The sequence below is a fragment of the Protopterus annectens genome, chromosome 11.part0 (genome assembly GCF_019279795.1).
Source record: "Protopterus annectens isolate FY-2018-M chromosome 11.part0, PAN1.0, whole genome shotgun sequence".
Taxonomy (NCBI): Eukaryota; Metazoa; Chordata; order Ceratodontiformes; family Protopteridae; genus Protopterus; species Protopterus annectens.
This window is the reverse complement of record NC_056745.1, coordinates 844,453,945-844,526,033: the sequence shown is the minus strand read 5'-3', so window position 1 is coordinate 844,526,033 and position 72,089 is coordinate 844,453,945.

Here is a 72,089-nt window from a genome sequence, read left to right as displayed (position 1 = left end):
GGATTTGTGGTGTGGGTGGTTACCTTTTCCTCCTGACTGACTGTGCCAGTCTTGGGTTGAGAGAGCTCTGCCTCCAGTTTGGCTGTGTAACTGCATCTCTCACATGTATTAGAGTTTGTTGGAAGGAGGAGAGGGTTGTCTGTGTATATAAGGCAATTGTAACATTGCCTCAAAATTCCCAGATTCACCAGCTGGACTGGAGAGTAACACTGAAACTGACCCTTGGACATGCCAGATTCGTATAGGGAACTGTTTTTTTTACTGATCAGATTAGGGAAGGGAACTGATTTTTCACTTGATCAGGAAGGACCAATCGGGAGTCTAATACTTATGAGAGGTCAAGGAGGGTGTAGTGCTTTAGTTAGTTAGTGTTTCCTTATAAGATCTGAGCAAGTGCAGGGCTTTAGAAAGAAAATAGAGTGATTACTTTGAGAGTTTGAACAGTTCTAAGGGAAAAAGTGAAGAGCAGACTTTGTGGAACCTGGAATAGTTTAAACCTGTTTAGGCGGCGCTGCCCGACGCTGCTCAGTGCACAAAACCGTGCAAAAAGAGAGTTGTAGGGTTTTCAGAGAGAGAGAGATCAAGGAGTTTGGAATTGACCCAAAATGGCCAATAAAACTACAGCTTCTAGGTAGTAACCACTCCTCCAGGGACAGGCAGGCTGTTCAGTGTTAACCACTCCCACTGGTGAACACAGAGACTTCCCTTTAGCCCAAGCAAGCACTGGCCTTCTAGAAACTTCCAAACAGTTCAGAACAGCAAATCTGTAACTGAACTTTCTTAACTTTCAGAAAGTGGGAAAAAAAGCAAGATTTGCTTTTCTTTTTGCTGTAGTTTAAAGGTAGCAGAGATACACAAGCAGCAAAATAATCACAACAGTGCAATAAATGACCCCACACTTGAGTGCTAGGCCAAAATCAGGTAAAATGCAGTTTTTAGAGAAAAAAACGATTTTAAAATAAGTGTAACACAGGAAATGCAGTAAACAGGCTCTAGATGTGTTCCAAGTACTGTTACTGTTACAGATATAAACTTTAGCAAGCCGGAAAATGCCAAAAGGTAGGCGGCAATGCAGTAAAACTTAACAAAAAATCAAAAGAAAATACTTAAAATCACAAAAGTGGCTCCTTTTCTTCTCTCAGTGTTTTCTCCTCTTGATAGGTGCTTCAGCAACAACTAGAAATCCTGAAAAGATGCCAAAACCACGAGGCAGCCTGGTTTTAAGAGAGAGAGAGTAGCTGGGTGGCCTAATGGTTAAGGTGTTTGCCTTACAAACACAAGGTGCAGGGTTTGAGTCTCACAAGGGATAATTGGCTAGGCTTAAAAATGGCTCACAAGGGCAGTTAGCTTAGTATTAACCTATGACTGACTGCATTCTTTAGGGGTTGGGCGGGTGGCCTAATGGTTAAGGTATTTGCCTTACAAACACAAGGTGCAGGGTTTGAGTCTCACAAGAGATAATTGGCTAGGCTTACAATGGCCCGCAAGGGCAGTTAGCTTAGTACTAATCTATGAATCTATGAATCTAAGGAGTTTAGAATTGACCCAAAATGGCCAATAAAACTACAGCTTCTAGGTAGTAACCACTCCTCCAGGGACAGGCAGGCTGTTCAGTGTTAACCACTCCCACTGGTGAACACAGAGACTTCCCTTTAGCCCAAGCAAGCACTGGCCTTCTAGAAACTTCCAAACAGTTCAGAACAGTAAATCTGTAACTGAACTTTCTTAACTTTCAGAAAGTGGGAAAAAAAGCAAGATTTGCTTTTCTTTTTGCTGTAGTTTAAAGGTAGCAGAGATACACAAGCAGCAAAATAATCTCAACAGTGCAATAAATGACCCCACACTTGAGTGCTAGGCCAAAATCAGGTAAAATGCAGTTTTTAGAGAATAAAAATGATTTTAAAATAAGTGCAACACAGGAAATGCAGTAAACAGGCTCTAGATGTGTTCCAAGTACTGTTACTGTTACAGATATAAACTTTAGCAAGCCAGAAAATGCCAAAAAGTAGGTGGCAAAGCAGTAAAACTTAACAAAAAATCAGAAGAAAATCCTTAAAATCACAAAAGTTGCTCCTTTTCTTCTCTCAGCATTTTCTCCTCTTGGTAGGTGCTTCAGCAACAACTAGCAAGCCTGGGGTCATGGTCCTTGACGTAATCATGAGGACAGATTATCCAAAATACATCAGTGACATTTCGGTAGCACCTCAACTTCTAGTCAGGGCTGTGGAAGTAGTAGTGCAACTCATGGCATAGGTGGTTCTTGTGGCTGGAGGTGACAATGCTAAACTGATCACTGTATCATGTATTTCCCACACCTGTCCAAGATGCCAGGATGTGCTGCTAGCATAGTGCTTGACTGTGTTCACACAGACATACATATACATAGACAAAATAATATGTTTACCCATACCACTTTACACACATGCAAATCATCTAAACAGTACTGTTTATTTTATACATCTGTTATTACTGGTCCTGAACACCGTATGCTTTAAGAGATGCATCTATTTCTTAATTGCACACACTCACTTCTTTGGTGTCAGCCTTGCCCTTCTACACATCCTCCCACCATATGCTATTGATGACAACTGTGCCTTGCCCTTTGCATGACTTTGCACTTAGGGTTGCATATAATTCTGATGCACACAGTGGTTTGCTGATGCTTGCTTATTCACAAGATTTGATTTATCAATATATGTTTTGCAGAGTTAAAGTTGTCGACTTCTTAATTTATCAATATATGTATTGCAGAACTAAAGTTGTACATTTCTTGTCCATACTCATTTGTGAATGATTTACTTCTATATTATGTACCGCATTGTATTTCAGTTAGTACTGTCCAGAAAAAAATAGGAAAACCAAACTAAATAAAAAACAAAAGGAACTGGAAACTGTATGCCCTTTATTAAAACAATTAAGTGCCTTCATCAGTGATAAACAATGATTTCTTCAGAATAACTGAAACACCATCAGTTAGCATTAATATACATATGTAGAACCACATGACCAACACCAATGGATCAATTAAGTTAAAAGAACACTGAAAAGTAAAAATGAATAGTATTAAATTGTAATGAAATTAAAATCTACAAATTATAATATTGGGGCATATGTATAATAACATAAAAATCCAATATTTGAAAACAAATGTATGCAAGACATCTATTGAAAAATCCAAAGCTAATATAAATAAAAGGTTAATTTTAGATACAGGTATACAGAACCATAGCACACAAAAACAAATTTAAAGAAAACTATAATATAAACTCAGCTTTTCATTTCAAGATACTGCTGATCAAGACCATCTCATTGAGCCCCAGGGGAACCATAGCATTGCATTTCAGTTGCCATCTCAACTCTTTACACTCAAAATAAACGTCAGATGGCCCTCCTCTGGGTCCTAAATTGACCTAATCAATGGCAATGAACTTAAAATTGTGGCTAGGATGTTTTTTAATGTGTTTGACCAAGGCATTAGTTTCGACTTCTCTCTGAATGTCACACAAATGTTAGTAAATCCTATTCTTGAATAATCTTGTCATTTTACCAATATAAAAATAATCATACCCTGGCACTTAGCCACATAAACAATCCACCTACTGAAACATTAATATTTGCTTGTAAATAAAATTGTCACATAGGTTTGAATGAAAACTTGGGAATCATCAAAGATGTATCTACATTGAAGGCATTATCCACATTTAACCATAGCTCAAATAGTTGGCACTTGCGCTTCTCTCTGACATAGTTTTAAAACAAGTGTCTTTTCTATAAGCCACAACTGGTTTTGTACCCACCTTTTTGAGGTGGTCTTGCTCCACCCCAAATATGTTCCAATTTTTGCTAGTGATTCTAATGTCTTCAAAGTACAAATTGTATGATAACACTAGATCTTTATAAAAAAAGACTTGTGATATCTTGTAAAACAGGATCCACAATCCTTAAAGACCCCTCACCATCAGCAGTGCCTAATAAGGGAAATAAATCACCTTGTTGTCTCTTTATTTCAACTTCACTGATGATTTTACCTGAAAAGGAACTTGGATAACCTTCTTTCCAGCATCCCCCTTAAAATAGTACATTCTTCCTGAAACATAATGTCTTTTTTGCTCACCATACAGGCCAATCTAACAAACTGCCTCTTCACCAAAGATTTGTTTTGGTGAAGGGGGTGACAGCTTTCACAATAGAGCAGGGAATTCAAGTAGGTAGGTTTCCTGAACAAGGTAGACTCAAATTTCCCTTGAATATTGTCTTTAAATAGGGAAATGTAAAGATAGTTAACTCTGTCTTTATGTACCTCAGTGAAGGTCAATCTTGGGGGCCTTTGGCTTACCAAGTTCTCCAACAACTGTAAGCTGAGAGCAATCATCAAATCCTGAAACAATGTTGACATCCTACAAACAGAGCTAAAAATGACAAACAACTAGTGCCAAAACCATGGTCTGAGACTAAATACTAAAACATTTGTAATCATACCCTTTGGCAAATCAGATATTCTGCAAAATATAACATTGATAGCACACTCCTAAAAATGGGCGCAGTGGTGAGGGACCTAGGAACACAGATAGGTAGCAACCTAAACTTTGATCACCAGGTAGCTATTGTTGTGAGGAGATCTTTATGTGTGGCTCAGCATATAAGTAAAGGTATGGCAATGGCATCATAGGTTCATAGGTTCATAGGCTTGTACTAGGCTACTGGCCCTAGGGCCTATACAAGCTAGCCATAACAATTTCCTGGCTATTTCTTCCCACAGTATTTACGTCCCTGGACCCCTGTTTAGCAGGGCGACTGATGTGATCCCCTGGGTGAATTTCCTATCTCCCATCCAATCATCAAGGTTCCTTTTGAAGAGGGCCATAGAGGCACTCTACTTGACATGTATGGGCAGTCTATTCCAGAGTCTGGGGAGTCTCTGGGTCAGGGACCTATCCCTCCAGCATGTTTCAAATGAAGTCGTATTGCTATTATATTTGGCCCTCATCAGGCCCATAATTATGTACAATGCTCCTTTCTTCATGTACCTAACCAGGCACTTACACCAACTGGAGTGGTCTCAGAAGTTTCTCACTAAAAAATACAGAACATAAGACACATGTCTTATGTGGACCAACCAAAGGCACTATCCCTTTACTCCACCTCTTACCATTTATTGAGAGGTAACTTATTCCTGACCTGCAATGCATTCTCTGATTGAGCTTTGACAAAATTTTACATATTCACAAGACAAAATATGCAAAGGTTACACTTTCCATGGACCTGAACCTTATTGGTGATTCTAACAGAACTACCTTGAGAGACAGATTCATATTCCAAAGGCTACATTATCTATAGATTAATCTGCACATCTTTGTAAAACAAAGCCTGTTCTTCACTTTTTTCAAAATTAATTTTGATAAATGGATGGGGAACCATAAATTCATTTCCAGGGTACTGCCATGTCCCTTATGGACAGAGTTAGTCTTTAAAATGACTCACTGCTCCAACACCTAAAAACTCACTACCCCAACACTATCCCATCCTATATCTGGAGAATTAATATATAATATTGTTATATACTGAGCATTATTGGTTAGGCGTGTAAAGACTGTTGTGTCAATGCCCTAGTAATCGTCTATGAAGCTATAATCACCTATGAACCTATATGACAGTAATTAGTTCTTTACTTTTTTCCGTTAAAGTTTCCACAATTTCCCTTGTCATTACTGCAAGTAGCAGTTTGTTTCCTTGGGGGTTGTCCCTGTCTAATGTTATCAGAACACAGCCATCACATACTTAAGTATAGGTTGTGGAGTCTGCAAGGCATCAGTTTTCCTATGTGTATGTATGTGGGATCTTAGGTTTTGAGCTAGATAGTGAGTGTTGTGGGCTATCCTTTGCCTCTTAGCCATACCCAGTGCACGACTCCATCTGCCAGCAGCATCTGCAATTGGTGGTTCTCCATCAGTCTCCTCATCTGTACCTGCTGCTGCTGCTACTGTTGCTGGTAGCCCTGCCAGGGACGCTTGAAGGTGTGGTCTTACCCCTTGATGTACTTGTTGAAGCTGTTTCCTGAGAATGATATTGTGTAACATGGCACAAACTGTATGTATTTTAGCTGAAGTGCACAGGTCATACTACAGTGCACCCCCAGATGTGTCTCGACACTAGAACCTCGATTTAAGCAAACCAAGCACACATTCTAGAATATTTATAGTTTGAGCATGGGCCTCATTGTTTCCTTGCTCAGTAGGGTTGTCAGGGGGTTTTCATGTCTGTCATGAGCCAGGGCTCAAATGCATAACCTGCATCCTCCACTAGATGCCCTTGAGGAATGATACCCCTAGCAAACCTGGTGTACAGCTCACAAATGTGCCATATGTATGAGTTATGGAAACTGTGTAAGTTACTTGCACTTGACACTGTAGATGATCCCTTGGACATTACAGACAACCTGATAGTTTACAGAGTGGTAACCTTTTCTGCTGATGTACCTCCTTGCCTGTTCCTCAGCTGGGACTTTTATTTCAATGTGTGTGCAATCTATAGCCCCAAATACTTCAGGGGAAATGTGCTGTTGCATAGAATTCCTTCCTGGTTCTTGCTCTCTCCTGCTGTGTTCATGGGAAGTAGAGATGCTATCTTGCATATAGTAGCACTGCATTTAAAAAGTGACATAATATTCTTGATGTTGAGGCCTGTGACAATCTTAATATATCCCATGTAGGTCGCTGGAAAGTACCAATAGCTAATATGCATAATGCTAAACATACCTTTGTTTGCACTGGGATGGGTTCTCCATGATTTCCCTGAAGCCTGAGGAGGGAATCACAGAGGTTTCATATTTCTTCCATTGTTTAATTGTCCACCTTGTATCTCTCAACAAATTCTGTTTCATGCAGTCCTTCTTCTTATTCTTTCGGCTTTTCCCGGTTAGGGGTCGCCACAGTGGATCACCTGTCCGCTCATGATTGTCAGTGGAGTTTTACGGTGATGAGTTGCCAGCCCGGTGCCCAACCTTCCACAGAAGGCACACACACATGCACACACTCAAACCTAGGGCCAGTTTGGAATCCACCTACAGCATGTCTTTGGGATGTGGGAGGAAACCCACGCGACCACAGGGAGGACATGCAGACTCTGCACAGAAGGCACCCCAGCCGAGAATCAAACCGGGGAACCTCTTGCTGTGAGGTGGCAATGCTAACTGCTGTTTCATGCAGTCCATGATAAGTTAAATGGGGTCTAAACACAGTTTTTCTTGCCTGAGGTCTGACAGCAGCAACAATAGCACATTGACTTAATGCCTGTTACACATACAGCATAATAATAGCCGCAGCAACCCGTAACATGTTTTGTTTTTTAAGTGTAAGTGTACTTGTATTTCAAAAAGTTTTGGTGTACATGACAAAAGCCTACACCAAGTGTACATGATTATTTCCTGAATAGCTCCACCATGTTCATAGGTTAGTACTAGGCTAACTGCCCTTGCGAGCCATTTCAAGCCTAGCCAGTTATCCCCTGTGAGATTCAAACCCTGTACCTTGTGGCTGTGGGTTCATAGGCTAGTACTAGGCTAACTGCCCTTGCGAGCCATTTTAAGCCTAGCTAGTTATCCCCTGTGAGATTCAAACCCTGTACCTTGTGTTTGTAAAGCAAACACCTTAACCATTAGGCCACCCTCTCTATTTGCACAAATTTGTACAACTTGTACAATGTTGAATTTGTTAATTAGCGTGTACTTTAGATCTTTATGCTTTCATTAGGGTAGTTAGCCATTTCCCTTTGTTTGGCAGCTCTACATGTCATATACACGTGTGATTACCAAATAGCACTTTATCATGCAATGTCAACATGATCACTGCACTTCACGTAGCTGTTAAAGAATTGGGCCAATTGTTACAGTGTGTAGTGTATGGTGACACTGGATCATGACAACATTAAAACATTACATAAAGGATTATTATTGGGTTAAAGAACTCAATTGATTTGTTAATATGCTTGAAAAATGAATTCACAAAATTAATTCTCAAGGTAAATTTTTTGAATCCATTTTCCAAACACATTGACAAATAGTTATGATCAGGATACCTCTCTGGTATACCTCATTATGAGGGACAGTTCTCATTTTTAGTCTTAAAAAGTCCATGTTTCTAAGTGTTCCACATAGAAAGGGTCTGTCACACATTCAGTCTTTAGAATTTTTTAACTAATATCCATGATAAATAATACTGAATCATATTAGTTCATCAAAACATCTTCCTATGGAGTAGAAAGTAACACATTTTAACCATCCTATGTGCTTCCTAGGTGACGTTCTTAGTAAACAGTTTGTGTATTTCACATTTAGTCCATTTGTTCCACATTATGAGAGGTAGTGTTCCACATTCTGGAGATGAAATATTGGTGAGCTATGATAATTAAAGACCTGATTAGAATACTTTGTAGGAATTATCCCCGTCCACTGCTCTCTTTCCTTTAAAAAAAAAGTCTACAAAGAATGTTGTGTTATCAGTAGCCTTGCTACCTATCCAGATTTTTTCTGGACTATCTGGAAATCAGTAGAATTGTCTGGTAGTCTAGGAAACTGTACAAACTCTGGTCTTCTGTTTAACAAAGACTATGAACTGCTTTTTTTTTAAAAGAAAATCACTGCTAATGTGATACAATCAGGAAAAATAAGCCATCCCAGCTCCCTGACATGAACAATTATGTCACAAAATGGGAAAAGATGTGGGCAGAGATAGCAGAGAAATGGTCAGGAATAGGCAGAGTTAGAGATGGTGTTGATGTGTGGCCTCTGTCCACTTTAAGATGTAGAAAAAAGTAGCAACCCTAGTTATCAGTTGCCTATCACAATCATACTATTTTGAACTATACCCTTCCATATAATCAACCTTCTTATCGTGTATATTCAGCATCATTCAAATTTGACTTTTAAATTCCGATGATATAATCTTGCCACCCCTATCCTTCTTTCACCACCATTGTGACCTATCATCATACATGACAATTGCTGTTGTAACAGCTCGTGTGTTGCCCTAATCTTAAGTTTAGTCTCCTGTAGATGGGATACTTGGGTGATTCAATTTCTGAAAAATGATTTTAGAAGATAACAGCTTTCAACATTCCAAGATACAAAACTGGTGCATATTATCTGTCTATTACATTCCATTACTTTTACATTCATTGACTGGTGTATGTTTTACCCCCCCCCCCCGAAACAAAAAGAGATTTTGATAAACTGACCCTTGGGCTGAAATATAACTCCTTTTGCCATTATGAATGCCTATGCCCAGTATAAGTCAATTCACTGACAATGACTTGCTTTACTTTGTGAGTGAATAGAGAGAAAAGTAGACTCGTTTTGTCTCCCCCTCCCCCCCAATTACACAATACAGCCAGAGGTGGTTACACTCTGAGGAAACAGTTCTCAAGTGTTAAACACTCTCCATAATCTGTACATCTTTTGGCTGTTTTACTATGAGAAACATTTGATATCTGACAAATTTCAGTAATAAATTATACATATCCAGAAATGACTATTTAACTTACATATAGCAAAACAGACTGTAGTTGCTGTAAAGTGCATATTTAACTAAAATTTATTTGGATCACAGAAGTGTGCTATATAGCACAAACATAACACTCATACACACATAGTGGCTTTTTCATATTTCTTATCTTCTAGCCTTATGCCATTCACATTGTGTTGCTGCTGGAAAAATAAAATGAATTATGACAAATTCTTCACCATTAGTATTAGCAGACACAGAAAAAGAACATTTATCACTTCACTGGGATACTAAAACCCTCAACTCATACATATTTCAAAAAAGTCCCCATCTTGTTGTCTAAATCATAGCATGGAATATGTAAAATCAATGAGTACTGTTAGACAGCTCTCCACACCAATTTATGGCTATTTGATTTTTGATATATGTACCTTATATGCATCAGGCAAAACTATGCCTACAATAATATCTCTATCTGTATTTCTATATCTGTATATATATATATATATATATATATATATATATATATATATATATATACATATATATATATATGGCTCTACTTCACATGACAGAAATTTCATTTGACTGACTTTCATTCGACCGAGACCAAAATACCTAATTTTCAAAATACTGAAAACTCACATGACTGAAACTCAATACTGAAACTTTACAATGCTACATTTCAAAATACTAACTTGTAAACGTGTAAACCATAGACATGCACACTTACAACCCCAATGACTAACTCTTTCCAGCACTTAAAAACTACTTACGTGCCCTCTTAACAGAAACTGGATGATATAAAACCAAACTGGGTGGGGGCCTATGCCCCCCCAACTATAACTCCAGGATTGCACTACAGTGGGGAAAAGGGCATATACCTTTGACTTACCTTACAGTAGTGTACACACTGCCATTAATTCTCAGAACGCACAAAACATCTGCCATATTACTTGAGCTACTTCCCATAAAAATGTAAACAGACATACCCACATTTAGAAATACTACAACACTACTTTCTACATGACTATCGGTATTCTGACAATTAACACTATAAGTTACAGTAATTCTTTTTATCACAAGCAGGTCACAGGAGAAGGGAAACCCACATAATGTCTATGGCTTACAATTCAGTATAATGAGATTCAGTCAAATGAGTTTTCAGTATTTTGAAAATTCAGTATTATGGTCTCAGTCAAATGAAATTCAGTCAAAAGAAATTTCAGACATGTGAAGTAGACCCATATATATATATATATATATATATATATATATATATATATATATATATATATATATATATATACATATATATATATATATATATATATATCAAAACTAACTGAAATGAAACTTGAAAAATGAGAAATAAATGCAACCTGCATGTACTAAAATATGCTTACTGAAATGGATATTTTCAATTTTCCATAAATCATTTGACTCAGAAAATAAAATAAAAAAGTCACTGCATTATTGCTGGGAGGAGCTTATTTTCTGGGACTGTGGGAATGCTAAAATGCTATAAGTTCTGTTTTATAGATACATTAATGAGAGAAATCTGAACAGTAAAGACAGTGGGCAGGATTCACGAAGGCTTGCACGGAGTGTAAGAGACGTGCAACACTCCATGCAAGCCTCGCGATCCAGGAACAGCCCTAAACTCCGTGTAAGAGACCAGCTAAAACGTCTCTTACACGGACTGGGCGTGGACAAGCTAAATACCTCACTTGCATTAGAAAGGTATGCAAATGAGGTATATTAGCGATCCACGAAGCAGAAACCAGTCCGTGTAGGAGACGTTTTAGCTGCAGAAATGTACTCAGTTGACAACTGAGTACATTTCTGCAAAATCCACAACGGAGCGATGTCAGCTCCCAAAAAAGGTTGCATATGAATCAGGCAGCATGCCAATGGCCAAATATGTGGCCATTGGCAAGATAACCCGATGCAAAAATATTAAAAATATATATATTTTTTTTCGGCAATCGCCGATGTTTAAACGCGGGGCTGCGCTGTATAAAAACATAAAAAAGAAGGGTATAAACCCACAAATGTGGGATTCATGTAATACATGGAATGACAATGCAGGGACCAGCAGACCAAAACCAACATGGCCACCGTGTAGTGGTTGCTAAGGGGGGAAGCTGAGTCTAAGACATGTAACTAAGCATTAGTAGGCAATCTTATGTAAATGAGGGTTAGGATACTGAATACCACAGTCACATAGCAAATGAGCATGGCCTGAGTAGTGTAAGAGATACAAAAGGTTGAGGAATAGAGTAGGAGATAGGTGACATCACTGGGGGGAATGGTAGAAAGAAACGCAGTTCATTGGAGGCCAGTGTAACATGACAGATGACAGGCACAGATCATGGAAAGAGGTGTGCCACTAGATAAGTCATGGAAAGACAAGAAATGGAAGGTGTACACTGTTACCTACACTAAAGTTTCTTGCTGGCCGTGCATGCGCATGTGTGCGCGCAATGAACCGCGAGTAAGGCAGTGTGCACGCGTGTAAGGCAGTGTGAGTATGTTGGAGGCTGTTGGCAGACGTGTAACAGTGTTTGCGCGGGTGTACGCGCGTGTAAGACAGTCTGAGTATGTTGGAGGCTGTTGGCAGACGTGTAACAGTGTTTGCGCGGGTGTACGCGTTTAAACCTGAATAAGTAGATCCTTAACCGTGTAAGCACGTGTGCGCGCGTTTAAGCCACTGTGAGCGTGTTTCAGATAGTATGCAAGTTGTTCCCCCCTGAGGAAACAGAGAGGAAAAAGGAAGCAACAGAATTAATAGGAAGCTAGCAGGGATAACTGCTGAAGCTAGCAGGTGAAAATAATTAGAAGCAGGCAATTACACAGGCAAATTAGTAGCCCAGCCCAGCACTTAAAACACTGCAAACAGTAGTGCAGGATGTTGTCATTAAGAGACACTGCAAAACAGGAGTAAGCTAATAGAAGTGAAAACTGAAAAAGCTGAACTCAGAGCAGAAATGCTAGGGGCTGCCATAGCTGTCTTAATGAGACATAGGCGACTTGCTGAGGGTGGTGACAATGCAGATGGTGCCAGACAACCCACAGTGAGGAGACGGAGAAGAGTGTACAGGCCCAGGGTCACCTACCACGGGTTACATGAGCTGGAGATAGTAGAGCGCTATAGAGTGGACAGAGAGCTCCTGCAGCAGATTGTTGAGCTGTGCAGGCCATGCCTCACACACAGAACCAACAGAGGGGAACCCATCCCAGTGGAAACCAAGGTATGTGTTGGCCTAAGAATACTAGCAACAGGTACCTTCCAGAGACCAACTGGTGATATGATGGGGATATCACAGGCATCAGCCTCCAGGGTACTACACCAGTTCCTGGATGCCATGTCAGCACATGTCGGTGATCATGTATATTTCCCCAATGCCCGTGAGGTATTGGCCAGCAATATGCGTCTCTTCCAGCAAATAGCAGAATACCCTGAGGTACTGGGTGCTATAGACTGCACGCACATACGCATCAAAGCACCAGCAGGAGAGCGGTGTAGGGCCTACATAAACCGCAAGGGCTTCCCCTCCATCAACTGCCAGGTCGTGTGTGATGCCCAGGGCATAATAATGAATGTGTGTGCTGGCTGCCCTGGGAGTTATCATGATTCCCACATCTGGCATTTGACGCAGCTGTACCAGACATTTGCCAATGGGAACATCCCACACGGACACCTAGTGGGGGATGCAGGTTATGCACTGGAGCCGTGGCTGATGACACCCATCAGAAACGCACACACACCTGACCAGGAATGCCATAATGAGGCACACGCACAAACACGTAATGTGATAGAGCGTGTGTTTGGGCTGCTCAAGTCACGGTTCTGGTGTCTGGACACATCTGGTGGAGCCTTGCAGTACACACCAACTACATGTACCCAAATTGTCATGGTATGTGCTATGCTACATAATATGATCTTGCGAAAACAGCTGCAGCAGGACCAGCATAGGGCCGGGCCAAACAGCCCCCCACCATTGCCAAGGCCAGCACAGGCAGAGCGTGACTCGGAGGAGGAACAACCTGAGCCTGTCCCAGTAGGCAGAAGGAGGCGTGCCCAGTATGCCCTGGCCTTGGCAAAGAGGCAACGCATAGCACATACATTGGCTTAGTAGAAACCTTGGGAATGATACCCCTCTCTGACTCACTCATATAGTAACAGGGATGCCTAACATGACACGACCTGCTCTCAAACATGTACAGGGAAGTGTAATATGCGCATCCAACAGAGGCAGCCCTGCTGCACCACCTGAGGCATGAATGCTATGTGTCAAGTAATGTAACACCAAGTACTATATGCACACCTGAGGACCCTGACTAACATCCTATCCTGACCAAGCATCATGCCACAACATGACAATGAGATGATCAAGTGCAACAATTGACTGAAGTATCACAGTTAGGCAAAGGGGACCCAATGTGTGCCAGTCTGGGATGACATGCTGAGCATGACATGATGCACCACCCGCTAGGACTGGCGTGCACCTATCAGTGCAGGCCGTATGGATACTGGCAAAGGCCGTCATCACCCACAGTGTGCCCTGAATAGGTAAGGCTCAAAAGACAAACCTATCTCCATAGGTACCAGAAGGGATAAGAATAAGATAATGGATAAGTCGAAACAGCAAGATGCATGCAGTCTGGACTCACCCAGTATGGAGAATGTTGATAACTGTGCTGTAACAGAACACTGAGGCAAGGCCCACAACAGCACCCTAACACTACCAGGTTACACCTCATACTGTGCTGTACAGCCGCAAAACTTGGAACAAGCTACAAAAGGAGGGTGACTAGCAAGAATTGTCAAGGATAACCACACCCCCATGTCGGTACCACAACAAAAAGCAGCATGGACTAGCCATGCCCAAGTAACAGTGGCTAAAACTGCCCCCCAGTTTATAGCCTGCTACAGACTACTGTCCCAACACCAGGAACTGCATCTGGCCTATGCTGGAATACATGAATATATCAAGTCCTCCAACCCACATTATATTGGGTGACTGCAAATACCCAGACATAGACTTGGAACATTATACTAGCTCCAACAGTGTCGGACAAAGGTTCATAGAATCCACAAACCAAAAGTCCCAGGAACAACATACCACTCCCACAAGAGGGGTAAGCATACCGGATGTGATAATCAGCAACATGGGTACTGGATGTCAAGATGAGAAGTGTATTGCTCACTGGTAAAACCAGACCATAGAGTAATCACACTGGATATACAAAACCTGACCACAGTCCCTGGCCGGGAAACCACAGTGGAAAACATGTGTTAAGCAATACCTGCACTCCTCAAAACTGATGTGGAATCCATTAAAGGTCCCATGCAGGTGCAAAATATGGGCCACACCTCAGAACCTGTAATACAGCCATTCCATGAACACTGCCAGGAATGCTTGGATTATGCAGTCCTAAATTAAAACAAGACACAGGGCCTAAATCTGGCATGGTGGACACCAGCCATAACCAAAACATGCAAGAGAACGAGGAAGCTACTACATGATAGAGCAAACATAAACAATGAAGTAAGCACAGATCAGTAGTATGGCAATAACATCTGTCCACACATGCAATCCACTAAGGCCAGCCTCAACAAGTGGAATCTGTGAATCCCGAGGCAATGTCACACCTGGCCCAAGTACACAGACAACCCCCAACTCCACCCAAGAAATACAAATATATGTGAGAGATGCAACCATCCATCCAAACTGGAGGCTGAGCTCCCTCAACTCAGTACTCCCAAAACAAGTCAGTAGGAGAAGGTAACCACACACACCACAAACACAGTCCCACATAGACCTATCACAACTGCAAACCAAACACATAAACACAGACAAACATTCCCAGAGGCACAAATTACAAACACAGCACACCAACAGAGGCCTCTAAAGCAGACACCCAATCAAACAGCCCGCAAACATAGCACATGCAACACATAGCACACAAAGCTGGTGTGCCAAACAGTCACAGGCCAGAAGGAGAAACAACATGCCTGATACAGTTGTAATAGGTGACTCCATAGTCAGACACATTGCTGTCCTGCACACCAGACTGAACAAGGGAAAGGGTACAGTAAGCTGCCTGTAGGCTGCCACAATATGCCACATAACTGAAGTATGTAGGTCACTCCAAAGCAAGTAGAAATATGATGCAGTCATAGTCCATGCTGGTGTGAATGACCTGAGATGTACCACCCTAGACTACAGGAAAAGAGACATAGATGAGCTATCTGATTATGTAGACCAGGCCGGTATGACAATCACCGTTCGCAGCATCCTACCCTTACCAAAAGTAATGCCACAGTACAAACACAGAATGATCAGTCATAGCAAGTGGCACACTTACTGGTGTTATTCCAAGGGGATGCAATGTCTGTCTGCCTGGGATGTCATGCTTGACAAGCCACGCAGCTGTCCTTGGGATGGCCTGCACCTGTTACCCCTGGGTGTCTGAATATTGGATAAGGCCTTTGCCACCTCCATAGAGCCTTTCGTAGGCAAGGCTGAAAAGACTGACCTACCACCCTACAAAACATAAGTGGGAAGAAACATAAGGGAAATGCTGACCAATGCCAGATGTGTACACCCCAATATGCATGCCCCCGAGGCCATCCCCAGAATGGAGAACATCGATGTCTGTGCAGTGACAGAATCCTGCTGCAAGCCTCCTGACAGCACACCAGCACTACCAGGTTATACCACGTATCATGTGTCATGTCCCCAAACCCTGGAACGAAACATAAAAGGAGGGTGAGTATCCATAGTCAGCACAGACACCCATACATCCAGGTAACTGACAATGCACAAGGCATTTGAGTACACACATGTGCAACTAACTGTAGGCAAGACTGCTGTGCAGTCTGTAGCATGCTACAGACTGCAATCTCACACACAATAACCCCACCCAGCCATCCTGAAGACAATGGACAGTATGAATGTCCCACCAAATAACAAACAAGGTACCACAAATTACCACATAGGTGGTAAACCAGTATGTATAGAAAGAGGAACCAGGGACCTAGGGACACACGTGGACAGTAACCTGTTATGTGACACCCACATTGCCAATGGGCTAGGAAGACTGTCTACATGTGACACCGTAGCAGGAAAGGAGTCACATCTACGGCAACAGAGGTCATTGTGCCCCTATACCTTTCTCCAATCACACCCATAATCCAGTACAATGCCTCATATGGGATGTATCTTACCTGACACCTGCAGCAGTTAGAAAGACCTCAAAGGTACCTCACCAATAGGATGAAGGGTCACAATTATATGTCATATGCTGCCTGGCTGTAACACCCCAGCTGAATCCAGTCACATACAGCCTACACAGAGGCATTGCATGCCTGTTGTAGGAGGCCATGCCCAACACAGGAGTAATGGACATGCCCCACCCTAGAAAACACAAATCCACTGGAGCTGTGAGAGGGAGAGATGTCAACCTCAACTAATAATGAAATCGGATGTGCTGGTGGGACAGATACATAATCCAGAGGCTCCCCACACCCTGGACCAGAATCCCATTCCATGTTAGGCAGAGCCCCTCACTGACACTCTTCAACAGGAATCTTGCCAAGTGGATGGATGATTGTAGAGTTACACTGGGGGTCTTCACTGCGTCATGTCCAGACAGAGGCACAGCCAAGCAAAACATAAATGGCCATAATATGCACATAGCAAGGGGTGTCAAAAGCCACACACACTCTGGCTAGGCTAACAAATGCCCAGGGTGGAGAGCCTAGTTTGACCCTATGAAACTATGAAGATACAAATTGTACAGGACACTAAGGATAATCCCAAGGCTTTCACAACTGATGGTAGTAACCATGTTGGGAATTCACAGATATGCCCTGAATCACACAAATATCACAAACACACACACATACTGCCAACATACATCCTGACAGGTGCAGTGCAAACCCCCCCCCCCCCCGAATGCAGAATATCTATCCCAGCAGACTGCTGGCCCCCTGACATTGCAGATGCTGAGGTAACAGCCAACATCTACAAAGCAAAACACACAGCAGCAATGGTATGAGATGTTGTCCTGGGCTTAGTGCAACATGGACCCCAAGATGAATGGAATGCAAAACCACACTACTGCTCAATGTCAGCCTTACCACAGAATATGTACCCAAAGAGCAGTGTACAACAACAGTGGTCCTTCTCAACAGTACCTCATCAGGAGTATCAAAGAGCTTGCCCAGATGCCATGTGTTGCCTGTGTTGCTGGCATCAATAAACATGCTGCACCTTGCACAATCTGAATGGCAGTGAGCTATGCACATGAGAGACCTGAACCCCAGCACTGACTTACATAGGACAAGCTGTACTGCGTGCACCATAACACAGAAGCCACCCCCAGCACAGGCTACCCATAGAGTCACATATCAATCTACCTCAATAGGAATCCAGATGAGTGGATGGGAGATGGTAGATTTAACCTGGGTACCACTGTCATGTCACAGGTAGACAGAGGCACAGTATACTAACCATGACATATGTCATGGCAAACTCCACTTACAATGTGTGTTGAAGGACAAACATACTCTCCAACTAGCATTACACATGGACTAGGGCACATCACTAGTGTTTGCAAATGTACACCTATGTTGTGGAATACACTACCAATGTCGGACAAGCCTGGTGTAAGTAGTTCATATCTGAACAGAATGCAACATGGTCAGATGTACACAACTGGCCTGTAACCAGGCTGTTGTGCCCACTATCGAAATGTAAAGCAGTGATAGCAGTAAAGCCTAGGATACTGCCCACCACAGTCAAAGAACTACCAGTACACTATACAGTACTACAGTGTTAGGTCAGCGTGAAAGGATGTTGACAACTGGATGCAAAGTATCCCATGCAAACACTGCAGGCACAGTATAACCCTGTTGTGTTCACACACAAAGCAGTTGTACCGTAACTACACAACATGACACACAACACACAACCATAAACGGGTGATAGTTGTTGAAGTTCACACCCATCCACAAATGTGGTGGGCTGCAGAGTCCAACATATGGAATGCTCACACTGGGCATGCTCACACACATTGACAACATGCCATGGGAAGGCTGAACTGGGCATGCTGACACACTTAGGCCAAATTTCGGTGTAGCAGTTGGACACACATAGCTGGTATTGTTATGTTGTAATCCAGGAACCAACCACATTATAGCAGTCTGCCCAGTGCACACAGCTAGATGACTACAGAGACATACGTGATATAGTGGATCCCTCCCACATGCAAACATCTTCCACAGATGCACAAGTTGTTCATACAAACAGGGAATGTTATGGCAATAAAGATGTGCAAACAGTCTATCAGCAACAAATAATGTGCATTTGACAATTAAACATATGGGTGTAGAGGTCAACACTAGGCTGTTTGCCCTAGGGAATGACAGCTTAGCCAGAGTGTGCTTGGTGTCTGCCTCCCCACAGGATGCACATGCCCCTTTCTAAACACAGATGATGTCAGCACCCTATAAGTACAGCAGGAGGAAAGAAACTTCCCAGTAATCTGAATAGTGCGCTCCGCTAATGCGTCTGTCTTAAGTGTCATAACATAGTTAGGTAGGGGTTTCAAATCCTGCAAATGCTCAGTGTGTGTGTGTGAGAGTGGTGTTGGTGTGTGTGTAAGTCTGCAGGAGTGAAATGTCCCTTTTGGCAAATAGGAAAACACACTACAGGATGCACATTCCCTTTCTAAACACCGATGATGTCAGCACCCAATAAGTACAGCAGGTGAAAAGAAACCTCCCAGTAATGCGAATAGCGCGCTCTGCTACTGCGTCCGTCTCAAGTGTCATAACATAGTTAGGTAGGGGCTTGAATCCTGTGAATGGCAAGTGTGTGTGCTTGTCTGAGGGGTGTTTGTGTGTGTGAGGGAAATGTCCCTTTTGGCAAATAGGACAACACACTACAGGATGCACATTCCCTTTCTAAACACCGATGATGTCAGCACCCAATAAGTACAGCAGGTGAAAAGAAACCTCCCAGTAATGCGAATAGCTTGCTCTGTTACTGCGTCCGTCTCAAGTGTCATAACATAATTAGATAGGGGTTTGAATCCTCTGAATGGCAAGTGTGTGTGCTTGTCTGAGGGGTGTTTGTGTGTGTGAGGGAAATATCCCTTTTGGCAAATAGGACAACACACTACAGGATGCACATTCCTTTTCTAAACACCGATGATGTCAGCACCCAATAAGTACAGCAGGTGAAAAGAAACCTCTCAGTAATGCGAATAGCGCGCTCTGCTACTGCGTCCGTCTCAAGTGTCATAACAGAGTTAGGTAGGAGTTTGAATCCTGTGAATGGCAAGTGTGTGTGCTTGTCTGAGGGGTGTTTGTGTGTGTGAGGGAAAGGTCCCTTTTGGCAAATAGGACAACACACTACAGGATGCACATTCCCTTTCTAAACACCGATGATGTCAGCACCCAATAAGTACAGCAGGAGAATAGAAAACTCCCACTAATGCGAATAGTGTGCTCTGCTACTGCGTCCGTCTCAAGTGTCATAACATAGTTAGGTAGGGGTTTGAATCCTGTGAATGGCAAGTGTGTGTGCTTGTCTGAGGGGTGTTTGTGTGTGTGAGGGAAATGCCCCTTTTGGCAAATAGGACAACACACTACAGGATGCACATTCCCTTTCTAAACACCGATGATGTCGGCACCCAATAAGTACAGCAGGTGAAAAGAAACCTCCCAGTAATGCGAATAGTGTGCTCTGCTAATGCGTCCGTCTCAAGTGTCATAACATAATTAGGTAGGGGTTTGAATCCTGTGAATGGCAAGTGTGTGTGCTTGTCTGAGGGGTGTTTGTGTGTGTGAGGAAAATGTCCCTTTTGGCAAATAGGACAACACACTACAGGATGCACATTCCCTTTCTGAACACCGATGATGTCAGCACCCAATAAGTACAGCAGGAGAATAGAAAACTCCCAATAATGCGAATAGCGCGCTCTACTACTGCGTCCGTCTCAAGTGTCATAACATAGTTAGGCAGGGGTTTGAAGCCTGTGAATAGCAAGTGTGTGTGTTTGTCTGAGGGGGGTAGTGTGTGTGAGGACAAGGTCCCTTTTGTCAACTATGTGAACAGACTACAGGATGCACATTCCCCTTTCTAAACACTGTTCAGCAGAAGGCCATGGCTCTGGCACAAGTTGTCTGTTGCTATGATGCCCCTTTGGAGGATGCTTGTGTCAGCTGAAGAGGCGATTATGGTGGCCTGTTTGCAGTCATCTGCATATTTGGACAGCCACAGTCCGTCCGTGTTGGCCTGTACCTCCAAGAAATATATACCAAACAAGAGGGTCCCAGGACTGAGCCTTGTGGGACACAACCCGTAACTGTTGTGGGGTCTGGCATGGCTCCAGCAATGCTAACCATGTGGTATCCGTCCTTGAGCCACTGTGCAATCCATCTAGTGACATAGGGCCTTATATTCCAACTGGTGACCTTCGCTAGAATGCCCAAGTGGGGTATTGTTGTGAAGGCATCTGCAAGGTCCATGTAGGCTGTGTGAACCACCTTCCCCTCGTCAATGGCCTTGGTGACTGTTTCAAAGAAATCAAACGGGTTAAACCCGGTAGTGCTGGTGTGCTCTCAGTAGCCCTGAACCAGGCATCTGTAACTGCACAGATATCAATGTTTTCCATGCCAAGGAGTGTTTTGGGTGCACGCATCTGGAGGTGCAGATATCTGGCGTTGGGTAGCATTGCTCTTAGTTTTGTATCCCTTGTGATACCTATGAAGGTGGGTTTGTCATCTGAGCCCTGCCTAACATAGGCACTATGGGGGTAGCAAGAGCCTTTGCCAATATCTGAATGACCAATGCAAACTGTACACATGCTCATAGGATGCAGGTGTCAAGGAATATGCTGCGTGGCCAGTATAGTCCTCCAGCATGGGTCCTCTGAAGTAATTCACCCCAGTCTACACAAGTGTAGGGTCTGCATGTGCTAAACACAGTTTGTGTGCAGTGACAACCTTGCCTGGGGGTGGAGATGGGATATGGATGTCCAGGGAAAGGTGGACATGGGCAGCTATCAACAATGGTGGTCTACCTCCGGTGTGGAACAGTGGGTACCCACGTTGCAGATGGACAGGTGCAATATGTATTAACCCATGTGGCTATGGTGTGTGGTACTGCCATAACACATGGACCCTCAAATTGTAGTGGTGGTAGGGTATAGTGGTAGAGGCCTGAGTAGGTCACACACACAATATGCCTGTACCTGATGTTAACAACTGGAACGGTGTATGTGAATACCTGCATATCCTGGCACTGTTCCCAGGGAAGCTAGGTGTGTGTCCCGGATGTGGGTGTGGTGTGCTGGACTGGTAGTGTTGTGTGTTACAGGTCCTGTGGTCCCAAAGCATGGCATAGAACATAACCTGCCAGTGCGATGTGCGCACCTGACCCTGATGTAGGTGGCTGCAAATGCATATACATGCTATCCCCCACCTGACAGGTAGTACGACAACCACAGACCTCTGTGGAAATGAAGATGTCAGCACCCTAGAAATACTACAGGTGGAGAACAGATGCCCAGTAATTTGGATAGTGCGCTCTGCTAATGCGTCGCTCTCAAGTGTCATAATATAGTTAGGTAGGGGTTCGAATCCCGCAAATGCTCAGTGTGTGTGTATGTGTGTGGGTGAGTGGGGTTTGTGTGTGTGAAAGGCTGTGAGAGGGACATGTTCCTTTATCCAACTGGCAGAACACACTACAGGATGCAGACACCCCTTTCTTAACACAGATTATGCCAGCATCCTATAAGTACAGCAGGAGAAGAGAAGCCTCCCAATAATGCGAATAGCGTGCTCTGCTAATGCATCCATCACATGTGTCATAACATAGTTAGGTAGTGGTTTGAATCCTGCAGATGCCAAGTGTGTGTGTTTGGAGGGGGGGGTGATTGCGTGTGTGCAGATATGTATGAGGGAAATGTTCCTTTTGCCAAATGGGAGAACACACTACAGGATGCACACGCCCCTTTCTTAACACAGATGATGTCAGCACCGTATAGGTACAGCAGGAGAAGGGAAGCCTCCCAGTAATGCGAATAGCACGCTCTGATAATGTGTTCCCCCTGCGTATCGTAATGTAATTAGGTAGGAATTTGAAACCTGTGTGTGTGCATGTCCGTATGAAAGACATGTTAGTTTTGGCAATCAGGTGATCACACTACCTGATGCACATTACCCTTTCAAAGTACTGATGTTGTCAGCACCCTCTAAGTATATCCAGAGACGAGGAACTATCTAGTAAACCGAACAGTGCACTTTGCTAATGCTTCCCTCCCACGTGTCATGACATAGGTAGGTAGGGGAATGAATCCTGCATATGGCACGTTTGCATGTGTGTGGGGGTAGTAGGGTGTGTGTAAATGCAAGTGTGAGGGAACAGATCCTTTGGGCAAATAATACTATACACCAGATGCTGCATACCCCACCAGTAAACACAGGGGATGTCACCACACTATCAGCACAGCCAGACAGGGCTAGTTGGCTAGTAACACCAATAGTGTGCTCTGCTACTGTGTCTATTACCATCGTCAGAGTACAGATAGGTATGTTTGGGTAACCCACAACTATCACGTGTGGTTGTGTCACACAGTATGACCTTGCGCGGGTGTGTGTACATACCAATGCATGCCATTGCCTAACCCAGCAATGGCATTGCACACATGTTGTATGTGTGTGACACATACACAGAAATACCTGTGACCTGCAGTAGTTACCATGTCTGACACATGCTTTGTGTGGATAAATGGTATTAGCAATGTATACCAATATGACTGTGTGTCCTGCTGTGCAGGGTCTGCACATGGTATGTCCCTAGACAGTGTGGGTGTCTATGGTGAAAGACCTACAGCAGGGGATACACATCTGGTCTGGCCCATATAGTGTACATGTAGTCAATGTACAGGTGCTGTATGTTCCCACCTGTTGTGGTAGTGGTAACATGTCATTCCACTGCATTTCGGTGACCACATGCTGTGAACCCATCAACTAGAGTGTTGTAGCTACAGCAATGCTCACACACAATGTTCGGCTGGATGCAGTATGGCCTTATAAACACAGTTCATGGGACAGTCATATTGCCGCTGTTGTTATGGAGGATAGGTGGTCTTCCTGTGTATGTGAGGGTTGTGTGTGCCATGCTATGAACCAGATGGCATTCCGACACACTGTCAGCTGCACCTGAGTAGGCCCTGATGGTTTGTGCTGTGCCAACAACCTGGAGGTGTGTGTATCTGTGTTGACTCGGGATACCACACCCCTATCCATGTGTGTTACATGTGTAGGGGATGACAGGCATGGTAAGGGGCATAGCCTGTCAGTGTTGGGTAACACCTGTGAGCCATGACTCATGCATCTGGTACTGCACAGACACTGCAGTTCACCATGCTGAGGGCAGTGTCCGGTGCATGCATCCTCCGGTGTACACTGCTGTAGTTGTGTAGCAGCACTGTCAGTGTCCTAACCTGTGTGATACCCACGGAGGTCGCTATGTAAACCATGTCCTGCAGCATAAGGCAGTATGTGTGTACCAAGGAGCCTTGCCAGTATACATCGGGCCATGTGTGTCACATGCAGGATGACCTGTGAACAGCAATGTGGCTTCCCTAGCATGTAAGCACACGTTGACAGCCAGTGGATACCCTATGAATGACAGTGGAGACTGAGCATAATGTAGACATACAACAGCCTTCCCACATATAGTGGTAGAATACCTGGGGAGAGTATGTTGGCAACTAATATCAGGCTCATACTGGCCTGTGCCAAATGCTGAGAGATCCATTCTATGTTCCCTATCACGTAGTCCAGGGAGGTATGTCCCAGGCAGCCACACTGGCATGGTCAATGAGTGAGTCATATCTGTCCATGCCTCTGTCTGACCTGTATGCATGTGTGCTGTGGTGGACCATAGTGCCCCTGAGTCATATCACTGTGCCCTTCACCAGGTACAGCCTGTTGAGCGGGACCCAAGTGCAGCACACATGACAGGTACCTGACACGTCTATAGCAGGTGTGTTGTGTAGCCCTACAGGCTGTGGGTGTGCGGTACAGGGGATGTGCGTGCCATGTGTGGCATGTGCTGTGTTCCGACGGAACATATGCCTGTGTGCCAGCTGCAGAGGTGTGTGATGCACAGACAGGCTGCTAGTCTGAGTCCCCACGTATGCCCCAGTGTGTTCAGCATGCTGTCAGTGTGTGGCAATGTCTGCCTGGTATTGTTGTCACTGTAATATCATGTATTGATATATTTATTGGTCCTACATATGTTGACTGGGATAGCCCAACTGGATGCATGTCCATTCCCAGGGTAGGCCCGTGGAGACAAGCTATGAGGGTAGCAGATACAGCATTAGAAAATACTAGCATGACATAGTACAAACAGATTATGTACAGAGATTACATAAGTAAGCAGGTCCAACATGTTCCACAGGTTAATGTCAGACCTGAGCACAAGCCAGGATTACATTGTATTTACACAGTACAGTGGTTCACACAGGTTACACATCCGAGTTAGCCAGGCCTGATACACTGACATAGCCAGTTACATGACAAATGTTGTTTGGGTCTACTGTTAAATGACCTAAGGTGGACATTAGGGTAATATCAGCTGGAAGTGGGTTCCAGGATCTACGTACAGGATTTGCAAAGACAGAATCACCAGCTGTGTTAATAGACTCGCTAGTCCGAAGCAGTACAATGTTAGAGGCTCGAAGCGGTCTAGGATTGTTATAGGGGACGATTGTAATTTAAGTGCAGGAGTATTGTCTGGATTATACAGGATTTTATAGGCCATAATCAGTTGGTTATACTGTATTAGGCTGGGTATTGCAAGCCAACCAAGCTGATTTAGATTGATGCAATGATGTGTCCTACCAGGCGGGCCAGTGGCAAACCTGGCAATGTGGTTGTAGCAAATCCAATGCTTCTTAAGGACAGTCTTGTTCATATGTGAGAGTAGAGGGGATGCATACAGAAGGGCTGCAACATGGTGTGAGCAAGCTATGGCACCTCTAGCTGGAGGGGCTAGGAAGGCTTTAATCCTGTAAAGTGACCCTAGCTTTCTATTGATGGCTTGGCTAATCTGGTTAACATGTATGTCACATGTGAGGTTATTGTCTATGATAACACCTAATAGTTGTTGAGATGGGTCAGGGTAGAGTATTGTGCCATCGGTAGATGTTATGGTAACGGTGAACGTGGTAGACCTACGTGTTTGTGGAATAACAGCAGTCCAGTTTGATTGGGATGTAGGATCAGACGACGTTCAGAAAGCCAGTTTGCTATTGTATTACAGGTGGTCTGGGTAGCTGAACATAACTCTACTGGAGATGTGGCTGGGCAGATCAGAGTAGGGTATACAGCATATTGGATACAGCTGGCGTTTGGGATGACAGTATAACGGTCGTTAATGATGATGGAGGACAGCAAGGGCCTTAGGATAGAGCCTTGTGGTACTCTGAGGGTGTTTGGTAGACGATTAGAGGGTTTGGTCTGCCAGAGGCCAGCCTGCTGTTGACCATGCAGGTAGGATTAACACCATTGGAAGGCTCCAGTATCTAGACAGTCTGTGTAGGGTGCAGAGTCCATATTGGTGATGAACCATATCGTATGCCTTTGAGTTATCCAAACAGAGGGCTGTGGAGATATCATTGATGTTGCAGGTATGGCTTATGGTGTTAGTAAAGGCTAGGAGGCCTGACGGAGTGCTGTGATGGGAACGTAAGCCATGCTGAGTGTCTGCCATACTGCGATGTTGGACTAGGCGGTGCATGACTTGTCTATGACGAAAGTCACCATAACCTCTGCAAGTGGAGAGTGTATAGCTATTGGCCTATCAGTGGAGACGTCAGTAGAGCTGCCTCCTGTGTGAAGTGGGATTACATATGACATTTTACAGATGGTGGGAAAGTTAGTTTCTAACATAGTACCTTTGATTACCTTTGAGACGGGGTAAGCAATAGCATCATCTGGTTTTGATAGGTACTCGGCAGGGTGTTGATCGGCACACAGTGTAGTGGGTTTCACTGTTACAACCGAGGTACGGAGAAGTGAAGTGGCGACCGGTTGGCAGCTGGACGCAAGTAGTTTTCTAGGGGTGCTGCTTTCGGGACCAGGGGAGCTAGGAGGTAGTTGGCAAGCTAGGGCCTGCACTGTCTCAGTAAAGGACTGGTCAAAGCTATCAGGAACGTCTTCAGGGGTATTATCATTAGTAGCGGCAGGGATTGGGTTTGATGTTTGTCCTGTACGTAGTATGTATGACATGCCACCTGACAGGGTATGGCATCACTGGGTTCAGAGAGACCGGTCCCCAGACTGGCTGTGTGGTGGCATCCCACACATGTGCTGGATATACCTGGCCAAGGGTGATGGCTGACTGCATACATGTGGCAGCTGTGACGATGACACATGACCCACATAAACCACGACTGGACCATAGAGGCGATTCACAGGTTACCTTTGGACATGCCACCCTAGTAGTGTGATTGCCATGGTGAGTACCAACACATAGGGCCAATGGGGAACAACATATTGAAGGTGTGTATGTGTGGGTGGACTGCCTCTGTCTCATAGCACTGACATATATGACTGCACACGTGGGTATATGCCGGGTAAGGCATGTGCAATGTGTCACAGGCTACCCACATGTGTACAGGACAGACAGTGCCGTTCTGTCATGTGTAAGGTTGACATACATATGGTACGCTATGCAGATGTCAGTAGCAGTCTACAGAAGCACTGTAACCATGCATTGCAGGTGTAAGCAGTGTTCCAGGGGACCCCAGGTGAACATGCATGCAAACAAGGCTACAGTACACAGGGCTGGAAGTACTGCATCATACAACGAAGAAGGTAACAATAACAGTAATTCACAATGCATATATGTAGGCACTGTCAACATGTACCCAGGAATACGCAGCACAGATGGCCATGGTGGAACCGATATTATGTCATACTTATTTGTGGTCTGGACAACATTGGTACTGCACACATATCTAGATGCGTGAACATACACATGGCATAGTCGTTGTGGGCATCTTGACACCATTACTGTACATGTCCACCATTGCATATCACTACTTGCGTTAGCATTCCCCCTGTGCTACCCATGTATGCGGCTATCTGTTGACAACCTTACCACCGGCATGCAATTATGTGCAGCTGTTATGCTTTGGTATGTACTATGGGTGCAGATAACAATTCATGACATTCATACAGTTACTACAGCAGGCATGCTGGGGTACACACAGTCATAGCAGCACACTGTACTGTTACCAACATGATACTACTAATACACATCTATGTAGTCACCCTGTGCATCAGCAACGTGTTTACCTGTTCCCGCAATGATGTTGGAGACTGCAGGAGGTGGCACAGTGTCATCATATGCACAGGGTGTGGATTAGGTATGCCTGAGTCAGCCACTGATACCACCAATTGACATGTGTGTGTATGTGTGTTGGTGAGGGGCAGCAGTACAGGGTGGGCCAGTGTTGCTGCAGTGTGTGCGTATATGTGGTTGCCCTACGTGTTGACATTCTGCATGTGTGTATGCACGCACACAGTTCCACCTCATGGCTGCCATATACAGGGGTTTGTGGACAGCCACAGACTGCACCTGGCAGGCCGTACATATCAGTGTCTGTGTGCACGGACACGGTACCTGTGCCTGGCAGGGGTGCTACGGACCGTATCCAGTACAACGCCTGACTGGGTACTGTCATCAGAAGTGGGAGTGTGTTGACTGGACACATGTCCCTGTTGGGACTGTCCAGAGCCATGCGCACGTGGTCTCCTGGGGCGTTCCGATGACAGCACAGACCCAGCGTTGCTGGGGCTGCTGCTGGCACTATGGGGGTGTGCGTAAGCCTGTTGCCATCCGCGCCGACTGCCAGCTGCTGCCGCCGCCGGCATACGGCCACATCATCGCCGCAGACGCCCACCACTGCCCTGGCTCATGGACATCTGGTTGTGGAACTGCTGTAAGATGTCCCCACAATGTCTGTCTATGACATCGGTGAAGTTACGGATAGCATCCGCAATGTCACGCATACTGTCTGTCATGGATGTGCGGCATGCTCTGAGCTCCCTCAGACCCTGTCTGGTGTACCTTTCCATATGTGACTGAGCCTGCATGACAGTCCGACACATTGCTGAGGTTGACAGACCTCGTTGGGCACGTCGGCCAGAGGCAGTACGCCCACGGATGCTCCCACGAGAACCCATGGGCAACTGTCTGTGTACCATGGGAGGACCCTGCCCATGGCTGCTGTGTGGGGATGCATGTGCCACAGGTACCACATTACCCTGGTCTATGCCCGCTGTATCCTGTCCATCACCTAGGGACAATGGTGACATAGGATGTATAGGCAGGATGACTGTGCGCAATGATGGGGTTGACAGCTGTGTACTGTCAATTGGCTGACCAATGGCAGACCCTGACACACCGTCCTGTACCATTACACATATATCATCATTACCAGTAGCCGTGGCACAGGATTCAGGTTCCCTGCTGCAGGTCACCAGAGCAGCCCCAGAACCTGTGGGATGAAGACAGGAAACACAGTTTACATTCTCCAGACATTGTTACCAGTGATGCACTTATACACACATGCACACATGCACACATGCACACGTGGACACATGCACACGTGGACACATGCACACATGCACACATGGACACATGCACACATGCACACGTGGACACATGCACACATGGACACATGCACACATGCACACATGGACACATGCACACATGCACACATGCACACATGGACACAGGCACACATGCACACATGCACATGTGGACACAGGCACACATGCACACGTGGACACAGGCACACATGCACACATGCACACGTGGACACAGGCACACATGCACACATGCACACGTGGACACAGGCACACATGCACACTTGGACACAGGCACACCTGCACACATGCACACATGGGTACTGACACACCTGCACACATGCACACCCTGCAGTATACACACAGAGCACTACTGAGTTACACTACTGTTACTAGCATTTTCAGGACTATTATAGGTTATGTTAAACACACTCACCAGCATGGATGGCCTGTCTCTCTGTAACCCTGGAGGGACCTGCAGAAATGATGAGGTTAATGTTAGTGGGCACATCTGTCCCATTCATATTGCATATGATACAGTGTACAGAACAGTCAGGTGTACATATGGCATATTACCTGCACGCTCCATGTCGTGCTGCTGTGTGGAACCAGCCTCCATCATAATACAGGTGTACTGCTGTTGGTGTTCCGGGGCTGGAGCCACAACACTTAGGAGTAGCCCCTCCAGTCTGGTGAGGGGTGGATGTGTGGCCACCCCACCTTCTGTGGTGACCTGTTGCCTGTGGATATCTGCTGCACGCTGACGGACACTTCAGATTAAATCACTGCAGTGATGTCGTACCTGCTCATATGTCCTGTTATGCGTGCCGATTTCATTTACCCTACGGACCAGGTCTTGCCACAGTGTGGCCCTCTCCTGCTGGTTCTGACTGGTGCGGGAAAACAGGATGTCATATTCCCGCACCAGGCTCTGGTGGATCTCCTCATCCTCCGCAATGGAGTAGGCGGGGTTACGCTGTCGCGCCATCACCCTGGAAGGGAACACAGACAGGATATCAGCAGACCATGTCAGCAATGTATGGCACACATACTATATATGTTATGCATGTGTAGTGATATACTACTACTCCCATATGTTGCATGTGTGTGTGCCGTGGTGGATACACAGGTACATGGCCAGATATCAGTGCTCAGCCAATACCTGTGCAACAATACCTGCCACATTCCACACTACGTAGTAGCATGCCCCATCGGTCAGCACACACTGACAGGTGCTATGCACAACCTCACTCTGGGGGTCCATGCCAAGGTACTGTATGTGGGACACCGTCCACTACTCTGCTGTGGACAGATGTTACACGGCCTGGATATACATATCCCACCACCACCACCAGTACAGTAGACTACATTGATATGTATGTGGTTAGACAGTTATTCCCTTGCTGGGACTGGGATGGTATCCATGCAGCACACTGGGCCAGTGGAAGCCACAGGCCACACTGCTGACCCCTTTGCAAATGCTTACCACAGACATGCTGCAGATTGCATGACACTTGCACACACATGTCTAACCCAGACCCTATGCACAACGGTTAGGCATCCTGTCCAGTGGACCCCAGACAGAGGCAGATAGTATAACAATAGCAGGGGGCTACTGCAGGATAGAGCACATTCACATTAAGGGTAGGCATCTGTGGTCAACACTGGTACTATGCTACAGTCCGTCATAACAACAGCCACAGCCTACTCTGGGAGGGTAATAGACACAAACACTGTGGATGACCACAAGGCCTTCTTCAGTTATGTTACACATACGGACCACATGCCTCGGATATGCTCTGTGTTAGTCCACACCTACTTAACATTCACCACACACACGCATATTGGCAACATTCCTACAGACATGTTTGGTGCACATATCCCCCCTCCCTCTCCCTCACCTTTCGGATATTTATCACAGCTGGGTGTAAACCCCCTATCATCGCACATGTCCAGGTGAGGGCCGCCCTCACCGGAGGAGAACACACAGCATCACTGTGACCTCGTGGTCCCCCTGGATGTGTGCTACCAGCACTCTAAGGGGACATACCACCGCATGTAACACTGATGGTTTATCTTGGCCGTGCTACAGGATATGTACCTGGACAGTGGCATACAGCAGCAGTGGTCCCACAACACTAAGGGGACACCTCGACTGACCCTGGGAATTACCACATCATATGCATAATGGGCCTGGTCTGCTACGCTATGGGGTACTGCAGTATGGGATGCATGTGCAGTGACATCAGGTACCTGCAGACACTTGTTCCCAGCCAGTGTGCCTTTGGGATGGGCTGATCCTGGCTTGGGGCCTGGCTGACATTTCAAAGCAGTCACTACAGCCATTGCTAGGCCAACGCACAGACACATGCTACCAGGATCCTGGCCTATGACCGCTTGACATGTGATGTGTGGTCATCCCCTTTTGTTGGAACTACGTACACACAACATATCACATGGACATACCTATGGATACAGACCTATGACACATTTGGAGGGTTCACAGTATGCACACTGTTAACCTGCTACTTTGCATTACCTCTGTATGTCGCAGCTGGTTGCGTTCCACAGCTTCTGCTTGCTGCTGCTATTACTGTCACTGCTGACAGCTTCAGGGTAGGGAGAGTCACAGTGTGTTTTTTTTTTTTTGGTGCTCTCTCTCTCTCTCTCTCTCTTCCACTTCTCAGCCTCTCTCTGTCTGCTTACAGACAATGCAATTAATTTCTTGCATGTGGGGAGTGTTAGCACTGGATGCTTTTGTAGGTATTTGCATAGGTCCATGTGATGGCCTCTGCACCAATTGAAGGCCAGCATTTGCTAATTGCATACAGCCAGTTGTGTACTGATTGCAGTTCTCACTGTGATTTCAGGTCAGTGCTATAAAAGGGTATGTGTGATAGGCGTTGCCCTTTCAGATTGTGTGGGCGGGAACCATGCTGGTATGCTGTGGACAGTGTTCTGTGACTGTAAAGGTTATTATCTCTCTCATGCTTCAGGCTGTGTTGTATATTCACAGTTCTCCATTCCTCTTTCATGTTCCCTGTAGCAAGTGTGTATGCACATTGACTCCTACAAGTATATCTAGATATATTTATATATATATATATATATATATATATATATATATATATATATATATATATATATGTATATATATATATATATATATATATATATATATATATGTATATATATATATATATATATATATATATATATATATATATATATATATATATATATATATATATATATATATACATATGCATACATATATCTATGTACTTTAACTGACCTTATTATCTACAGGCTGCCAACTAGCATGGCTGTTTCTTTTCACACACTACTATTATGGATATCCATTGTTTGTGACATTTATTTTAAATGGCATGCTTTGTGTACTACACATCCTATATTCCCTTTACATTCATCCCTACTTTTACATGTTATATTTGTTTTAGCACAATGTGTTTGTATAAAAGTCATGGCTTAGTGGTAGGTTGTACAGACTAGTCTTTCCAAGGTCCTGGGTTCGGGACTGACAGTGGGAGTTTATTTTTCTTTTGAACTGAGTACAGGACCTGTCAATCACAGTAACTAAGGCACTTTTAAGCAGTTGTAACCAGGCTAGCACTGGTTTGTGCGGAGCTCACGCATGCGCACTGGCAGTTAGCTCCGCGCACACCCGGTTACAACCGCTTAACAGTGCTTACTCTGGCGCACACCCGCGCTATTTTCTTTGAAAGAAAAGAAAATGGGGAGATGGGAAAGTGGTGAAAAAGGGGTCATAAAGAGGGTAAGACAGTAGGGAAACAAGCTTGGGATGTGCAGGAGGGATGTAGGTAAGGCCCATAGCTGCCCATTTCTTCTGCAGCAACAGCTGTGCATATGTATGTAATTTGGTGTGACATTTGAAACCTTCCACCCCTGGGAGAGGTGTCAGGACAACAATAATACTTGTTGTACAGCCAATTGTAATTGATAGGTTCCATGTCCAGTGGACATGTGTGCGGAATGGGCAGCTATGTATGGGGCGTAATTTTTTTGTGGGTACAGAGTGCCCTTTTTTTTTTTTTCAGGTAAGAGTGGTATGTCAGGTGAAGGAAGTCGGTTCAGCTGGGGAGGTAGGCTGGGTAGGTAAACAGACAAGACAAACAAGACGCATACAGCGGCGGTGTATGACACGTGTGGGGGGGTTACACAATTGACGGGGACAGAGGTTGGGATGTCCAGAGCCCATGAGCCCACAGATGGCATCAGTGGAACTGATATCCCCACCCATAGGCAGTTGCCACTGTTCCTTCACTGCCCAGGACGCGGCTGTGCTGGGGGCTGTGTAGGCAGGGCAACGGGCATGCCCATTAGTTGCGCCACCCGTGCCTCGAGCTGGCGTAGGGGCTCAAGGACAGAGTCCCGAATCTCCCTACTCACCACAGTCCGGACGCTACGGAGGGTGAGAGGTGGATCTCCTCCGGCCACACTTGCAGGGGGGGGGTGAGCCCCATCCCCTGCAGCGCTTCCACCCGCAGGTGGCACAGGGCCACCGGAGGAGGGTCCGGACTCGGCACTAGTGCCAGGTGCACTCGCCAGCTGAGGTGGGAGAGGTGGGTCCGCTGGAACCCGCCTTCCCTGTCGTTCTATGTTTTGCATTATGTCATGACAGTTTGGGTTAGTGACATATAATACCATTCACAGTTAGTTGTAACAGCATGCATTAGTATTCCCATTAACCAAACACCCAGATATTCACACCATTGAACAGCGTGCATAACACATGCATAATTTGAACAGAAATACACAGTCCAACAACATGCAGGGTTAATTGATGGCAACAGGCCATCAGGTGTGGGTGTATGAACATGGCAGATGCATCAACAGACATGCAAATATATATAACCCAACAGGACAAACGTCCAGGGGTGTTAATTGTGATTGCACATACCATTTTCACGTGGAATGGGTTATAGGTGGTTATAGGGTGGGGTAAATAAGGTAATATTAACACCTTCGGATACCAATACATATGCTGTACATTTCTAATAGCTACAGTTATATACACACTACTGTTCTAACTACAGTGTCCTATATGTTAACTACTTCACCTTGCTGATAGGACTGTTACTGCAACATCAATATACATTTTAGTGTTCTTCATACACATTCATATCAAGCTTTGTTCAGATACATCATCCTGCTCCTTTTGCTTTATATACCTGTAGACAAGTGTGGATGTTTGGTATATCAGACAATCATCCTATCTGCATATTTCAGACTGGGAGCAACATATCCAGATTTTGGGATACACATTCCACATGCAGCAACACTTTGAACAGATTTTGCTGTTTGGTTCTGAGTCTCACATGCATTTAATTCTGTCTTGACTGCAGCATACTTTATTCAGGGGTTATTACTACTGTATTGCTGGATTCATGACACTCTCTCACACTCTCTCACTTGCTTTCATGTTACTATTCAGGATGGTACTTCTAGGCTTTATTGACATGTTTTAACAGTAGTTATTACAATACTTTCCAGCAGTCTCACTTCTGTCATGTTTCAGTATTTCCACAGGGATATATTTCACACATGTGATTTCATCATCTTCTGCGGCTATACTTTACATCCTGCTGCAGGTTGTGTACTATTTTCTTACAGGCAGGGCATTTTTATTTCTGAATATATGTTGGACAGTTTCATGTTTAGTTTACACTTACAGGCTGGGAACTCTTGTAATCAAGCAATACTTGCATACACTTTCACACTGTTACTTGCAGATTCTATTCCTTACTCACTACACTGCACTCTTTTGCTGACTGTCATACTTTTATATTTCTTTACAGTTAGTGGTAGTGGATTCCTGACCTGCCTGGTGGCGCAACCGCACCAGCCTATCGCCATAGGCTCTGCGGTTCGCAGAATGGACACCTGCAGCTGTAATATAAATGAAGTAATATTGGAATACACATCTCCATAATTTCAGCTAGTTTAACTTTTTACATACATAATTAATTGTTACTTACTCAGTGGTGGGGCGTTGGGTGATTGCCGGGCCTCCTGGATCCAAAGGTTCAGTTGGTCCTGCTTGCGTCTCTTCAGGTCCGCATGGTGGTGACGGACCTGCTCACCTGTCCTTGGAATCCCTGTGGCACTGGTGAGTTCATGAGCCAACCGGTCCCATGCCTCAGCCCTGTACGCTCCCCAAAGGACCTGGCCCTGCATGAGTTGGGCCTCATGATTGTGGACTAGGAGCCAGGCCATGTACCTGGACTCCTCAACACCCCACCTCTGCGCTCGAAAGCGACTACCCTCTCCTACACCTGACATTCTGCCTGCAGGTCTGTTCTACAATCGTTTATGCTGTGTATTCCCGCCTATGGGGCTTATATAGTCCGTTTTTCCCACACATATCTGTGATTGGCCATTTTGGAATTGTATCAACTTCAGTAAACCTGCATTGTCATGCTCTAGCTTGTATTCATTCCTATATATTCGCTATTATTGCATTTCTATGTACTGCTGTTATGGCTTAGTGGTTCTGTACCTTGACTATGGTGTATAGTATCCTGGGTTCGAATCTGGCCACTGCTTTTTATTTTTCATGACTGTCTAGACATGCTGAAGGGTGTGTCTGTGTAAAGGCAGTTTTGATACGGCTTGCTCAACATTGCCCGTCGGTTAGCTTGTTTGCGTGGTGCGCAGCTCTGCGCAAACGGGGTACGCTGCTTTAAGCCTCATTTGGCTATCGGCACGCATATTCCACTCAGCTCAGTTAGGGGCACATATATTTAGCGTGTTAAACCTATGCTCAGCTACGGGCACTCATTTTGCACCAGTTAAACCACTGCTCATCTACGGGCACATGCACTCACCCTGTTAAACTGTAGCTCAGCTATGGGCACATCTGGCATTTTTTAGTCTTTTGTTACCTCACATTTCTTCAATATAAATGGGCTATTTCATTACAATTTACATATATTGCGGTTTTATGTGTACATATTTGTCAGGGACTTGTTTCCTGCTTATTTTGCAAAAAAAAAAATGGTGTTGTGGGGGCTCGAACCATGAATGCCTGCTCTGCAGCCAACATCTCTACCACTACGCTATTGCTTCCTGGCTTATTTTGCATATTTAGTTCTTATATGCTTTCCCATTGACTGCTAACTGTAGCTGCGCTACGGGCACGCCAGAAAAGCGCACTCACGGTTAAACATTTTTACAATTTAAAAAAAATATGACATGTTCATTTATATTTCTTTTATGTTTCATAGTCTGTAGGGGCATGTGTTGTGTTGTGTTTATTCACATTTCCGTGGACTCTGTTGTGGGTGTCTACTTTGGGCACTTTTACACTTCTGGGGGCGTGTCCGCTTGCAGGGCTCAGCCTACGGACACGCCCCCACATGTCTTTTACGGACCGTGTTAGACTTAGGTGTGATTCAGCATGCTCTCATGAATATGCAGAGCATGCTGACATCACTCCGTTTAACTGCAGCCTCCGTGTAAGAGTTATAACTCTTACACGGAGGCTTCGTGAATCCTGCCCAGTAACTTTTTTCAACTGACGGGTGCAAATATTATTTGGTTTCAATCCATTTTATGCCATTTACAAGATTTCTCTTTTACTGCTAGACAATTCATTTGAAAGCATGAGAAACCAAAGCCTCTCTCACCCCTGACTTGGGAGAAAGTCATCCCCTAGCATTCCCTAGTATAACATTATTTTTTCAGAACTCTGAGTATACACGTAATTTCCACTGACGTTGACATTTCACAAAAGAAAAAGAGAAAATGAGTACATTTATGAGTCAAATAACAACAATTTTAGAATATTTCAAGCTTTGCCCCTGTTTCCCTGAGCTGGTATTGCCCTTGAGTTGTCTAATCAGTATGTTTTTGACATCTGTCACACTTGGATATCTGTGTGGCTATTCTGCTTGACTTCTGACTTTAAAATGCAGTCCTCTTGTTGGGACTTTTTTCTCATTGACTGTACATATGGAGCTTCCAAAACAAAGGGTAAAAAGGTCACATTAACAAACCAATTAATAAAAACTACAAGAAAGATCTAGCAAAGGTGAAGTCTTCACTATATAATACATTAAATTTCCTGTAGAGGAGACCCAACGGATGTATAGAAATGACCCCTTAAGGACATGCCACTTATGCTGTACTGTTCACCTCAGAAATAGTGCAAAACACAACATGATGTGTCTACAGTTATTGGGTTTTGACTTTACTGGCCTGAATGCACCAGTTAAGACTAAAAAAGTATTAGTAAAAAGTCAGGGGAATTCAGACACACATAAGTGAAACATTGATATGTCATTTAGGGGTCAATACATATGTATCTCATTGGCTGCCATTACTAAACCCCTCTTAATGAGGTGTTCTGAGTCAACTGCACAGGGTTTGGAACATTTTCACCTTTACTGTTTTGATTTTCTGTATGACTTGGAGTAATATTTAAAGAGGATCCCTGATGTCTAGGGTTAGTGCAGGGACTAAAGATCTCCCTTTGTGAGGAGTTGATCTCTGAACCAATACTATAGACTTTGAACTCCTGTGCTTAATTTTTTAATGAGTTAAGGTAACATTTAATGTAAGTCCCTGTTGTCTTCTGTTAACACCCAATACTTCCTATACCTTACATACTGGAAAACCTGTTGTTCTAGTAACTTTTTTAAGTTACTTAGGATAATATTTCAAATATCGTGTGTCTAGTGTTTCCACAGGAGAATATTTCTAATCTCTGGTGTCTAGTGTTTCCCCAGGATAATATTTTAATCTCTACTGTCTAGCGTTTCCCCGGGATAAAATTTCAGATCTCTGATGTCTAGTGTTTCCCCCACCCAAAATCTTTTGTGCTGCAACACTCTAGTTCTATTAACTTAAGTGACATTAAAGTATACTTCAAAAAGTATCCCCATTTTCTAGCATCTCCACCTGCCCATGCTTCTTTTGTTCTACAAATATCTTAACTTTTTAAGTGACATTAGAGTAATAATGACAGTTCCTGCTGTCTAGTGGAACAGTATTACACAATTTGCTCATTAGTCTATAGGGGTTCAGAGGTATGACAATCCCCGACAACCCCATATACATCCATGTTGAAGCACAAACACCCCTGCGCACACACCCATGCACACACACACACACACACGCACACACACACACACACACACACACACACACACACACACACACGCACACGCACACACGCACACGCACACACGCACATGCGCACACATGCACACACGCACACGCGCACACACACACACACACACACACACACACACACACACACACACACACACATGCACACATAAACAAACACTTTTACCTTTGCATACACTCACATATACAGCCTCACAAATATTTACACATGTACACCCCCTACCACTATCTGTCCTCTAAATTCCATGGTACTTACTGCTAATGTGATCGCACCCATTGAAAGTAATACATGAATGTGAACTTCTGGCTGAGTGAAAGTAGCTCAAACAGCTAAGCTAACTTACTGCTTTATCTTTAAATACACTCCCCACTTCATGTTCCACATTGGGTGTGAAAATTTAAGTGTACATAGAGGGAATATGTATTAATTACAAGATTGCTGTAACTTGGAATATAACCCTACTCCATGGTCCTCTATCTCAGACTTGGTATACATAATTAGCACAGGTTGGGAGCATATTCCAATAGTGCTAAGCAACCCTCTGCAAAACATTTTAACAGTAGGTTTTGTACTTTATTTTTATCTGAATCACATTTTAATTTTCAGAAATGGCATTATTAGCTCTCGTACTCCCAATAGGGAGCCACTTATATGTATAGACTAAACAGATTTTCTTCTGACAGAACATTATTATCTTTTACTTTTAAGTAATTTACATGCCTAATAAAAAATGAAAGCAACATAGGGCCTGATAATGAAATTAAAAATGGTTTTCACAACACTGTGGAAAGGCTTCACCACAAAAAGCAAACCTTTCAAGTTTGCAAAAAAAACCTGTGAATGTTTAAAAAGTTCAGTATCTTGCAAAACTCAAATTTTTCAATGTCAAGGAAATTAAGTACCAAGGTGCTATGAAAGGTCTCTTGTACAATGAAATGTAGGCCTGCCAGACACCCATAAGAGAAAAATTATACAACTGTCTGCAGCTCGGCTGCAGACAAAAATATTAAAAAAGGTATTTCATTTGGAATACAAACATGTGATAGTATGGTTGGTTAACACAACACACAGCACCAGCAGTAGTGACAGAAAATAGAATAGGAAGCTGAAGGTCACACAACAGGGAAGCTGGGTAGGAGAGTCTAAGGGGTGGGTATATGGATAGGGAAACAGTTTTGGTGGAAAGAAGTCATATTCTCAAAATATTAGTAAGTGAGGCAGGGTTTTGGAAAAATGAGTTATAATGGGAAGGGTACACACAAACCCATAAGACAAAACAAGTATGGCTGCATACTTTAAAAATACAGTGAGTGAGCCTAAACAGGAGGGTAAAGCATGGAAAAGAAATGAAGCAACTGGTAAACTTGTAAAACAATCAGCCAACGATTACAAACAAAACCAGAAACCGGCACAATGAAGGTTGTCCAAAGTAAGAGACCAAAAGTTAGTTGCAAATAAAAACAGGATTTATTGTATCCAGCAAAAACACTCCAACGAACAACATCCAAATCTTTCAGTTAAACCACACAGATATTAAGCGCTTTCGTCTCCACACCCGGAGACTTCATCAGAATAAAATTTAGTGAACATTGATTGCCTAATATACAGGCTGTTGGTCTTAATTAAAGTCATTTGCCCAATGATCTTTAAACAATTACAATGATAGATTACTTAATTGGTTTAATTTGAACATTACTTTGAGGCAAACATAATAAAACTCCACAGTTAAAAAATCGTTTGTACGTGGGGTTGAAATAAACTTTAGTTGCAATCACTTCATGAACTCATACTCAGGTTTTGTAGAACACAAATTAAACATCAGACCAATGATTGAGTACAATGCCCCATTCGGAATGTATCTGACCCGACACTTGCAGCAGCTGGAGAGGCCACAAAAGTTCCTCACCAAAAGGATAAAGGGTCTCAAAAATCTGTCCTATGCTGCCCGACTGAAAGAACTCCAGCTCTATTCAGTCGCTTACCGCTTGCTCAGAGGTGACCTTTGCCTAACATACAAGGCCATGTCAAACCCAGATTTGATGAATATGCTTCACCTCAAAAAATCTAGATCCATCAGAGCCACAAGGGCGGAGACTTAAACCTTGACACGGCTATTAATAGGACGTGCTGGAGGGATAGATTCATCACCCAAAGACTCCCTATGCTGTGGAACAAAATCCCGGTACATGTGAGGCAGAGCACCTCGCTGGCCTTGTTCAAGAGAAATCTTGACCAATGGATGGGAGATCGCAGATATACCCCAGGGATTACCTCAGTGTCACTGCTCGACAGAGGCACAGCAAAATAATGGGTATAGTTCCCCATACTAAAGGGGTGGCGTAAGCCACAAAACGATGGGCTAGGCTTGTAAATGCCCTCGGGCAGATAGCCTAGTATGAACCTATGAACCTATGAACCTATAATATGTATATAGTGTATGATTATACAATGAGTGTGCATATAATAAAGCGTAATAATAAACACACCATCCGTTTTGTTTTGTTTTGCTGCTCAATTTTCAAGCCCTACCTATTTCAAATAAATTAAAGCGAACCCTGGTATCACTAAAAACTAATACCTGTACTATGAACTTGCGAGTGTGGTATCTTACATTCCATTTAAAATATGCATAAAATAAATCAATCAATTAAATGAATTAGTAAATGAATAAATACCATAAACATTCAAACATGTAAGGTAAATAATGAATAATACATGCATAAATATGTCTATCTATAGTAATGCCTAACATCTGTAAATATAAATATGTTTATATTAATGTAAATATATAACCATGTATAAGTAAATACATTGATTTATAAATATTAAACATAAATATTAATTCTAATAAATATACTAATATAGATATAAATATTAAATATGCTAATATAAAATATATATGTTATAAAATATTGTGTGTAAAATTTATGTATAAAATATGATGTTAAATATAATGTTAATAATTTACCAAAAATTCCTCAAGTTCTAAGGTTTACTGTACTTGTTTGGTCATTTTGGGGTCTGCAGCTAGAAACTTCAGTGCTGGGGAAATTGAGATGTGATCATTCAAGCCTTTTCCACAACTTGCATCTAGCCTGAGTTGCCATATCATTTCTCTAAACTCAATTTTGGTTTCCCAATCACCACCTCGGTCTGGGTATTGAATCACTTCCAATACCCAGAACTTGAAATCAGCTTTTTTACACTTAATTGCATGCCTATATAATGCATTGTTTTCATTGTGCCTATTTATGTCCTGTATATGTTCGTAAATTCTATTTCGCAATAACCTCTCCGTTTTACCTACATAAAAACTCTCACATGCTGTACAAATTACTAAATATACTAGGCCCTTGGTATAACAACTACTATAACTGGTGGCCACTAATTTCGAAGGTATACTAGAAATACTGACTTCCTTCTTGTTGTATATATAGGGACATTGCACACACCTACCACATTTAAATGTACCATGCTTTCTTTTTGTACCTTCCACAATGTTAACTTTTCTTTCCAAAATATTTTTGATATTGTAATTTCGCCTATAACTAAACCTCAATTTATTGTTGAAAACATCTGTTTTAGTTGCCATACTTTTAAACATATCCCAAGTCTCATATATCCCCCTATTCAACCACTTAGTCTCATAAAAATATGTAGTAGTCAAATAAGGTGTTAACTTTGCTTCCTTCTGATCTTTTTCTACCTCATTACTGCTCTGTTCACTACATTCAGTAATTATTTCAGTTTCCTGTTGTGTTTTACTTAAAAGGAGGAGTCCGAGGAGTATTTTATAACTTTTTACCAATTTGCAGAGCAGGATGGATGGTAGCATCATGCTGAATGAACTTTTACGAGTCATTCAGTCTTATTCGCAAACAAACGGTACGCAAGCAGGCAGCAATGGGGGCATACCATGCGCACAAAGCAGTCCCAAGGACCCAAGAAGCAAGTGTGAAGGGAATGCAATGGATGGTCAATAGGTATGAGACAGACATATTCCTTTCTCAGTTCGGTCACATTGAAGCCATTTCTCCATTAATGAGCTTTGCCACCATATTCTTTGAAATACAGTAGAAAAATCAAAGGGCAGGATTCACGAAGGCTTGCACGGAGTCTAAGAGTAGTGTAAGACTCCATGCAGCCTTCGCGATCCAGGAACAGCCCAAAGTCCATGTAAGAGACCAGCTAAAACGTCTCTTACACGGAGTGGGCGTGGATAAGCTAATCACCTCACTTGCAGTCGAATAGCATGCAAATGAGGTTGATTAGCGATCCAGGAAGCCCAAAGCAGCCCGTGTAAGAGCCGTTTTAGCTGCAGAAATGTACTCAGTTGACAACTGAGTACGTTTCTGCAAAAACCACAACGGAGCCATGTCAGCTCCAAATAAAGGGTACATATGTTTCAGGCAGCATGCCAATGGCCAAATATGTGGCCATTGGCAAGGTACCCCAATGCAAATATGAAAAATAAATATTTATTTTTTCGGCGTTTAAACGCAGCGCAGCCCCGTGCAAACAGGCTGCACTATATAAAACATAAAAACGAAGGTTATAAACCCACAAATGTGGGTTTTATGCAATACATGGCTTTACAATGCAGGGACCAGCAGACCAAAAACAACATGGCCACCGTTTAGTGGTTGCTAAGGGGGGAAGCTGAGTCTAAGAGATTTAACTAAGCATTAGTAGGCAATCTGATGCAAATGAGTGTTAGGATACTGAATTCCACTGTCACATAGCAAATGAGCACATTCTGAGTAGTGTAAGAGATACATAAGGGGGAGGAATAGAGTAGGAGATACGTGACATCACAGGGGGGAATGGCAGAAAGAAATGCAGTTCATTGGAGGTCAGAGTTACATGACAGATGTCAGACACATATCATGGAAAGAGGAGTGCCACAACATAAGCATGGGAAAGTCAAGAAATGGAAGGTGTACACTGTTGCCTACACCAAAGTTTCTTGCTGGGCGTGCATGCGCACGTGTGCGTGCCATGAGGCACGAGAAAGACAGTGTGCACGCGTGTAAGACAGACTGAGCATGTGGGAGCATGTTGGGAGATGTTTAACACTGTTTGCGTGGGTGTGCGCGCGTTTTAACCCTAATAAGCAGGTTCTGAACCGTGTAAGCATGTGTGCACGCGTGTAAGCCACTGTGAGCGTGTTTCTGCTGGTATGCACATGGCTCCCCCCTGAGGAAACAGAAAGGAAAAAGGAAGCAACAGATTTAGTAGGAAGCTAGCAGGGAATACTGCTGGAGCTAGCAGGTGAAAACAATTAGAAGCAGGCAAATAGACAGGCAGAATAGTAGCTCAGCCCAACACTTAAAACTCTGCAAACAGCAGTGCAAGATGTTTCTCTCAAGAGACACTGCAAGACAGGAGTAAGCTATTAGAAGTGAAAACTGAAAAAGTTTAACTCAGAGCAGAAATGTTAGGGGTTGCCATAGCTGTCATAATGAGACATAGGCGACTTGCTGAGGGTGATGACAATGCAGATGGTGCCAGACTACCAGACTACCTACAGTGAGGAGACGGAGAAGAGTGTACAGGCTCAGGGTCACCTACCATGGGTTACATGAGCTGGAGATAGTAGAGCGCTATAGAGTGGACAGAGAGCTTATGCAGCAAATAGTGGAGCTGTGCAGGCCACGCCTCACACACAGAACCAACAGAGGAGAACCCATCCCAGTGGAAACCAAGGTATGTGTTGGCCTAAGAATACTAGCAACTGGTACCTTCCAGAGACCAATTGGTGATATGATGGGGATATCACAGGCATCAGCCTCCAGGGTACTGCACCAGTTCCTGGATGCCATGTCAGCACATGTCGGTGATCATGTATATTTCCCCAATGCCCGTGAGGTACTGGCCAGCAATATGCGTCTCTTCCAGCAAATAGCGGAATACCCTGAGGTAATGGGTGCAATAGACTGCATGCACATATGCATCAAAGCACCAGCCGGTGAGCGGGGTAGGGCCTACATTAACCGCAAGGGCTTCCCCTCCATCAACTGCCAGGTCGTGTGTGATGCCCAGGGCATAATAATGAATGTGTGTGCTGGCTGCCCTGGGAGCTACCATGATTCCCGCTTATGGCATTTGACGCAGCTGTACCAGACATTTGCCAATGGGGACATCCCACACGGACACCTAGTGGGGGATGCAAGTTATGCACTGGAGCTGTGGATGATGACACCCATCAGAAACGCACACACACCTGAACAGGAACGCCATAATGAGGCACACGCACAAACATGTAATGTAATAGAGCATGTGTTTGGGCTGCTGAAGTCATGGTTCTGGTGTCTGGACACATCTTAGTGGAGCCTTGCAGTATACACCAACTACATGTACCCAAATTGTCATGGTATGTGCTATGCTACATAATATGATCTTGCGAAAACAGCTGCAGCAGGACCAGCATAGGGCTGGGCCATACAGCCCCCCACCATTGCCAAGGCCATCACAAGCAGATCGTGACTCGGAGGAGGAACAACCTGAGCCTGCCCCAGTAGGCAGAAGGAGGCATGCCCAGTATGCCCTGGCCTTGGCAAAGAGGCAACGCATAGCACATACACTGGCTCAGTAGGAACCCTGGGAATGATACCCCCTCTGACTCACTCAAATAAAAACAGGGATGCCTAAAATGACATGACCTGCTCACAAACATGTACAGGGAGTGTAATATGTGCATCCGACAGAGGCAGCCCTGCAGCACCACCTGAGGCATGAATGCCATGTGTTAAGTAATGTAACACCATGTACTATATGCACACCTGAGGACCGTGACTAACATCCTACCCTCACCAAGCATCATGCCACAATATGACAATGAGATGATCAAGTGCAATAACTGGCTGAAGTATTGCAGTTAGTCAAAGGGGATCCAATGTGTGCCAGCCTGGGATGACATGCTGAGCATGACATGATGCTCCACCTGCTAGGACTGGCATGCACCTATCAGTGCAGGCAGTATGGATACTGGCAAAGGCTGTTGTTACCCACAGCGTGCCCTGAATAGGTAAGGCTCAAAACACAAACCTAGCTCCATAGGTATCAGAAGGGATACGAACCTAGATGTAATGCTACCCAATGCCAGAAGTCTAAACAGCAAGATACATGCAGTCTAAACTCACCCAGTATGGAGAATGTTGATATCTGTGCTGTAACAGAAAACTGGGTCAAGGCTCAAAACAGCACCCTAACACTACCAGGTTACACCTCATACTGTGCTGTACAGCCACAAAACATGGAGCAAGCTACAAAAGGAGGGTGACTAGCAATAATTGTCAAGGATAACCACACCCCCATGTTGGTACCACAACAAGAAGCAGCATGGACTAGCCATGGTCAAGTAACAGTGGCTAAAACTGCCCCCCAGTTTATAGCCTGCTACAGACTACCATCCCAACACCAGGAACTGCACCTGGCCTATGTTGGAATACATGAATATATCAAGTCCTCCAAACCACATTATATTGGGTGACTGAAAATACCCAGACAGACTGGGAGCATTATACTAGCTCCAACACTGTAGGACAAAAGTTCATAGAATCCATAAACCAAAATGCCCAGGAACAACGTACCACTCCCACAAGAGGGGTAAGCATACTGGATGTGATAATCAGCAACATGGGTACTAGATGGCAAGATGAGAAGTGTATTGCTCACTTGTAAGACCAGACCATAGAGTAATCACACTGGATATACACATCCTGACCACAGTCCCTGGCCAGAAAACCACAGTGAAAAACATGTGTAAAGCAAAATGTGCACTCCTCCAAACTGATGTGGAATCCATTAAAGGTCCTGTGCAGGTGCAAAATATGGGCCACACCTCAGAACCTGTTATACAGGCATTCCATGAACACTGTCAGGAATGCTTGGATTATGCAATCCTAAATTTAAACAAGACACAATGCCATACACGCAGGCATCTGGCATGGTGGACACCAGCCATAACCAAACCATGCAAGAGAATGAGGAAGCTACTACATGATAGAGCAAACATAAAAAGAAGTAATCACTGATCAGTAGTATGGCAATAAAATATGTCCACACATACAATCCACTAAGGCCAGCCACAACAAGTTGAATCTGTGAATCTTGAGGCAATGTTACACCTGTCCCAAGTACACAGACAACCCCCAACTCCCCCCAAGAAATACAAATATATGTGAGAGATGCAACCATCTATCCAAACTGGAGGCTGAGCTCCCTCAACTCAGTACTCCCAAAACTAGTCAGGAGGAGAAGGTAACCACACACACCACAAACCCAGTCCTACATAGACCTATCACAACTGCAAACCAAAGACATAAACACAGAAAAACATTCCCGGAGGGCCGAATTACAAACACACCACACCCTCAGAGGCCTCCAAAGCAGACACCCAATCAAACAACCTCCAAACATAGCACATGCAACACATAGTACACAAAGCTGGTGTGCCAAACAGTCACAGGCCAGAAGGAGAAACAACATGCCTGATACAGTTGTAATAGTTGACTCCATAGTGAGACACGCTGCTGTCCTGCACACCAGACTGAACAAGGGAAAGGGTACAGTAAGCTGCCTGTAGGCTGCTAGAATACACCACATAACACAAGTGTGCAGGTCACCCCAAAGCAAGTAGAAATATGATGCAGTCATAGTCCATGCTGGTGTGAATGACCTGAGATGTACCTCCCCGGACTACATGAAAAGAGACATAGATGAGCTCTCCGATTATGTAGTCCAGGCCGGCATGACACTGACCATTTGCAGCATCCTACCCTCACCAAGAATGATGCCACAGTACAAACACGGAATGATCTGTTATAACAAGTGGCACAATTACTGGTGTCATTCCAAGGGGATCCAATGTCTGTCTGCTTGCGATGTCATGCTTGACAAGCCACGCAGCTGTTCCAGGGATGGCTTGCACCTGTTACCCCTGAGCGTCTGGATATTGGATAAGTCTTTTGCCACCTCCATAGAGCCTTTCGTAGGCAAGGCTGAAAAGACTAACCCACCACCCTACAAAACATAAGTGGAAAGAAACATAAGGGTAATGCTGACCAATGCCAGATGTGTAAACCTCAATATACATGCTCCCGAGGCCATCCCCAGTATGGAGAACATCAATGTCTCTGCAGTGACAGAAACCTGCTGCAAGCCTCCTGACAGCACACCAGCACTACCAGGTTATACCACATATCATGCGTTATGGCCCCAAAACCTGGAACAAAACATAAAAGGAGGGTGAGTATCCATATTCAGCACAGACACCCATACGTCCAGATAACTGACAATGCACAAGGCATTGGAGTCCACCCATGTGCAACTAACCGTAGGCAAGACTGCTGTACAGTCTGTAGCATGCTACAGACCACACTCTCACACACAGGAATCCCACCCAGCCATCCTGAAGACACTGGACAGTATGAATGTCCCACCAAATACCAAACAAGGTACTCACAAATTACCACATAGGTGGTAAACCATTATGTATGGAAGGAGTAATCGGGGATCTAGGGACACAAGTGGACAGTAACCTGTCATGTGACACTCACATTGCCAATGTGGCTAGGAAGACTGTCTATATTGGACACCGTTTCATGAAAAGATTCACAGCTACGTCAACAGAGGTCATTGTGCCCCTATACTGTTCTCTTATCACACCCATAATCTAGTACAATGCCTCATTTGGGATGTACCTTACCTGACACCTGCAGCAGTTAGAAAGACCTCAAAGGTACCTCACCAAGAGGATAAAGGGTCTCAAATATATGTCATATGCTGCCTGGCTGTAGACACCCCAGCTGAATGCAGTCACATACTGCCTACACAGAGGCATTGTATGTCTGTTGTACAAGGCCATGTTCAACACAGGAGTAATGGACATGCTCCACCCCAGAAAACTCAAAGCCATCGGAGCTGTGAGAGTGAGAGATGTCAACCTCAACACATAATGAAATAGGATGTGCTGGAGGGACAGATACATAACCCAGAGGCTCCCCACACCCTGGAACAGAATCCCACTCCATGTTAGGCAGAGCCCCTCACTGACACTCTTCAACAGGAACCTTGCCAAGTGGATGGATGTTCGTAGAGTTACACTGGGGGTCTTCACTGTGTCACGTCCATACAGAGGCACAGCAAAGCAAATCATAAATGGCCATAATATTCACATAGCAAGGGGTGGTGAAAGCCACACACACTCTGGCTAGGCTTACAAATGCCCTAGGGTGGATAGCCTAGTATGAACCTATGAACCTATGAAGATACAAATTGTACAGGACACTAAGGATAATCCCAAGGCTTCCACAACTGATGGTAGGAACCATGTTGGGAATTCACAGATATGCTCTGAATCACACAAATATTACAAACAACATACCAAACACACACATATTGCCAACATACATCCTGACAGGTGCAGTGCAACCCCCCCCCCCCCAGAATGCAAAATATCTATCCCAGCAGACTGCTGGCCCCCTGACATTGCAGATGCTGAGGTAACAGCCAGCATCTACAAAGCAAAACACACAGCAGCAATGGTATGAGATGGTGTCCTGGGCTGAGTCCAACATGGACTCCAAGAAGAATGGAATGCCAAATCACACTACTGATCAATGTCAGCCTTACCACAGGATATGTACCCAAAGAGCAGTGTACAACAACAGTGGTCCTTCTCAGCAAAGGTATTGCCTGAATGGATACTGAAAACTACCACCCCAGAATCCTGAGAAGCTCGGTCTGCACAGCTATGGAAAGGATCAGCATGTACCACAGACATAAAGATTTTGGGGACCTACTGACACCGGACCCTACGCAGTGTGGCTTTCTTAAGTGCAGATCCTGCCCCTGAACATGTTTGACTCATTTAAAACAGTCATTAAGGCCATTGATGAGGGAAATGTGGTCCACACAGTGTAGCTGGACCTTGCAAAGGCTTCTATACAATACCCTATGTGTTCATTATAGATATGCTCACCAGCTTAAATATAAACCCCTATGTCAGTAGAGGGGTTGCAATCCAGACCAAGGACAGAACTGACATGGTCAGACATGCTGCAGCCATGTCAGACTACAAACCAGATATAACTGGCATCCCACAAGGCTTGGTCCTGGGACCTCCCTCGTTCGGTACATATGTCCCATAGGTACAGGCCAACATGGAAGGACTGTGTCTGAACATGTTTGCAGTGGACTACAAACTGTCCACCATATCTGACCCTCCAGCTGACACAAGCATCCCACAAAAGGGCCACATAGAAACAGACAACTGGTGCCATAGCCATGTCAGCAAGCTAATTGCAGAAAAATGTATAGTCAACCCCCACGGATATACAGTAAGTGCCCACCAATTACCACATAGATGTGAACCCATTACGCACTTAACATGTAATGAGAGACCTGGGGACACAAGGTGATAGATATCCTGCATTGGACAAACATGTGGCTGTAGTGTTTACAGAAACATACCATATACCCACCTAACCATGAAGGTTGTCAGATCTAGATTAGGGGAGGTCATTGTGACAGTCATCCTTCATCAGCGTTACAATTGACTACAATAGCCCCTGTGGGATGTACCTCAGCAGACACCTGCATCAACTGTAAAGTCCCCAACAGTACCTCACCAGGAGTATCAAAGAGCTTGCACAGATGCCATGTGTTGCCTGATTAAACAAACTGCAGCTACACACACTGCCATATTGCCCACCCAAAGGCAAGCTGTGCCTGATGTATAAAGCCATGTCCAAGCTGGAATCAATAAACATGCTGCACCTTGTACAATCTGAATGGCAGTGAGCTATGCACATGACAGACCTGAACCCCAGCACTGACATACATAGGACAAGCTGTACTGCATGATCCATAACACAGAAGCCACCCCCACTCATGAGTAAACTCCCAGTACAGGCTATCCATAGAGTCACTCATCGATTCACCTCAAGAGGAATCTTGATGAGTGGATGGGAGATGGTAGGTTTACCCTGGGTATCACTGTTATGTCACAGGTAGACAGAGGCACAGTATACTAACCATGACATATGTCATGGCAAACTCCACTTACAATGTGTGTCGAGGGACAAACACACTTCTGACTAGCATTAGAAATGGCCTAGGGCACATCGCTAGTGTTTGCAAATGTACACCTATGTTGTGGAATACACTACCAATGTTGGACAAGCCTGGTTTAAGTAGTTAATATCTGAACATAATGCAACATGGTCAGATGTGCGCAACTGGCCCCTAACCAGGCTGTTGTGCTCACTATGGAAATGTAAAGCAGTGATAGGACTAAAGCCCAGGATACTGTCCACCACAGTCAAAGTACTGAACCAGTACACTATATGGTACTACAGTGTTAGGTCAGTATGAAAGGATGTTGACAACTGTATGCAAAGTATCCCATGCAAACCCTGCAGACACAGTATAATCCCTGTTGTGTTCACACACAAAGCAGTCGGACAGTAACTACACAACATGATACACAACACACAACCATAAACGGGAGATATTTGTTGAAGTTCACACTCATCCACAAATGTGGTGGGCTGCAGAGTTCAAGATATGGAAAGCTCACACTGGGCATGCTCGCACACTTTGATAAATGAGACATATGTCAGACAACATGCCATGGGAAGGCTGAACTGGGCATGCTCACACACTTAGGCCAAATCTCAGTTTAGCAGTTGGCCACACATATCTGGTATTTGTACGTGTTATTCCAGGAACCAACCACATTACAGCAATCTGCCCAGTGCACACAGTTAAATGACTACAGAGACATACGTGATATAGTGGATCCCTCCCATATGCAAACATCTTCCACAGATACACAAGTTGTTCATACAAACAGGGAATGCTATGGCAATAAAGACCTGCAAACAGTCTATCAGCAACAAATAATGTGCATTTGACAATTAAACATATGGGTGTAGAGGTCAACACTAGGCTGTTTGCCCTAGGGAATGACAGCTTAGCCAGAGTGTGCTTGGCGTCTGCCTCCCCACATGATGCACATTCCCCTTTCTAAACACTGATGATGTCAGCACCCTATAAGTACAGCAGGAGAAGGGCACTTTCCTAGTAATGCGAATAGCGAGGTCTGCTAATGCATCCGTCTCAAATGTCATAGCATAGTCAGGTAAGGGTTGGAATCCTGTAAATGCTCAGTGTGTGAGTGGGGTTGGTGTCTGTCCAAGTCTGTGTGAGGGAATTGTCCCTTTTGGCAACTGGGAAAACAGACTACAGGATGCACATTCCCCTTTCTAAACACTGATGATGTCAGCACCCTATAAGTATAGCAGGAGAAAGGAAACCTCCCAGTAATGCGAATAGCGCGCTCTGCTTATGTGTCCGTCTTGAATGTCATAACATAGTTAGATAGGGGTTTGAATCCTACAAATGGTAAGTGTGTGTTTGGATGAGGGGGGTTAGTGTGCATGCAATTTCGTGTCAGGGAAATGTCCCTTTTGGCAACTAGGAGAACACACTACAGGATGCACATTCCCCTTTCTAAACACTGATGATGTCAGCACCCTATAAGTAAAGCAGGAGAAAGAAAACCTCCCAGTAATGCGAATAGCGCGCTCTGCTAATGCATCCATCTCGAGTGTCATAACATAGGGAGGTAGGGGTGTGAATCCTGCAAATGCTCAGTATGTGTAGAAGGGGTCAGTGTATGTGCAAGCCTGGATGAAAGAAATGTCCCTTTTGGCAACTAGGAGAACATACTACAGGATGCACATTCCCCTTTCTAAACACTGATGATGTCAGCACCCTATAAGTACAGCAGGAGAAGGAAAACCTCCCAGTAATGCGAATAACGCGCTCTGCTAATGCGTCCATCTTGAGTGTCATAACATAGTTAGGTAGGGGTTTGAATCCTGCAAGTGTGGGTGTTTGAATGAGGGGGGGGTAGTGTGTGTGCAATTTTGTGTGAGGGAAATGTCCCTTTTGGCAACTAGGAGAACACACTACTGGATGCACATTCCCCTTTCTAAACACTGATGAGGTCAGCACCCTATAAGTAAAGCAGGAGAAGGAAAACCTCCTAATAATGCAAATAGCTCGCTCCGCTAATGCGTCCATCTTGAGTGTTATAACATATTTAGATAGTGGTTTGAATCCTGCAAGTGTGTGTGCTTGGATGAGGGGGGTTAGTGTGTGTGTGCAATTTTGTGTGAGGGAAATGTCCCTTTTGGCAACTAGGAGAACACACTATAGGATGCACATTCCCCTATCTAAACACCGATGATGTCAGCACCCTATAAGTACAGCAGGAGAAAAAAAACCTTCCAGTAATGCGAATAGCGTGCTCCGCTAATGCGTCTGTCTTGAGTGTTATAACATCGTTAGGTAGCTGTTTGAATCCTGCAAATGGCAAGTGTGTGTGTTTGGATGAGGGGGGTTAGTGAGTATGCAGTTTTGTGTGAGGGAAATGTCCCTTTTGGCAAGTAGGAGAACACACTACAGGATGCACATTCCCCTTTCTAAACACTGATGATGTCAGCACCCTATAAGTATAGCAGGAGAAGAAAAACCTCCGAGTAATGCAAATAGCACGCTCCGCTAATGTGTCCGTCTTGAGTGTTATAAGATAGTTAGGTAGGGGTTTAAATCCTGCAAATGGCAAGTGTGTGCGCTTGGATGAGAGAGGTTAGTGTGTGTGCGATTTTGTGTGAAGGAAATGTCCCTTTTGGTAACTAGGAGAACACACTACAGGATGCACATTCCCCTTTCTAAACACTGATGATGTCAGCACCCTATAAGTAAAGCAGGAGAAGAAAGACCTCCCAGTAATGTGAATAGTGCGTTCCGCTAATGCGTCCATCTCGAATGTCATAACATAGTTAGGTAGGAGTTGGAATCCTGCAAATGTTCAGTATGTGTGGAGGGATTTAGTGTGTGTAAGTCTGTATGAAACTAATATCCCTTTTGGCAACTAGGAGAACATACTACAGGATGCACATTCCCCTTTCTAAACACTGATGATGTCAGCACCCTATAAGTACAGCAGGAGAAGGAAAACCTCCCAGTAATGCAAAGAGCGCGCTCTGCTAATACATCCGTCTTGACTGTCATAACATAGTTAGGTAGGGGTTTGAATCCTGCAAGTGTGTGTGTTTGGATGAGGGGGGGTTGTGTGTGTGCAATTTTGGGTGAGGGAAATGTCCCTTTTGGCAACTAGGAGAACACACTACAGGATGCACATTTCCCTTTCTAAACACTGATGATGTCAGCACCCTATAAGTACAACAGGAGAAAAAAAACCTCCCAGTAATGCAAATAGCGTGCTCTGCTAATACGTCCATCTTGAGCATTATAACATAGTTAGGTAGGGGTTTGAATCCTGCACGTGTGTGTGTTTGGATGAGGGGGGTTAGTGTGTGTGCAATTTTGTGTGAGGGAAATGTCCCTTTTGGCAACTAGGAGAACACACTGCAGGATGCACATTCCCCTTTCTAAACACTGATGATGTCAGCACCCTATAAGTACAGCAGGAGAATGTATGTGGCATGGACAATGACTGAGTCATATGTGTCCATGCCTCTGACTGACCTGTATGCTTGTGTTATGTGGTGGACCATATTGCCCCACGGGCATATCACTGTGACCTTCACCTTGTCCAGCCTGGTGAGCATGACCTTACTGTACCGGACAATAAAGGTACCTAACACAACTGTGGCAGGTATGTTGTCTAGCCGTACAGGCTGTGACTGTTTGGCACACAGGATTTGTGTGCTATGTGTTATGCGTGATGTGTTCAGGCATAACGTATGCCTGTATGCCAGCTGCAGAGGTGTCTGCCACTCAGGCAGGATGCTATTCTTAGGCTCCACGAATGGCCCAGTGTGTTCACATGCTTGTATTGCTGTCAGTGTAGGTCTACATCAGACTGGTATTGTAGTCACTGTAGTATTTCATGCCACCTGACAGGTTATGCCAGTACTGGGTTCAGAGTGCTTAGTCCCCAGTTTGGCTATGTGGTTCCATCTCATACATGTGTTGTACATCCATGTGTAGAGGAGAGGGTTGACTATGTACATGTGGCAGCTGTGACATTGCCACATGACCCACATATTCCACAACTGTACCATAGAGATGTCTGACAACTGACCTTTGCACATGCTACCATAGTATTGTGATTGCCATGGTGATTAACAGCACATAGGGCCAATGGGGAACAAGGTACATAGGTTCATAGGTTCATACTAGGCTATCTGCCCTAGGGCATTTATGAACCTAACCAGAATGTGTTTGGCTGTTGCCATCCATTGTAAATATATCTTGCCATGCCTTTTTCCGAGGTTAGTATACTGTGCCTCTGTCTATCAGTGACACAGAAGGGATACCCGGGGTAAACCTACAATGTCCCATCCACTCATCAAGATTCCTCTTGAAGAGAGTCAGTGAGGGACTCTGCCTAACCTGGACTAGGATTTTATTCCAGAGTGAAGTGAGCCTCTGGGTTATGAATCTGTCCTTCCAGCATGTCCTATTTATTTCAGTGCTGAGGTTCAAGTCTCTCAAGCGTGTAGCCCGATGGGATTTGGATATACTCAGGTGCAGCATGCCCATTAATTCCGGGTTTGACATGGCTTTATACATCAGGCACAGATCGCCTCTGAACAGGCGGTATGCCACTGAGTAGAGCTAGGGTTTCTTTAACCGGTCAGCATATGGCATCTGTTTGAGCCCTTTGATCCTCTTGGTGAGGTACTTTTGGGGTCTTTCCAGTTGTTGCAGGTGTCTGGTAAGGTACATCTGAACAGGGGCATTGTACTCAATTATGGGCCTGATGAGGGATGAGTAAAGAGGCACAATGTCCTCCCCTGATCTAGATGTGAATCCCTTCATGGTGGGGTGGGCTATATAAAATGTCTTTCTAACCACTTTGGCCACGTGGTTGTCAAATGAGAAATTGCTATCAACTTGGGTCCCCAGGTCCCTAATTACTTCTTCTGTACTTAATGGATTACCACCTATGTGGTACTGTGTGGGCACTTTGTTTTTGCCAAAGGGGATGACTATACACTTTTTTGCATTCATCTTGAGGCCATGGTTCTGGCGCAAGTTGTCTGTTTCTATGAGGCCCTTTTGGAGTATGCTTGTGTCGGCTGGAGAGTCGATTATGGCAGCCAGTTTGCAGTCATCTGCATATTTGGTCAGCCACAGTACTTCCGTGTTGGCCTGTACCTACGATAAATATATACCAAACAAGAGAGGTCCCAGGACTGAGCCTTGTGGGACACCACTTGTAACTGGTTCGGAGTCTGGCATGGCTACAACAATTCTAACCATGTGGGTTCTGTCATTGAGCCAGTGTGCAATCCATCTGGTGACATAGGGGCTTATATTTAAGCTGGTGAGCTTCTCTAGAATGCCCGAGTGGGGTATTGTACCGAAGGCTTCTGCGAGGTCCAGGTAGGCTGTGTGGACCACCTTCCCCTTGTCAATGGCCTTGGTGACTGTTTCAAAGAAATCGACCAGGTTTGAGAGGCAGGATCTGCCTGACATGTATGGGGACTCTCCCTCCTGTGACAGTTAGTTTTGTGTGTTGGGGCTGTCTAGCATGGTATGAGATGTGAGCTTGCAGTGCTAGGGTGCTCCTGTGTGTCCTGTACCAGTTGTGTAGTACCGCACACATATCAACATCCTCAAACATCCGCATTGCAAAGTTCAGTGTGGGCAACATGCCACTTGCAGTTTACATGTCCATCGTTGCGTATTAATACTTTCATTACCTTATCCCCTGTGCTACGTATGTATGTAGCCTTCTGTTGACATCCTTACCACCAGTATGCCAACATGTGCAGATGACACACTATGATACTTACCATGGGTGTAGACAACAGTACATGACATTCATACCCTTACTGCATCAGGCATGCTGTGATATACCCACAATTATTTCAGCACACAGTACTGTTAACAACATGATACTATTACTACACGTCTATGTAGTCACCCTGTGCATCAGCAACATGTTAACCTGTACCTGCACTGATGTTACAGATTGCAGGAGGTGGCACAGTTTCATCATATGCACAGGGTGTGAACTTGGTATGCCTGAGTCAGCCACCAATACCACTGATTGACTTGTATGTGTATGTGTGTTGGTGAGGGACAGCAGTACAAGGTGGGGCAATATTGATGCAGTGTGTGTGTGTATGCGGTAGCCCTAGTTGTTGTCAATTTGCATGTGTGTATGGATGCACACAGTTCCACCTCATGGCTGCCATATACTGGTGTTTGTGGACAGCCACAGACTGTACCTGCCAGGTCATACAGATCAGTGTTTCTGGCCTTGGACAAGGTACCTGTGCCTTGCAGGGGTGCTACGGACCGTATCCGGTACCAACCCAGACTGAGTACTGTCATCAGAAGCAGGTGTTCATTGACTGGACACAGATCCCTGTCGGGCCTGGCCAGAGCCACGTGCACGTGGTCTCCTGGGGCGGTCTGATGACAGCACAGACCCAGCATTGCTGGGGCTGCTGCTGGCACTATGGGGGTGGCCGCGGCCCTGTTGTCGTCTGCGACAACTTCCAGCTGCTGCTGTATCTGGCAAATGCCCACGTTGATGCCTGAAGCGTCCACCATCGCCCTGGCTCATGGACATGTAGTTGTGGAACCGGTCTAATATGTCCCCACAATGTCTGTCTATGACATCAGTGAAATTATGGATGGCAGCCGCAATGTCATGCATACTGTCAGTCTGTGCGACATGCTGTCAGCTCCCTCAGACCCTGTCTGGTGTACCGTTCCATACGTGACTGTGCCTGCATGACAGCCCGAAACATAGCTGAGGTTGTAAGACCTCTGTGGGCGCTTCTGACAGGGGCAGTACACTCACGGATGCTCCCACGAGAACCCCTGGACATCTGTATGTGTTGTACCATCTCAGGGCCATGCCCATGGCTGCTGTGTGGGGAGGCATGTGCCACAGATACCACATTACCCTGGTCAATGCCCACTGTATGCTGTCCATCACCTAGGGACATTGGTGACAAAGGGTGTATTGGCAGGATAACTGTGTGCATTGATGGGGTTGACAGCTGTGTACTGTCAATCGGCTGACCAATGATGGACCCTGGCATACCTTCCTGTGCCATTACACAGATGTCATCATTATCAGTACCCATGGCACCTGATTCAGGTTCCTTGCTGCATGACACCAGAGCAGCACCAGAACCTGTGGGAGGGAAACAGGAAACACAGTTTACAATGTCTACACAATATTACCAGTGATGCACACATCCACACATGCACAGGTCCAGACATGCACACATGCACACATGCACACATACACACACATGCACAGGTGCACAGGTGCACACATGCACACATGCACACATGCGCACATGCACACATGCACACATGCACACATGCACGCGTTCACACGTGCACAGGTGCACACATGCACCCATGCACACATGCGCACATGCGCACATGCACACATGCACACATGCACACATGCATACATGCACAGGTGCACACATGCACACATGCGCACATGCACAGGTGCACACATGCACACATGCACACGTACACATGCACACAGTTGCACACAGTTGTACACTACTCAGTATGCATGATATCAACACACAGACACAGACACACCTGCATGCATACACAGAGCACTACTAACTGAACCTAATATTACTATTACTATCAAGACTATTAAAGGTATTGTTAATACACACTCACCAGCATGGATAGGCTGCATTGCTGTTACACCAGAGGGACCTGCAGAAGTGAGGAAACTAATGTCAGTGGGCACAACTGTGCCATTGTTACTGAGTATGATACAGGTCAGTAGTACAACAGTGGCCTTTCACAGGTCAGCTGCTGATATTGAGGATATCACATTTGCACATTAAATACTATGATGAGAGCTACAAACCAAGGACACACCTCACACATGCATTAACTACCAGTGTACACAACAGTCAACTATACATATGGCATATTACCTGCACGCTCATAGTCTTGCTGCTGCGTGGCTCCAGCCTCCATCATAATGCATGTCTGCTGCTGTTGTTTTTGCTGGCGGACTGGAGCCACTACACTCATGAGTAGTCCCTCCAGTCTGGTGAGTGGGGGATGTGTAGCCACCCCACCACCTGTGGCGACCTGTTGCCTGTGGATATCCGACGCACGCTGATGGACATTTCTGATTAAATCACTGCAGTGATGTTGTACCTGCTCATATGTCCTATTATGCGTGCCTATGTCATTTACCCAACGGACTAGGTCTTGCCACAGTGCAGCCCTCTCAGGCTGATTCTGGCTGGTGCGGGAAAAGAGTATTGCATAATCCCGCACCAGGCTCTGGTGTATCTCCTCATCCTCAGCTGCGGAGTAAGCTGGATTTCGCAGGTGAGCCATGTTCCTGAAAAAGAAAATAACCTGATATCAGCAATATATGTCAGCAGAATTTGGCACACATACTACACATGCTACTCGACTGTTATGATACAACATATCTCACATATATAGCATCTGTCTGTCTATTGGTGGATACACATGTAAATGGCCAGGTATCAGTGCTCAGCCAGCAACTGTGCAATAGTACCTGGCACACTCCATACAACATACTACCAAATCCCAGCAGTCAGAACACTGATTCAGGTCCAGAGCACCTCCTCACTCTGGGGGTTTGTATCTAGGTACTGTATGGCCTACATCATCAACTACTGTGAGCTGACCACAAACTAATTGCCCTGGATATACATATCCCACCTCCACCACCAGCACAATCGACTATAGTGAATAACATTGCAGATGCAAACTTTACACTTTGTAACAGTGACATGGTATCCTTTCAGCCCACTGGGCTAGTGGAAGACACAACCCACAATGCTGACCCTACACAAATGCTTTCTACAGACACCTCCGAGAATGCATGGATCATGCAATCCCATATATGACCAAGACACTCTCCACAAAGGGACAGCATCCTGTCTGGTGGACCCCAGCCATAGACAGATTGTATTACAAAAGATGGCAGCTACTGCAAGACAGAGCATAATTTCATAAAGGGAAGGCATGTCTGAGCAGCACTAGTAAGGATATATTTTCCCCTCATACAAACATCCATGGGCAACTTTGAGAGGGAAATTAAGAGGGACACTACAGATAACCAGAAGGCCTTCTTCAGTTATGTTAGTAACCTGGTCAGAATCCCTCCTCTATGCTCATAGTTAGTACACAACAACAAATAATTCACTGAAACCACAGATATTGACAACATTGTGGCAGACAGGTTCAGTGCAGGTGTCACCCCTCCCTGTCCCCCAAAATAAGACATAGTTATCCCAGTTGACTGTAACCTCCCTGTCATCACAGATGTCCAGGTGAGAGCCACCCTCAGGAAAGCAGAATACACAACATGACTGGGACCTGATGGTATCCCCGGTTGCATGCTACATGAACTCTGACAGGAGCTAAACACACATATAGAAGTGCTATGTAACATTAGCCTGACTACAGGATATGTACCTGTACACTGGCACACAGCAGCAGTGGTTCCACTCCACAAAGGAGGCACCTCAACATACCAATACAATACAACACAATACAATACATTACAATACAATACTACACAATATGCTATTGCCCCTGGGACTACAGCAGCATACTGTTCTGCTACCCTGACCATTGTGACACATGTGCTGTGATGGTACCTGCTGCTGTCACACAGTTACACAGGGTGACTCATATGGCATATTACCTATCTGACTAACATTCAGCAGGGGTATGTGTGACATGTACTCATGGGGAGTCTTGCTTCTTAACACTGTGTGGTTTATTGCAGGGTATGTCTTATCTGTGGGTAGGAACCTTTACCTCCACATGTGCTGTCTATTGCAGTGGCATGGACGACACACAGCAGCCATTTAGGTTGTGGATGGTGTGAGGTGTTACTATGGTTGTTGGACATCTGTGTGACTTACGTATGCAAATCCAGGAGTGGTAACCTCTATGTGGGTAGTATGTGTGTACTCTGTGGTGTTGTCTATGCATTGGTAATGTGTTTGAGTGCATTGTCACAGTGTTGTACATGTCACTGTGTCCTTCTCCATATCTGTAGCTGTCATGTGAGGTACATACCATGGCATCCATTATGTGGTATGGAGGGGTACACTGACCTACATGTCCATAGCTGACACACCATGTCTGCTGACACATACCATGTGCAGGTATTCCAGGAATAGTGTGCCACTGTGAATATCATTAGGGGGACTATTGTACACATTTATGACCCTGTTCACCCCTGACACATGCAGTGGTGGGCAGCCAATCACATATCTGGTGGTTACTGGTGTAGGTGATTTGAAATGGGGTATGGTACTCCAGTTTTGACACTGGTGTTCACTCCATGCCTTTGTCACCAGGCACCTGTTGCAATACATCTGTACACATGTGCCTCACTCAGAATATATATCTACAGCTCTCTCTCTCTCTCTCTCTCTATATATATATGTATATAGATATATCTATATGTATATATATATATATATATATATATATATATATATATATATATATATATATATATATATGTCTGTATACATATACACATATATATATATTGATGTCCATATATTGCTATAGATATGGAGGGGGGACACAGAGGGGGTGAGAGTGACAGAGGGGGTGGGACAGGGGGTATTGAGGTCATCATATACAGTCATACCTGTAGATAGTCAGATCAGTCTGTCTATGTATATGTATCTACATATATCTATATCTGTATCTGTGTATTACATATATATGTTTGTACATATTCTATCTATCTACATCTGTCTATGTATTCCTACATCTCTCTCTATGTATATATATATATATATATATATATATATATATACATACATACATATTTTGACATACATACGTATCCATATGATAAACAGGTATATCAACATGTTTGTCTACCATGCTGTATACACACACTAACATACTGCTAAACATACATAACTGTGAAACCTACTTTGTATATTGCACTACAACCTACAGTCTACCTACATTGATATGTGCACATAGATGCTCTCACATACAAATGTATGTACAGCCTTCACTGATAGTTGCTGTATGTCCCCTGCCCTTTGCACATCTTCATATACATATGGATACAGACCAATGACACATATGGAGGGTTCACAGTATGTAGACCTTTATAGTATTACTTTACATTACCTGTGTTTGTCACAGCTGCTTGTGTTGCCGTCTGGTTTTGTGTCCTGCTGCTCCACTTGCCAGTTGTCAGCTTTCAGGTGTCTGTTGCTGAACAGTTTTGTTTGTGTCTGTTTAATTTCATTTTTCTCTGTCTCTGTCTATGTCTCTCTCTCTCTCTCTGTCTGTCTCTCACTTCCTCCTCGGGGTGCAATGAAAGTATTGCATGTGTGGACTGGGAGTACAGCATACTTTTGTAGGTATCTGCATATCTCCATGTGATAGCCTCTGCACCAATTGTTAGCCAGCATTTGCTAATTGCATGCAGCCAGTTGTGTACTGATTGCAGTTCTCACTGTGATTTCAGAACAGTGCTATAAAAAGGTATGTGAGATAGGCGTAGCCCTTTCAGATTTTAAGGGCAGGGACCATGCTGGTATGCTGTGGACAATGTTCTGTGAGTGTAAAGGTTGGTATCTCTCTCATATTTCCAGCTGTGTTGTAGATTAACATTCCTCCATTCATTTCTCCAGTTTCCTGTACTACCTGTGTATGTACACTGACACCTACGACTACTACTACTGTTAATGTGTGTGTGTGTGATTTCCTTGCATTTTTGCTTGCACTTTGTTGCTATGGCTTCCATATTTGCCCTTTACAGTCACTACTTGTATGCCTGCTAGGTGTCCTGACTGTAGTGTGCTGCTGTGGCTTTCCTATTTTCCATGTACATTCACACCTTGGAATGCTTGCTATATCTGCTAGGGTGTTACAGCACACAGTGTGGTCTGGCCATGGTGTGGGCCTTGACATCTATTAGGGTATTTGAGTATGCTGCTGAGCAGGCCCCAGAGACTCTCAGGTGCATCTGTTATCTGCCTCATGGAATGGTACATATCAGTGGGGTACACCCATTAAATTGTCTGGTATGCTGCAGTTGTGACTGTGGGATAGCATGAGCATATGTATTACTACGCTTTTTCTGCCATGCAAGTGGTGCATACTTTCAGGACTCCATAGTTACCATTGCATGTGTTGTAACACCTTTCTGCCTACTGTTTGTACATTTCACATGGAGTCTGTGGGGCATCCCTGTAACTCATTCACTGTTGCTATGTCTAGGCTCTTAACTATTCAAATATGGTGGTGTCAGACCTCGCATGTGTACAAATATTTGCAGGTTGCCCACATTTCCACCTCATATTTTGGTCAATATCTCATGCACAGCTTTTTCTGGCAAATCACTCTGGGCTCAAGTCAGAATATATTGACAAACATTCAAGTTTTAGACTTCATACCCTTCCAAACATCCCACAAAATGCAGAACCTGTTACTCTCTGAACTGTCTGAGTTTGTTGTAACATTATTTGTAATGTGTCCCTGGTTTTGGCCCTTTGCTCCACATATTTTATTACTTGGTCCGGATGTGTTCCTGTAAGAGGTTGTGGGGTATGGGCAGTGGTTATCCTGTTGTGAGTATGTGTGTGGCTTGCAAGGTGCTACAGTGACATTATTACCTATTAGCTACCAACTAGCATGGCTGTTTCTGTTCACACACTACTGTTATGGAAATCCACTAGTTTTGACAGTAATTCTAAATGACATGCTTTGTGTACTACACATCCTATATTCCCTTTACATTAATTCCTACTATTACATGATATATTTATTTTAGCACAATGTTCTTGTATAACAATCATGGCTTAGTGGTAAGTCATGCAGACTACTGTTTCCAAGGTCCTGGGTTCGGGACTGACAGTGGGATTTTATTTTGCTTTTGAACTGACTACAGGACCTGTCAATCAGAGTGACTAAGGCACTTTTAAGCAGTTGTAACTGGGTTAGCGCTGGTTTGCGCGGAGCTCACGCATGCGCACTGGCGTTTAGCTCCACGCACACGTGCACACCCGCTTACAACCGCTTAAACGTGCTTACTCTTGCGCACACCCGTGCTATTTTCTTTGAAAGAAATGAAAATGGGGAGACAGGAAAGTGGTGAAAAAGGGGTCACAAAGAGGGTAAGACAGTAAGGAAACAAGCTTGGGTTTTGCAGGAGGGATGTAGGTAAGGCCCATAGCTGCCCATTTCTTCATCAGCAACAGCTGTGCATATGTTTGTAATTTGGTGTGACATTTGATACCTTCCACCCCTGAGAGAGGTGTAAGGACAACAATAATACTTGTACAGCCAATTGTAATTGATAATTTCCATGTCCGGCAGACATATGTGCGGAATGGGCAGCTATGTATGGGGCGGAATTTTTTTGTGGGTACAGAGTGCCCTTTTTTTTTTCAGGTGAGAGTGGTATGTCAGGTGAAGGAAGTTGGTATAGCTGGGGAGGTAGGTTGGGTTGGTCAACAGACAAGACAAACAAGATGCATACAGGGGCGGTGTATGACACATGTGGGGGGGTTACACAATTGACGGGGACGGAGGTTTGGATATCCAGAACCCATGAGCCCACAGATGGCAACAGTGGAACTGATATCCCCACCCATGGGCAGTTGCCACTGTTCCTTCACTGCCCAGGATGGGGCTGTGCTGGGGGCTGTGTAGGCCGGGCAACAGGCATGCCCATAAGTTGTGCCACCTGTGCCTCAAGCTGGCGTAGGGGCCCAAGAACAGAGTCCTGGATCTCCCTACGCACCACAGTCCGGACGCTATGGAGGGTGAGTGGTGGTTTTCCTCCGGCCACGCTTGCAAAGGGGGGATGGGCCCCATCCCCTGCAGCGCTTCCACCCACAGGTGGCACAGGGCCACTGGAGGAGGGCCCAGACTGGGCACTAGTGCCAGGTGTACTCGCCAGCTGAGGTGGGAGAGGTATCGTTCTATGTTTTGCATTATGTCATGACAGTTTGGGTTAGTAACATACAATACCATTCGCAGTTAGTTGTAACAGCATGCATTAGTATTCCCATTAACCAAACACCCAGATATTCACACCATTGAACAGCGAGTATAACACATGCGTAATTTGAACAGCAATACACAGTCCAACAACATGCAGGCTTGATTGATGGCAACAGGCCATCAGGTTTGGATGTATGAACAGGGCAGATGCATCAACGGACATGCAAATATTTATGACCCATCAGGACAAATGTGTTAATTGTGATTGCACACACCAATTTCACGTGGAATAGATTATATGTGGTTATAGGGTGGGGTGAAGAAAATATTATTAACACCTTCGAATACCAATACATATGCTGTACATTTCTAATAGCTACAGATATATACACACTACTGTTCTAACTACAGTTTCCTATATGATAACTACTTCACTTTGGTGATAGGACTGTTACTGCTACATCAATATACATTTTATTGTTATTCATACACGTTCATACCTGGCTTTGTTCAGCTACATCATCCTGCTACATTTGCTTTATATAGCTATAGACAACTGTGGATGTTTGATATTTCAGACAATCATACTATCTGCATATTGCAGAATGAGAGCAACATATCCAGATTTTGGAATACACATTCCAGCTGCAGCAACACTTTGGACACATTTCGTAGTTTGGTTCTACTTGTCACATTCATTTCATTCTGTACTGACTGCAGTATACTTTATTCAGGGGTTATTGCTACTTTATTGGTGGATTCATAACTCTTTCTCACACCCTCTCACTTGTTTTCATTTTACTATTCAGGATGGTACTTACTTCTAGGCTTTATTGACATGTTTTACCTGTAGTTATTACAATCCTTTCCAGCAGTCTCACTTCTGTCATGTTTCAGTATTTCAACAGGGATATATTTCACACATGTGATTTGCTCATCTTCTGCAGCTGTACTTTTCAGCCTGCTGCAGGTTGTGTACTATTATATTACAGGTGGGGCATCTTTATTTCAGACTTTATTTCAGATATTTTCATTTTTAAGTTTGGATTACAGACTGTAACACACTTTTCTAATCAAGCAATACTTGCAAACACTTTTATACTGTTACTTGCACATTTTATTACTTAGTGACTACATTGCAGTCTTTTGCTAACTGTCATACTTTGATATTTATTTACAGTTACTGGGAGTGGATTACTGACCTACCTGGTGGCGCAACCGCACCAGCCTATTGCCATAGGCTCTGCGGTTCGCAGAATGGACACCTGCAGCTGTAATATAAATGAAGTAATATTGGAATACACATCTCCATAATATCAGCTAATTTAATTTTTTACATACATAATTAAATGTAACTTACTCAGTAGTGGGGCGTTGGGCATTTGCCGGGCCTCCTGGATCCAAAGGTTCAATTGGTCCTGCTTGCATCTCTTCAGGTCTGCATGGTGGTGACAGACCTGCTCACCAGTCCTTGGAATCCCTGTGGCACTGGTGAGATCATGAGCCAACGGGTCCCACGCCTCAGCCCTATATGCTCCCCACAGGACCTGGCCCTGCATGAGTTGGGCCTCATGATTGTGGACTAGGAGCCAGACCATGTATCTGGACTCCTCAATGCCCCACCTCTGTGCTCTAAAGGAACTACCCTCACCTACACCTGACATTCTGGCTGCAAGTCAGTTCTACAATCATTTATGCTGTGTATTCCTGCATATGGGGCTTATATATGCCGTTTTTCCCACACTTATCTGTGATTGGCCATTTTGGAATTGCATCCACTTCACAAAACCTGCTTTGTCATGCTCCACTTTCTATTCATTCCTATATATTTGCTATTACTGCATTTCTGAGTACAGCTGTTGTGGCTTAGTGGTTCAGTACCTTGACTATGGTGCATGGTATCCTGTGTTCGAGCCTGGCCACTGCTTTTTATATTTTATGACTGTCTAGACAGGCTATGGGGTGTGTCTGTGTAAAGGCAGTTTTGTTACAGCTTGCTCAACGTTGCCCATTGGTTAGCTTGTTTGCATGGTGCGCAGCTCCGCGCAAACGGGTTACGCTTGTTCACGCCTCATTTGGCTGTCAGCACGCATATTACGCTCAGCTCAGCTAGGGTCAAACAGTTTCAGCATGTGAAACCACTGCTCAGCTACGGGCACTCACTTTGTGCCTGTTAAACCACTGCTCAGCTACGGGCACTCATTTGCACCTGTTAAACCACTGCTCAGCTATGGGCAGATGCACTCACCTTGTTAAACTGTAGCTCAGCTATAGGCACATCTGGCATTTTCTATTGTTTTGTTACCTCACATTTCTTCAAAATAAATGGACTATTTCATTACATTTTACATAAATTGTGATTTTATATGCGTACATATTTGTCAGGGACTTGTTTCGTGCTTATTTTACTAAAAAATAAATTGATGTTGTGGGGGTTTGAACCATGGATGCCTGCTCTTCAGCCGACGTCTCAACCGCTACGCTATTGCTTCTTGGCTTACTTTGCATATTTAGTTCTTATATGCTTTCCCACTGACTGCTGACTGTGGCTGCTCTACGGGCATGCCCGCGCAAATGAGCGCACTCACGGGCAAATATATTTACAATTTAAAAAAAATTATAAGATATTCATTTGTACATTTTATGTTTGTAGTCTGTGGGGGCATGTGTTGTGTTGTGTTTATTCACATTTCCATGGACTCTGTCATGGGTGTTTACTTTGGGCACTTTTACTCTTCTGGGGGCGTGTCCGCTTGCAGGGCTCGGCCTACAGACACGCCCCCTACTGTCTTCCATGGACCGTGTTAGACTTAGGTGTGATTCAGCATGCTCTCATGAATATGCAGAGCATGCTGACATCACTCTGTTTAACTGCAGCCTCCGTGTAAGAGTTATAACTCTTACACGGAGGCTTTGTGAATCCTGCCCAAAATCATTCCGCCATCCATCTAATCACTTTCTCCTCAAGCAACATTCATACTTCATATTAGTTTGGCAAAAATTTAAAGCAAGAGCTGCAGAAATTTTATTTTTAAAGTATTACACAAGCAGAACTTTACAATAAGACTGAAAAAATACAAGATTTCAAATATGCTTTTAAACTTTTCAATAAATAATTAAAAAAAAACAGCCAGCAAGCATTTCAAACATCACCAATATCTGCTTTAAACTGCTTTCAAAACCATTATCAAAATTTAATTTATATAAAACATAGTCATATGACAAGATTCAATGACCAGTAATAATCATTATTAATGCAATATCCCAGGCTGTGTCCTACATGGTCTCCAATATGCATTAGCAACCCAGTTGGGTACTCTTTTTGATCATAGTCTAAGCACTGGCTTCATACCAGCTGAATGGAAAACAGCCACCATTATTCCCTTGCACAAAGGTGGTGCCTCAACTGACCCATGGAGCTAGAGACCTATTAGACTGATTAACCTTAACTGCAAGTTCATGGAGCGAATCATTATGGACATTATCAACAAAGATATAGGTAAACTCCAAACACTTGACCCTACTCAGTTTGCATTTGTCAAAGGGAGATCATGCCTGTTAAACTCAGAGGACTTCTTCGAGACAGTCACCAAGTCCCTGGACAAAGGGAAATCTGAGCATACAGCCTACCTGGACTTAGCCAAGGTGCTTGACACTATTGCTCACTCACGCATCATTGACAAACTCACCCAACTAGGCAAAAACCCTTATATCATTAGATGGGCCAGTAACTGGCTCACTGATGGAACTCCTATAGTCAAATTAGGGGAATCCACCTCCAAAAGCAGACCTGTAACCAGTGGTGTTCCACAGGGATCAGTCCTGGCACTTCTACTGTTTGGAATCTATTTCTCTGAAGTACAAGCAAAAACTAAAGGTCTGTGGCTGACAAAGTTTGCTGATGACTGCAAACTTGGACTGGTCATATAATCTCCTACTGATGTCAACATCCTACAAGAGGGTCTTACACAAACAAATGACTGCTGCTTAATGTCATGGCCTGAAACTCAATGAAAAAATGTATTATCATTCCTTTCGGTAAAAGCGATGTTCCTGCTAACTATCACATCAATAACAACACCTTTAGTATGTACTCAGTGGTGAAAGACCTGGGCACACAGGTTGACAGCAACCTTACCTTTGACCGCTAGTGGTAAGAAGGGCATCCTATATTGCTCATCTCATAAGTAAAGGGTATTGCCTTCAGAAAAAAAGAAGTTATAACCTCCCTGCACTCTTCCCTCATCAGGCCAATAATTGAGTGCAACACCCCTTTTGGTATGTACCTTTTCAAGCACATGCAGCAACTGGGGAAACCACAAAGGTTCCTCACAAGGAAAATTTGAGGTCATCAGCATCTGTCCTATGGGGATCATCTGAATTCACTGTCACTTTATTCTGTTTGATACAGACTACTCAGAGGTGATCTCTACCTTGCATAAAGGCAATCTCTACCCGTTTTACTGGAAATGCTGCATATCAGCAAGTCAAATGGTACATGGGTTACTCGTTCTAAAGACCTTAACCTGTCATGTGACATTAATAAAACCTGCTGGAGGGAGAGAATTGTCTCCCAAAGGTTACCATACATTCAGAACAGACTCCCACTTCATGTCAAAGACAGCACCTCTTTGGTCCTCTTCAAATGCAATCCACACAATTGGATCAGTGACCATAAATTCACCCCAGGGGTTCTATCTGTGTCCCTCTTGGTCAGAGGCAATAGGTGGTGATCATTGAAATAAGGGTAAGAACTTGACTAGGCTTGTAAGGGCCATATGGTTATTAGCCTAGTAACTTCTTATGATCCTATGATCTTTTATTTTTCCTACTGTGCTTAAGAATACACATATACAGTGGATATAAAAAAATGCCAGGGTTTTGTGATATAAAAAAATGAGACCACAATAAATCATTTCAAAACTTTTCCCACCTTTAATGTGACCTATAACCTGTACAATTCAATTGAAAAACAAATCTGTTAGGGAGAAAAATATAAAAAAGGTGCTTCAACAAAGTATTAGTTTAAGGGTGTGCACACTTATCCAACCAGCTTATTGTAGATTTTTTATTTTTTATATTTTTTTCAAAGTTTTGAAATGATTTATTGGGATCTCATTTTGTTATATCATAAAACCCTGGCATTTTAACAGGGATGTGCAAACTTTTTATATCCACTGTAATTAACAGAACAATTCAGTCCCAGGTGAATGCTTACATACAATCTTTACTTCTCTAAATCCCAATCCATCATCTTTATTTCCTCTGCAATGTACAGCCACATGGATGCATCCAAGTTATTTCAACAAGCACAGTTAAAATCAGTGTGTCAGATAAAAAAAAAAAAAAACTTTGAGAATAGCAAATGTAGTATTAGATGATATGGTTAAACGGGTATGAGTCATTAGTAACAGTAGCATGGAATATAAGCTTCCTAAAATGTTAATATTTTTCTGTGTGTTTATTTGCGGTATTAATCTAACCTATGATTTTACAATGTCACAATATAGCTGTTTGGCCAAGAACCTTAATTAAGATCATTACATGCTTTACTCCAGTTACCCTGGAAGAGTATACCATGGAAACAAACTGGATACCTGCTCTCCTTTTAACACATTCTAAATTTTGTTCTTGACTAATTTTAAGTGATCATGTTTTCCATATGCTCCCTGCTCTAAAATGAAAGTAATTTTTGCTCATATTAGAGGTCACATCCCCTAATTTAATGATGTCTGTATTTCTTGTAAATTTTTCAGAAGCTAAATAAATATACCTAAAGTACTACACAACTGTTCATTATTCAAGTATTTAAACACCCATATTAGATCTATTGTATATAACTTGTAAAACACAGAAAATGACTTACATTTTTACAATCTTTTTTTTTCTTTATTAACATCAGTTTTCTTACTTTCTAATAACTCCTTATATCATTTTTAAGATAGTCTATATTCATAAACCTCATAATACCCATTTAATCATATCATATAATACTCCATTCACTGTTGTCAAAGTTTTTAATCTAACACACTGATTTTAACTGTTTTGGATTTCAAATAACTTGTATGCTTTCTTGTATACTGTAAAATTGTATGTCTAATTGTATTATTATAAACAGTGACTGTATTCAATCAAATAAAAAATGAAATAAAAAATGAATGAAAAATGAAACCACTGTGGTTAACTGTGTTCAGTAAAAGAAGTCAATTAGCAAACAAAGAACCACAGAAAATGTTCTGCAATATTTAATTAAATCCAAAACATTCTGCAATATTTAATTAAATTGAAAACTCAAGGATAGCCAAGCTTTCGGGTTTCCCCCTGAATGAGCACTGAAGAAGGGGGAACCCAAAAGCTTTGCTATCCTTGAGTTCTCTTTCTGTGGTTCTTTTTTTCCTAATTGACTGTATTCAATCAGACTAAGTTCTTGGTTAGCACTGCATCTGAAAATATAATTCTGTGTAAATCTTTGATACAAAACAGTCTAAGAATGTTATTATCTTGTTGATTGCAGCAATTAAACTGATCAGATTCACAACACTGCCTCTCCATATGAAAAAAATGCCATCAATAACAGACTGGACAAGCTCAAATATGGCCAATCCCTTCAGAATTTCAATTAGCCGGTACAATTATCTATAATCTATCTATCTATAATTTGGATCCAGTCTGGCCTCTGTCTCTGCACCTTGAATTTGCATAAAATATTTCTTATTAAAACTGAAACAAATTATTAGCTATTACCATATCAATTAATCTTGAATATAACCTAATATCCCTATCAGTATAGTTTACATATCTTTCCAAGTCATTGAGTTTTACAATATCCAATTATTTAATACCAACCATAACAAGCCAGTTGCTCTCTGTAATATTATGCCTTAGTTTTTTCCCAAAAATTGAAATATGCCCTTAACAAAAGAATCAAAGGTCCTTACTAGTTCAAATGATGTCCTAGCTATAAATGCAAACAATGGTTCTAGCTCAGACTTGCTAGCTGATACTACTGGACTAAAGGTTGATATTTATTTTCAATTCCTAAACTTTTCCCTATAACAGAATCTTCCCAATGACAACAATTACATAATAACCATTGCCTCACACTTATTAGCTTATATAACACAACTGTGGATGTCATTTAATAAGTTTTTCAAATATTTACTCGGCTCCATACTTAAATTAAAATACTTTTGGCTGCAATTAATTTTTCAGCTGTATCTGATATGTTCACAGATGGATTCAAATGCTAGAATGACAGGGTGCACAGGTAGAACAAAATGATTAGGTACTCTAAATTCTGTTTGCAAACACACACTTTTACTCTTAGAATGCACTTTCAAATGCAACTTCCTGGTGTAACATTTCTAGTCCAAAACAGTCTTTACTAAGTCTGCCGCCTTTCAAGGGATAAAAGTAAAACCATTTTCTAATTTTGAAACATCTGCCTGAGTTAATGTCCTTGAAGATAAATTATGAAACCTAAAGGACTTGCCTGATATTTTTGTAAGTCCTTTGCTGTCCTTTTTTTCTGTACCTTTTCAGAGGCTCTGAAGGGGGTTGCACTATCTGTGCCCATGTGATACCACTGGATTCCATTAAAAAACAACCATATTTTGTTGCCCTTGTTTAGTATTAGAATTACTTATCTACTCACTATGAAGAACACGTATCTTACCCCATTAAAGTGACC